This window comes from Adiantum capillus-veneris, chromosome 29 (assembly GCF_014529385.1).
Source record: "Adiantum capillus-veneris isolate H3 chromosome 29, ASM1452938v2, whole genome shotgun sequence".
Classification (NCBI taxonomy): domain Eukaryota; kingdom Viridiplantae; phylum Streptophyta; class Polypodiopsida; order Polypodiales; family Pteridaceae; genus Adiantum; species Adiantum capillus-veneris.
In genome coordinates, this window is record NC_140959.1 from 95,073,052 (window position 1) to 95,145,140 (window position 72,089).

General features: G+C 41.9%; 1 protein-coding gene across 1 annotated transcript; it reads right to left on the bottom strand.

Moving 5' to 3' along the window:
* Positions 1 to 21,535: 21,535 nt before the first annotated feature.
* LOC147419622 (uncharacterized) lies at positions 21,536 to 38,610 on the bottom strand. The gene is made up of 5 exons (XM_086506335.1): positions 37,413 to 38,610; positions 37,048 to 37,127; positions 34,695 to 36,923; positions 34,386 to 34,566; positions 21,536 to 22,554 (listed from the first exon to the last, which is right to left on the bottom strand). The coding sequence occupies exons 1-5, from the start codon at positions 37,543 to 37,545 to the stop codon at positions 21,848 to 21,850; spliced, it is 3,330 nt and encodes a 1,109-aa protein (XP_086362461.1). The 5' UTR covers positions 37,546 to 38,610; the 3' UTR covers positions 21,536 to 21,847.
* Between the last annotated feature and the right edge of the window lie 33,479 nt (positions 38,611 to 72,089).

Below are 72,089 nucleotides of genomic sequence, written 5' to 3' on the forward strand. Positions count from 1 at the left end.
TCAATGAGATCGTTATCCTCTACCTTTTCAAGAGGAAATTCTCAATCAAGTAGGTAGTCATGAGAGGTATTCAATTATGGATTGTTCTTCTGGTTACTTTCAAATTTTCATGGCTTGAGAGGACCATTTGAAGATAAAATTTGTTACACATTGAGGTTGCTTTTCTTATCACAATATGTCTTTTGGTTTTATAAATGGTTATCCCATTTTCTAGAGGTATGAACCATATTAGGGTAGTTTCCTGAAGGTTTTTTATGGATGACATTGGATGCTATAATTCCAAAGCTAATCAACAATATTTTCTCAAAATTTTCTCTGCTAGCATGTAAAGCCCAAGGCACATATAAACCAGCAATCTAAACTTGCAATCTATCCCTAGCAAGGGCATTAGCCATATGGTTGAACTTTCTCTTCACATCCTTGAACCGAATGACTACAAAATGCAATTGAAAAATAAAAATGCTTAAGTGAGTCTCTTTTACCTGCCATTGTCTCCATAGCAATTAGCCAAGCATCACCTTTAACCATAAGCCATGTGGTACCATATTCTACACAGTGCTTCAACCCTAGGTGCAAAGCCAAGTAGTTTGTTTCATTGTTTATGTGTACATCCACCAAATCATAAGCCTTTGATAAATAACATTGCCTTGCGGGGCTTATATCACAACTCCACTGCTAATTTTCTTCACGGATCTCCTGTAAGCTCCACCAAACCACAAAGCAAAATCATCTTACCATTGCTTCGATTAATCCTTTGAGAAAAACCCTTGGATATATTGGCAATTCCACATCTTTTTTCACCAATACATCTGCCAAGTTGGATATGCTAGTATGTTCCCTTTTGAACTCGATCTCGTACACCTGTAACTCCAATACCCACTTCATAATCCCTCTCCCTAGCTTCAAATGTAATACAACCTTAGGCAGCAAATTGCTAGAAGTGAGTAAAAAAAAAACAATTAAATGCACTTGAAACTTCCTGCATGCAATCACCAACTTCATAACCCATTGCTCTACTTCATATTGGCTAGTTCTCCTACATTCTTGACCCTGCTATCAAAGCAAAATGGCTTGTAACTCTTACCCTATTTTTGAAGAAAAACTACACCAACTGCTACAATGCCCACTGTGACTGATAGAAGAAAATCAACCTCTCTCTTGGGTTGGTCGACCACAACTAGCTGACACAAAACCTCTTTAATCGTGTCAAAGGCTTCTTGTGACTCAGTCCACTTGAACCCATGCACCTGCTGACTCATTTTTTTAAAAGCCACATGTACTCACACAATATTTGAAAGAATTGTAACAAATATGCACAAAGGATGTCAAAGGAATCTCCATCAACAAAAGTTATTTTACCCTTTTTGGATGTGCTTCAATGCAATTTTGTGAGACAACATGTCCCAATAATCGTGCTTGAGGTTGAGACAACTTACATTTCTCTAAATTGAGTCGACCACCATCTTCCTCCATATGTTGAAGTGAAAAATAAGAAAGACTCTAAGAAAAAGAGAAAGGATCCATTGACAAAAGAGATATTGTGCCAGGAGTTTCTTCAACTATTGAAGACTAAGCTCAAGGTTTTTATCACTCATGATTATGTCACTCAATGGAAAGCGTAACAATGGTCAACAAAATATGACAAACAAGCTCCAGGAACTTTTTACTATCTTGGGTGCAGTTTGATCATGTGTGACAAGCAAGTGTGTGATTGAAAATTTCTTGCCATGTTTATGATCCTCAGTAAAGTGAGTGTCAGGCCTAAGGTAGGACTAGGCATGCCAAGGGCCACGATACACATGCGGTATAGGGGGCCTATATTTAGTAGGCCAAGGGCCTTAATATGGTATGGTTGGGTGGGGAAGTGTGTGTGCTAGTCCCCAGTCTCTTACACTGGTATTAGAGCTCAAGGGAGAGGGGCAGCCATGGAGGAGGGAGGAGAATCATGAAAGGTCGTGGAGATAAGCTTTTGTATGAGGCATGTTCTCTCTCTCTCTCTCTCTCTCTCTCTCTCTCTCTCTCTCTCTCTCTCTCTCTCTCTCTCTCTCTCTCTCTCTCTCTCTCTCTCTCTCTCTCTCTCTCTCTCTCTTCTCAAGGTTTTCATGGTGGCAAAGTGACGCAAGAATTGACTCTATGTCGGGTTCAAAATGCATGGCGACCTACATCAAATTGGTCAGGAATAGCACCAAAGTGGGTTGCATTGGCACAAGCAGCACATTTCACTTCTGCATGCATGACCAAATTGGACTACAATGACCGATGCAAGTGGATCCTCTATTTTATGCATCGATGCTTGCGAACGCCATGGCTTCTAAAACTTTATGAGTCAAAGTCCTTGTTGGAAATAGGGTTTCTAGGAAACACACACAGTTGTAGAAGACAAAGGAAGCTCAAGGCACACAATAAAGAGTAGTATTAATTAGTATGCAGTGGAAAGATAAGATAGCCCTAGAGTGATGGGCATAGATACAATGCACGGGGAAAAAAGCCTCCTCGTGAGGGAAAAAATGCCGCGACGGTCCTAAGTGTGATCACACACATCACTACCACATATGTTTGGTAATAGTCCTAAGAAAAAGGAAAAGGGGTGCCCTACTTTAGGAACCCTCCCTTAACAAGGGCTTTGTCCCACGGTCTTCAAGCGTTTCAGACCCTGGCATGGCCGGCCTTGCAAGAAAGCAAATCATCATCATAAAATAATTCAGCATCACCACCATGGATCCTTACACAGACCAAACGAAGCCAGAAAGAAAATTGACATGCAAATCTTGAAGAAAATCTATGGATTGGGAGCCCTTCAAGGCTCAACAATTTGCAAACAGTTTGCAAGGAGTTGTATCATCAAGGGAACGACCCTTGGATATAGGCATATTTAGACAAGGTTTTGACAAAGCCTCAAGCACCATATTCTCCTTCATGGCGGCCCTTGAAAAGAATTATGGCAAGCACGACTTAGCACAAAAACTGCACAAACTAGGTAGGGGCACAACCCTTGCCACAGAAATTTCTAGGGTTGGCATGCATGGTGTCTGCATAGATAGGCTTCTACACAAAGCTAAAATTGTTCATTAGAGCTATAAATTTGCAAAGTTTCTAGGGTTCAAGGATTGGATGGTTCGTGGTTGTAAAAACTTTTTGAAACTTATGGAAAGCAGAAAAAGGAAATTTGGAAGGTTGTCTTTATACGAGCAAAGAATTATTTTGAAATGATGCAGCCATGGTACTCAAGTAGGCATATGGGTGCATCCGACAAGATTCCACGCACTCATTTTCAAGGTTCACTTTCAATTTCATTTTAGATTTATGAATTCACCTCGTCGTGAATCTGAATTCAAATTTGTGCGATGATTACCGTCCAAGGGGTATGTCTGAGTTTATCAAGCATGGCTTGATTATCATTACAGCAAGGTTGTTATTAGACATAGCAATCTTTATTCATGTATATGGATTTGCAAACATGAATGCTTGTTAATTTTCAAATTGTACATGTATGTGAATTATGCATATGTGGTATGCTTGAAATTCACAAAATTTGTTTCATACATGCTAGGATGCATTGTTATTTGAAGTTCTACAACATTTAAGCAAATCATAGTTTGTGTTGAGTTACACCAAGGCTATAAGTGCATTGGGATGTTCATCATTTGTTGTTCTCTAAGTAAATTGATACGCAATCATAACAACAAGGCTATGAAATTCATATGAACCATATTCTTTAGATGAGTGAAGAGTCGGACTTAGTGTTTGATTTTGAGTGTGATCTTACGTCTTGCACGAGAAGTATATACTATATACTGAAGGACACAAGTCATCTTTCAACGGTTAGGGACACGGTAAGCCGAATTGATTTTGATAAATTGCACGACCGTTTTTGATTGACTAGCAATCAAGCATCATCTTCTTACGCAAGAAGTAGGGGCCTGAAGTAGGTCATCCACTCCTCAGTCAAGAGGGAGTAGACTATCCAAGGGTAATTCCTAATGAGAAGCCAATTTGGAGGACAAAAATGTTCACATTACACCACAAGTAGTGGGGAAGTGTGAGCAAGATAACTTTCTGGATGGAATTCCAGTGAAGAATAAATTGTCTGAAATGGAGTTTTAGAGGGAAAATTGCCAGAACCTCTGCTTCAATTGCTTGGGACCACACCATTGAACGCATTGTCCATAATACATGTATAACAGTGGTCAAGCATGAGCTTATTTTTTTGCATTGACACATTGACACATTGAGTTTAGAATACCCATTTTGATACATTACATGTTTTGTTAGTATAGAGAATTGTACATTCTGGTGCTTGCTAACAAAGAACAAATATAACACAATAAAAGGCACCTAAATCAAAGGAACTTAATCAACGAGCAAAGTGCATTATTACATCAACCTGGTACAATCACGACCACACACAAGGTAGGTGGGTCAAGATGTGACTTATGTTTTTTCTACATCTCTATGAAAAAGAATTGTATATATATTTTTCAAGCCATGATGAGAAGCAAGGATCATACCCCATGTCAAGGTATTGCTCATTGCCTTGGGATTAAGGGCAATGGCAGACAGGTTTGGGCGTTGGCAATAACATGATATAAGCTCACATTTTACGTATGACAATATCGACTTGTGATGTATCCATGCCATTATAGATTGTGCAAGGCATTTATAGTATCGGCTCACTATCGAGGCCATCATTGTAGCCATGGGCTTATCACTTTATTTTTCAACTTGGCATGCATAGCATGCCAGATAGGCGGAATTCGTTCCACCTCATTATTGTTTATGATTCTGCTATCACAATAGCTACTCTATCAAGAGCAAGGTATGATTTCTTTTGTTTCAAATGATTTATATGGATGATTCTTTTGTTGATGTTGTTGCAGCGGTTACCCATAGTTATAATCTTACACTCAATGACAATTGAAGATAGTATATTTGCTTCTGTTCATTGCATATCACTGCAACGACAAGCACTGTATATCATTAGTTATATGCACAAGATGCATGCACTATAAATGATGGTTTTTTTCTATAGCAGACAGGTATGGCCTCGCTATTAAGCAACTAATTTATGGGATCTCTTGAAGGTAATCAATTGTGTAAAAAACCAAAAAAAATCCAATATGACTACCTTCTTTTTTGTGTTGGGAGTCCTTTTCTTCTTTTCATACGGAGGTATTATTGTTTCAAGATCCTATTATTGTTTCAAGATCCAATTTTAAATGAGATTCCAACTTGCAAGGATCTACAATTTAATTTATAGCATTGATTTTGTCTATAGGACTGGTATTTTCAAGGGTATAACCCATCTAAAGAAAAATCAATCCATAGGTATTAAAGGTCACAGATTGGCCTCTTCACAGTTGTACTCTTTCCAAGTAAGAAGCCCTCAATCTTCCAAAGGATTAGAATATAAGTTCACCCTACCAAGTTTCTTACAATCACTATTGATGACACGGTAGACTATGATGGTCATAGTTAACTTATAGTTTAAGAAATTTCTATGCAGAATCTAACCAAGGGGTTTGAATTTGCAAAATCTAATCAAGAGGTTTTGATTGCCAAGGAAACATCCATGTTTTTATTGATCTCCCATTTAGTGTTTAACAACTCAAATAAATATTGGGCTTTTTAAGGTTTGACTTTTGGTAATGTACCTTTCATGTAACATTTAATGGTCTAGTAACTTGTGTGTAGCGGAAAATAAAATAGACATAGTGAGAATTTCATTAAGAATAGATTCCTAATCAGCATAGCAAGAGTGCTTGGATGGAGAGAGCAACAAAAGCATAACACCTAGTTAGATAAGCATGAACAATACTTCAAAAAGAGTGAGAAATTAAGCTAATGACAATCGTTGAGGACCGGATTTACATGGAGCCGTCCCCCCTCCAAAAGGCTTTGTATTATAGGTTTCCCCCATCAAGGGAGACATTTTACAATACAATACTTTGTGATTTTTCAATAACTTGCTGGTGCAATGAAGATGGAAGCTTCAAGCACCAAGCTTACACTTGAAAACACAACATCAATTCCCTCACGGTCTCAGACCAAGACCTCACACGCCTTCGAAGATGGTGAGAGCTAGCAGGGTATGAGAGTAGATCGAGAGGAAGAAGGAGTATTCTTACGAGAAAGAAGTATGTCTCCTCACATAGTCACTCTTAATAGCTTAGCATAGCTTAGTAATTAGCATGGTAGAGGAGATGAGCATGCATTGGAGCTTGGATCTTGGTTGGATTTGCATCACAAAGCCAAGAGTTGTTGGTGTAGGCCTCCCTTCTCACAAGCTTGGAGTAGATGATGAGCTTTCCATTCCATTAAAGCTTGAGAAGGAGATAGTCTTCTTTACTTCACACATGAGCTTGTGTGAGTGTGTGTGTGTGTGTGTGTGTGTGTGTGTGTGTGTGTGTGTGTGTGTGTGTGTGTGTGTGTGTGTGTGTGATAATGCCTTGCAAAAATCAGCCCCTCTCTCTCTTGGTCGACCCCCTTTGCTAATTCCTCTTGTTGGCCCCTCATTGGCTCATGCCAGGCTTAGCCAATAGGAAATTAGAAGCATAATTGCTAGCTTTGTGACATGTGTCCCCCTTAGCTTTAGGTATTTAAATAATTCAATTAATCCCTCACTGGGCCTTTTAGTCTTCTCGTCAATAGGAATCAGGCAAGCCATTGGGCTGCTGCACATTAGTCTGTATCAATTTTCCATAGTAGAGTGACAAGTTGTACTTGGTGTTTGGGAGATGTCGTCTCCGCAAACATGATCCTAAGCATGCATACTTCTTAACATTTGTGCACAATAAAGAAAAAGAGAGTCTTATAAGACAAAAACTTCGTTCATTCAAACATTTTTACATTTGCTTACTCTAGGGGTGCATTGTAAGCCTTGACAAGGTTTAGGTTATCCTTTAATTGTATGTCTTGCATCCATCTAGCATCTTCAAAAGGATATTTCTTAAACTTAATAAGATACCGTCATATAATATTACCGCCTCTCAATACCTTCTCTTCATGTCAGAGAATGGACTCTAGCTGCAGACCTCTTCTTGGTCCTCGATCTCCGGTGGGTCTTCAATGGTTGGTTCTTGAGGTGGTTCTCCTTTGTAAGGCTTTAGTAGGCTCACGTGGAAAGCATTGCATATGAGCCAATGACTGGGCAACTTGAGTTGATAGGCCATCTCATTGATCGGCCTAAGAATTTGAAAGGGACCATAGTACCTTTTTGCTAGTTTAGCATAGTACTTTTGGTGTCCCATAGGATTCTTGCCCGTTGTGTGCCTTAGTCGAGCCTTGGGAAACTTAGTCGAGCCTTGGGAAATTTAAGCAAGACCTAATCATTTTGTTTAAAGGCTTGATCTCTTGTGTGCTTATTAGCAGCAGCCTTTTGCCTTTGTTGTGAGATAGAGATAGCATCCTTAATCTTTTGGAAAGATTCTTGTAGTTCTCGGCTATACTCATCTGCAACAGCAGCGAAGATCTTCCTATGTACCTTAAGTAGCAGGGGACTTTTGGATCTTCCCTCAATTACCTCAAAAGGTGCTTTTCCCCTGAAGGTATTTATAATATTATTTTAGGCATACTCCACTAAGGGTAAGTATTTCTCCCATTGGGACCTTTGATCTACTTCCGTTACATAGGCTTTTAGTAGATCAAGAATTGTTAGGTTAGCTATTTCACTTTGGCCATCCGTTTGCGGGTGATAGGCTGAAGAGAAGTTTAGCCTTGTCCCTAAATTCTCAAAGAGACCCTTCCAAAAAATTACTGGTCATTCTACAATCTCTATCCGACACTATGGACATCGGAGCCATGGTACTTGAAGATTTGTGATATGAAGAGGGTTGCCACTTGATGGGCTTTGATAGTCTTTTTGACAGGTATAAAATGAGCTTGTTTGTTAAACCTGTTTAGTATCATCCATATTACCGTATTCCCATGGATAGACTTAGGCAATCCAAAGATAAAATCCATGGATATGCTCTCCCATGGTGAATTAGGAATTGGCAAAGGTTGAAGCAATTCAGGCTGCTTCCCTCTATCAAACTTCGTCTTTTGGCATACCACAGAAACATGTTTCTATCCCTTTTAGGGTAGTCTGAATCCCTCTATGCCCCACATAAGGAGGAGCGTGGGATTCATACATTACTTTCTCACGTAGTGAGTTAGTAATGCATAGTCTATTACCATAGAGAAGATATGAAAGGAGTCCCTAATAAATAGTGCTTCCATGAGTTTAAGGCATGTAGAATTGCGAGGAGTTCCTTTTAATATATGCGTAGACCTTGCTCAACAGGGTCGAGCCTTCGACTTTCATAGGCTATGGCGCGCCCTTCTTGAAGCAAAACAGCTCCAAGGAAATCACCACAAGCGTCACATTGGACCTCAAATGGCTTTGAGAGATCCGGTAGTGTAAGCACAGGTTGAGAGATAAGATTTTCTTTAAGCTTTTCGAAAGCATTGTTCTCCTTGGCAGACCATGTATACCTAACGTTTTTCTTTGTTAGGTCATGTAATGGTCCCACGATTTGTGAGAATTTTTCTATGAAGCATCTATAGTATGCTCACATACCTATAAAGCTTCTTAGTTCATGTAGATTCTTGGGATTAGGCCATCCTTTTATTACCTCTAGCTTTGATGGATCCATTTGGATGCCATCTTGAGAGATAATGTGACCTAAATATTGAATCTCTTGTAAGAAAAACTCACTTTTCTTTCGTTTGATATAAAGTTTATTCTCTCGTATGACTTGAAATATTACCTGGAGATTTTGCTTGTGTTCATCTAGTGAATTAGAGTAGATGATTATATCATCAAAGAACACTCCAGTAAAGGTTCGGTGAGGCCTGAATAGCTTCTCCATCAAGGGTTAAATGTGGCTGGTGCATTGGTTAAATGTGGTTGGTGCATTGGTCAAGCCAAAAAGGCATGACAATGTATTCGTAAAGACCAAACGTAGTGTAAAATGCGGTGTTTACAATGTCTTGATCAATTATCCTTATTTGATGGTAGCCACTTTTTAGGTCAATCCTACTAAAGTAGGTCGACCCTTGTAGCTTATCAAATAGGTCTTCTACCCATGGAAAGGGAAACCTATTCTTGATAGTGATCCTATTTAGTGCTCTATAGTCGACACACATACGATATGCACCGTCTTTCTTTTGCACTAATAACACGGGTGAACAAAATGGAGATGAGCTAGGCCTAACCATGCCCTTCTCAACTAAATCATGCACTTGCCGCATAATCTCCTCTTGTTGAGCTTGGGAAACTCTATAAGGAGGTTTATTAGGCGGTGAACTTCCTAGAAGAAGTTTTGCATGGTCATCATTGCCTCGTTTAGGAGGTAGTTCACAAGGGATGTCGTCAATAAAAACATCTTGAAATCCCTTGAGAAAATTGGATAACTCTAATTCCCTGTGATTGTTTATATTTTCTTTTGCTAAAGCATTAGCTTCATTTTGAGAATCTTTAACAAAAATCATGTACATGAAAATGTAGCTCTTTATTGACTTATTGAAAGCTTGCTTATGTACAATGGGTAGGGTGTTACCCAACTCCTTAGCATCTATGTACATATCTTTTTCCCTGAACCTAAAGTAGATTTGCCTTTCAGGGAGTTTAACATTGGCAGCCATGCGATCAAACCATGGTGCCCCTAGGATTACATCTTCGTGCTTGAGAGGAGAGATAAAGAAATCCTTTTTTCCACATAGCTTTGGACATGGAGCCTTAATTTCCTAATTAAAATAGCGATTGAAGCTTCTTGCCCCTTGAAAGCGCCATCAGTACGTAGGACATCTCCCATGTCATAGGCTTAGATGCCTAGCTTGGTGGCCAACTCTGTGGATATGAAATTGTGAGTAGAACCACGGTCAAAGAGAATAAAAGCATCATGTTCTCTTACCTTTCCCCAAGCATGGCATAGAGGAGATCCTTGGTGTGGTGAGCATCCTCTTCTTGGATTTCAACCAAGGTAGCTGTAAGAGGCTCATTTTGTGTATTCTTGTGGGGACAAGCATGATAAGCATGCCCTTGCTCCCCCACTTGAAACATCGGTTATCTTTACATTAACGCTTTAGCTCTTCAGGATAGAGTTTATTTTTGCCTTTATAAAGTTCCTTCTCCTTAGCTTTCTTTTTGTTGGCGTTGCCTTTGGGAGACTTTTGGACATGGTCCTTCCCCTTAGGTTTGTTATTACTATCCTTGTTCTCCGTGGGCTTAAGATTTCTCTTAACCCCTTGTTGGAAATTGATTTGTGAAGCCACCATGGTATGGTGTATGATTGCAGATATGGTGTGTGGCCTTTGAGAGTTGACATACTCCGCCATATCTTCAGTTAAACCCACACAAAACCGTTGTTTTTGCTCTCCAAAATCCATCTTTTTGAAGACAGTGGCTTTGAGGATGTAAGTCCCAAAACTTGTCTACATATTTGTGAATAGATTCGTAGGGGAGAGAGCTTTAAGCTTCTCCATTCGATGAGTACTTTGTCTTTGGCATCGATAGCCAAAAACTGCTTCATGATGGAAGCTCTTAAAGCTTTCCATGTTTGTGAAAATGCATAGCTACATGGCGTAGTTTAGAGGACTCCGTGAAGCCCTCATCTCCAAACGCCACATTGAATTGTTGGTTAAAGGCCAAGACTTTGTATGTAGCACCAAAGATGCCATTGTAGGTAAGGAAAGAGATGTTCTTTCCTGTCTCTTTGAACTTTTTGAGCTTGGACGACCTCTTCCATCCGCCATAGGATTTCCGATGGCTTCTTCTTTTAGGTGGTTCAAGAGCTGCACTATCAGTTTCTTCAGAAGAGGAATAATTTGAGGAAAATGGAGAGGAGGGTGAACTTTTTCTCGTCTTTTTCTTCCCTTGTTCCTCCTTGTCTGTACCATCACTTTCTTTAGAAGGGGAAGAGGATGAGAAAGATGGAGAAGAGGGTGACCTCTTTCTCGCCTTTTTCTTCTCTTGTTTTCTCTCGTCCCTCTTTGAATTATGGTGTAGAAGTGTGCCATGGCCTTCTCCTTTTAGGGGGTGTTGGAGAGTGTTTTTCCCATCGTCTTCATGGAGCCATCTCCACCGAGGTGGCAGGAGACTCACTTCTTTCTTGTTCTTTTGGTGGGGGCTCTACCATTGAAACTTGAGTTGTTCTTTGGGAAGGAGATGCGTCGTCAAGTAGTAGATTTTTGAGCCCTTCGTACGGATCCTCTTCTTCTTCCCTTATGGGAGAGAGACCTCTTTTGGAAGTCTCACAAGGAGGCTTCCTAGGTACTCTCTCTTCTTGGTGGGGAGTTTGGAGAATCCCATGAGTACGTAGCTACCGTTGCACTTCACCTTGGAGAGATGGATTGCCCATGGCTTGTTGAAGCCTAGTAACAACGTAATTGACAAGCATAGGGGCATCATTAGTAGCCTATTCGTTAGCAAAATCAAGGCTATCAACATTAATTTCACTCTCTTTACTATTGTCAGCATTTCTAACAACTTTTAGGTGTAAAATTTTTAGGTGTACTTTGGCACTTCAAGCCCTAGTTGCTACTCCTCTTAACCCCTTCAGAAAAGCACTCAAAATCCTAGACTCGTGGCTTGAATATCATTAATTGCAAGGAATAGAAGAGAGGTTCTTTCACCACCAAAACAACATGGGCTCCTGTCAAGCTTCTAATAGCTCAATAGTGGTTAAGACGTAGGCAAGCCTTGTAGGACTCCGCTATTAAGACCATAGCTCTCGACGGTGATGCCCCGTTATCTGCATGAAGCAGGCGCACTGCAAGGCTGAAAAATCCCTATTCTACTTACTCAATTGCAATTAATAATACCAACCATTTAAAGTAGTTAGCTTGAGGACCTTTCTTCTTGAGGAAGAAAAGAGAAACCTTTTGGCTCTGATACCAATGTAGCATTTAATGGTATAGTAACTTGTGTGTAGCGGAAAATAACATCGATATAGTGAGCATTTCTTTAAGAATAGATTCCTAATGAGCATAGCAGGAGTGCTTGGATGGAGAGAGCAACAAAAGCATAACACCTAGTTAGATAGGCATGAACAATACTTCAAAAAGAGAGAGAGCAACAAAAGTATAACACCTAGTTAGATAGGCATGACCAATACTTCAAAAAGAGAGAGCAATCAAGCTATTGACAACAGTTGAGGACCGGATTTACATGGAGCCGGTCCCCGCTCCAAAATGTTGGGGTATAAAGCCCAATGTGGTCGCCCAGGTAAGTGGGCGGGCCGCCAGGTATGTACACATATTCTCTTGTAAAAACCTAATAAGAACTCACTATGCTCTACACATTACAGTAGAGCGAGTTCACCATATCGTCGTGCTCTTCTTCTCGCACTCTCTCTCGTGTCGCACTTCCGCTCGTACTCCTTCAACCGGTATCAGAGCTCAAATCGAGGCTCGGGGCAGCACTGCAGGAGGCTAGAGTCACCAGCTCAGATTGGAGTGAAATTCGACAGGCAAAGACACGGCCCCAAAGAAATTCATTCTGAGGTCATCTCGGTTACCGTTCGGGTTCGACAAAGTTCTGCGCAGGCCATTTTCAACTACGTGGTCTCAGCGGGTGCAGATCCGACTCTGCAAATTTGGGGTTTTCGGCCTACGACTGCAGGTGCTGAGGATACCGACACTCCTAGAGTGTTGATTTGTGGTTGTCTACACATCGAAGGACGGCTCACAGTTCTTGGAGGCGTGTCACATACGACACAGGCGCATCTACACACAGACTGTAGGCGACATCCACTAGTTCATCAGGTAGCTTGTGTTTGCTGCTTGATATTCCAGATTTCATCCTGACATTGTAGTTACTTCCACATGGGATGTATTGTCAGAGATGATGTATGTCTGTTGAGGGTTTGCTGGCTGTGAGTCACGCAGCAAACAACCGCCACAGCGGTTACAGCATACAGTGGGAAATTTGTGGATGTATGACTTTGTGGGAAGTCTATGTACTGTCAGATTTACTGCAGCCTTTGTTGAGGGTCGAGTGAGGTTTTATTGAGCATGGGGGATTCTCGAATGTTGAGATCCTTTCGGTGATACAGGTCTTGGAGCGATCCCTCGAGCACCCTTAGATAGGCAGCTAGGATGTATTGACTGTGAGTTAGATAGTTGGGATTGCATCTTTGCTTTACTGCCGTTGAGGCATTGTCGCAGTCTATGCTTACAGGACAGTGACAGGACAGTCAGAGATAGTACAGGTGCAGGACAGGTTTACCCACAGCTTACAGTGTTAGAGAGACAGTGGTTTTTTGAGCTATTTTTGGTCTGTTTTTAGTACACCATAGCCATTTTACAAAGGAGACTCTGCCAAAATTTTTGCAGAATCTGAAGCTTTCTTGGTTCATTTGACAAGTTGATATTGGTTCAGAGGTCGGTTTACAGGGGAAACTCTGCCGAATTTTTCCCAGGAAAGTAAACTACTGTGAAGCGTAGCTATGGCTGGATCACAGGACACTGCTCTTTACAATATCAAGAAGCTAGATGGAATCAATTTCCCATTGTGGAAGAAGAAAATTTGGCACATGTTGGTACAAAATAAGCAGATAAAACCTATAAAGCTCAAGGGGATAAAACCAGAAGATATGGACGAAGATGAATGGAGCGAAATGGATGAATTGGCACTTTCTACCATTATGCTAACTTTGGCAGAAAGAGTTTACTTCAATGTAGCAGACGAGATGTCGGCTTATCAAGCATGGTTAAAGCTGAGTGATCTTTATGAGAAGCAGAGTGCAGCTTCACAGGTATACTGGCTTAAGAAGCTTGTTGACTTGAAGATGAAAGAAAGGACACCTATGTCCAATCATCTGAATGAATTCAACACAATCTATAGTCAGTTGTCAGCTCAAGGTGTCAAGTTTGATGAACCTATTAGAGCTATGTTCCTGTTGATCACATTGCCGGAAATTTGGGACACTTTTCGCACAGCTTTGAGTAATTTTGCACCTCCAGATGGTTTGAACATAGCAGGTGTAGAAGGAAGTCTATTTACTGAAGAAACCAATAGAAAGACAATGGACAAAGGCAAAGGAACAGCCTTAGTTGTCAGGGGAAGGACCAAAGAAAAGTACAAAGGTGGAAAGAGGAATCAGTCTCGTAGCAAGTCCCGCAGTGCTAAAGGCAAGAGAGACATAGAATGCTACCATTGTGTCAAGAAGGGTCACATGAAAAGAGACTGCAGAGAATGGAAAGCAGAAAAAGGCAAAGAGAAAGCTGAAGACCATGGTGAGAAGAACAAGTCCTCAGTGAAGATTCAAGAAATAAATGTGACAAACACTGTTGCAGAGGATGACAGTCTAGTGTCAGGAGACATCTACTTCTTGAAGAATACAATGGACTCAGCTCTTCTTACAGCATCTGATGGAAATGCACTAAGTGACTGGATTATAGACTCAGGGGCATCACTTCATGTGTCTCCAAACAAGGAGTGGTTTACTTCTTATGTGACCACTAAAGATCATGTTCGGCTAGGCAATGGGCAGACATGTGAGATCTTAGGTGTTGGAGATGTTCAATTGAAGTTTCAGAATGGCTCTTCTTTCACGCTGAATAATGTGAGACATGTTCCCGCAATTACAAAGAGCTTGATCAGCATAGGTTTACTTGATGATGCTGGCTACGTCACCACTTTTGGACAGAACATGTGGAAGATATCCAAGGGTTCTATGACAGTAGCACATGGAGTAAAGTCTGGAGGACTTTACATGATTTATGTATCAAATGTCTCTAAAAATGTAATCAATGTAACCGAGCAGCCGAACGTTTCTTTGTGGCATAGCCGGCTAGGACATATGTCCAAGAAGGGAATGGAAATCTTGTCTCGTTCTGGTTATTTGCCTGGATTTTCATTTAATGATGTTGAATTCTGTGAACATTGTCTGTATGGTAAGCAAACACAGCAGCCACATAAGCATAGAAGCAATAGAAGAGATACACAGTTGGCACTTGTTCATAGTGATTTGTGTGGACCTATGCCTAACCTATCTCTAGGGGGAGCTTCTTACTTTATGACATTTATAGATGATTACTCGAGGAAAGTATGGGTTTACTTTCTCAAGCACAAGGATGAAGCGTTTAGTGTTTTCAAAACGTTTGTGACACTTGTGGAGAATCAGAGTGGCAAGAAGCTTAAATGCTTACGCACTGACAATGGTGGAGAGTATGTTTCAAAGGCCTTTCAGGACTTTTGTGAGTCAAAAGGTATAAAACGTGAACTTACTGCTCCTTACAATCCTCCTCAAAATGGTGTTGCTGAGAGGATGAATAGGACCATACAAGAGAAGGTCAGAAGTATGTTGTCTAATGCACAGCTGCCAAATGGGTTTTGGGCTGAAGCTGTATCAACAGCTGTTCATCTTGTAAATAGATCTCCTAGCAAGGTTTTGCAGAAGGATTCAGTGCCAGAGATGGTATGGTCAGGCAAAATGCCCTCATACAAGCATCTCAAAGTCTTTGGCTGTGAGGCATATACTCACGTTCCAAAGGAATTTAGGAACAAACTTGAGCCAAAGAGTAGAAAGTGCATCTTTCTAGGCTATGGTAATTCTAGTGAGATGGGGCACAGACTTTGGGATCCCGAATCCAGAAAGGTTGTCCGCAGCAATGATGTTCACTTTAATGAATCCAAATATCATTCTAAACCAGAGAGGGTTGAGGAGATTAGAAGAGTTGTCTTCCAAGAAGATGGACCTGCACGTGCAAGACAAAATGTCAGGGCTCAAGAGGAGCAAGGACAGGATAGAGTGGGACCACAGGTTGTGGCTGAGCCTGAGCCACCTATTGTGCGTAGATCTGGACATGTCACGCAACCTCATGATAGGTTTGTTCCATCTATGAACTATGTCATGTTGACTGATTGCAATGAGCCTTCATGTTACAAGGAAGCAGTGCAAATGAAGGACTCCGGGAATTGGCAATTGGCCATGCGGTCAGAGATGACAGCTCTGCATAAAAACAAGACATGGAAGCTAGTTAAATTACCACAGGGCAAAAAGGCTCTACCTTGTAAATGGGTTTACAGGTATAAGATCGCCGCTCATGATAGTCAGCCAAAGTACAAAGCAAGGCTTGTTGCCAAGGGCTTTAAGCAAGAACAAGGCATTGACTTTGATGAAGTCTTCTCTCCGGTGGTCAAGATGACTACATTGAGATGCTTTCTTGCATTGGTTGCCATATTAGATTTGGTGTTGCACCAAATGGATATCAAGACAGCGTTCTTGCATGGTGATTTAGATGTGGAAATTTACATGCAGCAGCCAGAAGGGTTTGTTGAGAAAGGCAAGGAAGATTGGGTATGCCAGTTGTTAAAGAGTCTTTATGGCTTAAAACAATCACCGAGGGCATGGTACCATAAATTCCACAAGTTTATGCTTTCTCAAGGCTACAAAAGTAGTGAGTTCGATCACTGTCTATATACAAAGAAGGCTAAGGATGGTAGTTGGCTGATCCTTATTTTGTATGTGGATGACATTTTGTTTGCTAGCAAGCACTTGGAAGAAATTTCAGCTTTGAAGTCAAAGATGGCAAAATCGTTTGACATGAAAGACATGGGTGAGGCAAGTCATATACTTGGTATGCGCATTGAGAGAGACAGATCAAAGAAGTTGATTTGGTTATCTCAAACAGAGTATATTGACAAGATTTTGCAACGTTTCAATATGGAGAAGGGAAAGGCACTGAGTGTTCCATTGCCACCATATGTGAAACTTAGCAAACAAGATTGTCCTGTGTCTGAGCAAGAACATGCTGAAATGGATAAGATTCCATATGCGTCTGCAGTGGGTAGTTTGATGTATGCAATGATTGCTACTCGCCCAGACATTGCATTTGTAGTGGGAGTAGTAAATTGATACATGTCAAACCCAGGCAAGAAACATTGGGAGGCAGTGAAAGGAATATTGAGATACTTGAAAGCTACAAAGAGTATGCGTATATGCTATGGGAGTCAGGAGCTAAGTGTAAAGGGTTTTACAGACTCAGATTATGCAGGTGACTTAGACAACCGAATTTCTACGTCAGGGTATGTCTTTACATTGGCTGGTGGAGCAGTATCATGGCGTTCTAGATTACAAGATTGTGTTACTCAGTCTACTACAGAGGCTGAATATGTTGCAGCATCAGAGGCATGCAAAGAATCAATTTGGCTTAATCGACTAGTAACAGATTTGGGAATCAAAGAAGAGATGCCTGTGTTATATTGTGATAGTCAAAGTGCTATACAATTGGCTCGCAATCCAGTTTATCACTCAAAGACAAAGCATGTGGATGTGAAGTATCATTTCATCAGGGAAATGCTCGAGGATAAGCAACTTCAGCTTGTCAAAGTTCACACCACAGAAAATCCTGCTGATCTACTTACAAAAGGACTTCCCTCAGAGAGCTTTGCGCATTTTCGCAAGCAGTTAGGTGTAGGGTAGTACATCACTTCTCTACATCTCTTGTATATTAGCTTGTATAGTAACTTCTCTCACACTTAAAGTACCACATTGGATTTTAAGTGGGAGGTTGTTGGGTTATAAAGCCCAATGTGGTTGCCCAGGTAAGTGGGCGGGCCGCCAGGTATGTACACATATTCTTTTGTAAAAACCTAATAAGAACTCACTATGCTCTACACATTACAGTAGAGCGAGTTCACCATATCGTCGTGCTCTTCTTCTCGCACACTCTCTCGCGTCGCACTTTCGCTCGTACTCCTTCACAAAAGGCTTTGTATTATAGGTTTCCCCCATCAAGGAAGACATTTTACAATACAATACTTTGTGTTCCTTCAATAACTTGCTGGTGCGATGAAGATGGAAGCTTCAAGCACCAAGCTTACACTTGAAAACACAACATCAATTCCCTCACGGCCTCAGACCCAAGACCTCACACACCTTTGAAGATGGTGAGAGCTAGCGTGGTATAAGAGTAGATCGAGAGGAAGAAGGAGTATTCTTACGAGAAAGAAGTATGTCTCCTCACATAAACACTCTTAATAGCTTAGCATACCTTAGTAATTAGCATGGTAGAGGAGATGAGCATGCATTGGAGGTTAGCTCTTGGTTGGATTTGCATCACAAAGCCAAGAGGTGTCGGTGTAGGCCTCCCTTCTCACAAGCTTGGAGTAGATGATGAGCTTTCCATTAAAGCTTGAGAAGGAGATAGTCTTCTTTACTTCACACATGAGCTTGTGTGTGTGTGTGTGTGTGTGTGTGTGTGTGTGTGATAATGCCTTGCAAAAATCAGCCCCCTCTCTCTCTTGATCGATCCCTCTTGCTAATTCCTCTTACTGGCCCCTCATTGGCTCATGCTAAGCTTAGCCAATAGGAAATTAGAAGCATAATTGCTAGCCTTGTGACATGTGTCCCCCTTTCCCCTTTTGTGAGAGCTTTGGGTATTTAAACAATTCAATTAGTCTCTCATTGGACCTCTTGGTCTTGTGGCCAATAGGAATCAGGCATGCCATTGGGCTGCTGAATGCTCATTGCACCCCTTGGGAGACTGTCCAATAGTCTTCTAGAGAGCTTAATTTCTATTGGTTCTTTTATCAAGTGTTTTTAAATTAATAAAACTAAATGTACTCTAGCCTAATTCTCAATGGTCCACCTCTATGGCCATCCAATAGGATTTGAATGCACCTTGGGGGCAACTGGCCTAGGAAGCTGACATGTTTCCACTATGTCCTTTGTGTAAAGGGAGCTTGGAAGAGTGGGTGTGTGTTTCTCTCTCATCCCCTACAAAAATGGCTCGCCCCCTCCTTGATAGGGATGTGGGAAGACTTTTGAGTCTCCCCACATGCATCCAAATGTCCCTAAGGTTTGACCATGGAACCTTTCATTTAATTTTGGAACCTAAGCTTTTTGGAAGTCTTAATGGGCTGAACCTTAGGGTCTTTGAAGCCCATTAATGCACATTGCTCTTTTGCAGATGGTCCCTCTTTGGATCCCTATTTTCTCTCCTTTGGATCCCTACTGAGGCCGGTCTAATAGCTTTACCAATATTCTAGCTTTTTCTCCCCTGGTGCTTCCCCATATTAAATGATCAGTTTAACATGAGAAAATCATTTAGGAGAATTAGATATTAGTTATTATAACATTTCAGGTTTGCAAAGTGCACTTGACCTCCGGATAAGTGTATAATAATTTTGACCTTCTCTAAGCATATGATTTGGTTTATTTGCATTTTTTAATATGCTTTGATTGCATTTTCCAAGTGGAATGCATTTGCTAGAATGCTTTCATCCATTTCTCTCTTCAGACACATGACAAGGTCATGTAGCAGTAAAGAATTTTGGGACAGCAGTGTATCAAGTACATTTATGTACCCTGCAATTATAGGTCTGTATGGTAGAGTTGCATTTGATACATGTCGATTAATCACAAGGTGTGCATGGTCAAGGAATTCATAGAGTTCGGTTTAGCCAGTGTGGAGCACACCTTCACTTGTTGATTAATCACAAGGTGTGCAACATGGTAAAGGAATTCATGGAGTTCGGTTTAGCCAGTGTGGAGCAAGATTTATAAAAGTCCCTCTCACTCACGTCACTAAGTATTTACAATTATCTCCACGCACAAGTACAATTATCTCCATTCATGGAGCTCGGTTTAGCCAGTGTGGAGCAAGATTTATGAAAGTCCCTCTCACTCACGTCACTGAGTGTTTACAATTATCTCCACCCGCAAGTACATCTCGTAGTTGATGGATGTCCTATTTCTTGACATCATTATTTGAAACGTATTCCACATGTAGAGAATATGAGTCGTTAAGACTGACATTTGCACCTGTTTTTGCAATTATATGTCACGACATTCCCTAGGTGTTAGTGAAACCCGTTTATTAAACCATTTTGAGCACGTAGTACTGAAAACAATTTCAGTGGCGAGAATATATCGGATACCTAGTAAAACTTGTTAAGGTTACAAGTACTATTAAACAACATTCACAAATCGTTGTTTACACATATAGCAAGGTTATGTATTGTTAATGCAAATGTTTCATTATTTGTACCTAGATGGATGGGTCAAACTTTGTTGTCATTTTGCTATGTTCTTTCTGCTTTTATATGCTCACATTCTTGCTCTTGGATGCTTGGTAGATCTGCGTGGTCGTCTTCAGCTTCTCAAGTTTGTAGATTAGGAGGCAGTGTCAATTCAAGAAGAATATCAAGAGGAAGATTGTGAGCTCATAGATGATACTCAAGCTATTTACCCTCTGTTTCATGTGTGCTATGAACATCTACAACTATAGTCATGAAAATGTAAGTTTGGATCAACGTTTGCAAAATACATGTACACTAGGTGTTGTAGGCCCTAGTGTTTAGCAAAGGTAGATTTGGAGCAACATGCAAACTCATGAAATTGATAGCTTATGAGACATTTCGCTCTATAGGTGTAGTATCTCTATGAGATTATTGTGGGTCTATCAATCGCTCAATTCGGACAAGTTGACTAAACTTTGTACAGGTTATTCAGTCCACTATTCAATTTCTAAAGTTAACCAAGGTGGCTGCCTATTCATAATCTGTGTTGATTATCACAACCATTAAAAAATCATATATGTCTAAAGTTAACCAAGGTGGCTGTTCATAATCTGTATTGATTATCAAAAGCCTTAAAAAATCATATATGTCTAAAGTTAACCAAGGTGGTTGTTCATAATCTGTATTGATTATCAAAAGCCTTTAAAAATCATATATGTTATCAGAGAAAAGTAGTTATGTCTAGATATTGCTTGAGATGCTTGGGACATGAAGCTTAGTAGATACCATGTATTTGAGAAACATGGCATCTTTGAGCACAAGCAGTTTGACAATGCATCGAAGGCCTGCACACATGATTCTTATCGAAGAATATACCCAAACAAACAAAACAAAGAATTCTGAAAGACTGAGTTATTGTATACCCTAGTTGGCACTACACGCACAACCTCCTCATTTTCCAAACAATACATGAGTTGTTACCAACTTACAACACTTCGAACGTCATAGCATGATTGTAACAAGGCGAAGGGTCACATTGGCATTCTAAAACAATAAAATGAAAAGGAAGTCATATGAGGCTCTAAGATGAAGGGACCCTGGACAGCCTAAAGACCAAGGAAAATTTCAATGATTCACATGCAGCCATCTACCCATTAAGATGTATGTTCTTCACACTACAACTTGCTTTAGAAAGCCAAGAATGTTATGTTGCAACACCACACCAGCTTGGGACACTCAAAATATGTTTTATGAAGAGGTTCAAATAGCAGATCGGAACCTCTTCAGCTTGATATGTGATTTTCTCTTATAATTGCTAGACATCAGTCTTTGTTGAAGCAAGTTAGCAAAACCCAAACAGCAACCCATCACAAAATAACAAGTGGGCTCATCACAAAATTACAGTACGCAGTAATGTAGCTTCAGGTAGGGGCCTCCAATTCATCTAAAATGAAAAAATGAACAAGTTTGAATTGAAGGGTGAAAGAACCTTAGAAGATTGAAGATGAAGGAAGAGTTGGAAGGTCAAAACGTACTGCATTAGCTATAAAAGGCTTCTGCAGGCTTCGATTTAATTTTCAAGTAGTCTACAGGAATCTAGCTTATTAATAAACTTTTCACGAGTAGAGCAAGAAGTATGATCTATCAGATATACAAATGTGAATGATATAAAGGTGTGAAGATTGCTACAAAACTCATACAATTATAGTACAACCTTATTGTTGAGCTCATAGAATCTTGGTATGTGCTCATCTCCTTGCTGCTTTTTAGACAATGCAATGGAGGGTTGGTACTAGTTTCATTACATTAAGATCATAGCATGGCATCCCATTCTTTCTAGATGGCAATTCTCTCAATACTCTCAACATTTGTACAGGCAGAAGTATACTCAATTTCACATCATACTGACAAGTACTCTTCTAGCAGATCATTCCATATAGCCTTCTCCACCCCTAGCATTACAATTTCTAGTTCAAGGCTAAAATCCTGCCATCGGTCCTTAGTTGCTAGGTCCTCTGCCACCAAGTTTCCCAAAGTATCTTGACCTTCTGTATGAGAACAAAGCCTTTTGCATACCCCGGACCATACTTGGCCTACCAAATCCTTTCCAAGAGGCATGTCTGATGGTATTTGTGGACATTTCCACCAGGCACGACAATTTACATGAGGACCCAAAACTTGAAGCAAAACTTCATTGACACTGTCGAATAGAAGGTGCCTTGTATGAGTACCGAGCCCACCTTCCTCCATTGCTATGTTACCACTTTCACTAGATCTATAGCTGTTTTCAACTCTCTCAAAGATGCATGCAGCTAATGGCTGACTTGGCGAATGCCAGCGAGTCAAAACTGTGGCACTGTCTATGATGAATCCCGATACAACGAGCAAATTTTTGACATAAATCAGCTCTGGCATTCTTCCTTGGGGGCATAAGATCCCATCTACGAGCAAATTAACATCTTCAATATCAATCACCACGGAGTGAATATGGTTGATTGTAGATTGAGTATCATCTGTGAGCTCACAATCTTCCTCTTGATATTCTTCTTGAATTGACACTGCCTCCTGATCTACAAACTTGAGAAGCTGAAGACGACCACGCAGATCTGCCAAGCATCCAAGAGCAAGAATGTGAGCATATAAAAGCAAAAAGAACATAGCAAAATGACAACAAAGTTTGGCCCATCCCTCTACTTTCCTACCTCCCTGGCTCGCCATGTCAGTTTATATCATTCTAAGTTTACACATCCCTTCAGGTTAGGAGGGCATGCATTGAGCTGGAAAAATCAGTAATGCCTCACAAAGGTTACAGACTCGGTGTCGTCTTAGCTGAAATATTCGTTCGTGCAGTGCTTTCTATGAGGAGTCTAAAACTTACTTATGCAATTTCATTATCTAATGAATCACATAACCGCCTTGGAAAAATTAGTAATGCCTCACAAAGGTTACAGACTCAGTCTCGCCTTACCTGAAATATTCGTTTGTGCAGTGCTTTCTATGAGGTGTCTAAAACTTACTTCTGCAATTTAATTATCTAATGAATCACATAACCGCCTTGCCAATTTTGAGATGCTCCCCCCTGCCCCCCCCCCCCCCCCCAAAAAAAAAAAGATTAAAACAATCAAACTGCCCATTTCCTGCAGGAATCGCGTCACGATTCATGGCATGATTCACAGGTGACCGTACATGATGACCTGGTGACTGTACGTGATGACAACAAACTCTGCCACTTCTTGTCGTGACTTCGGTTTGTTTTCAAGTTCAAGTGTCAGTGCCAAGCAGATTACAGCGGTATGAGAGATTCAGTGAATTCTTCTTCTAACTTCTAAGGATTTGGTCCTGTCACGTGCACATGCAACCCCACGTGCGTGTGGACAAGCTAACTCCTACTTCTAGGGTTTAGGACAGCCTAGGCAGTGTTTTGGCACCCTCATGAGCCTCTACAGAACCTGCATGTCCAGGCACTTTAGCGTAGTTGCATACCTTCTGATTGCACATGAGCACAACCAGTGTCTGAGGCACTTTGAGGGGGGGGGGGGGGGGGGGGGGGGGGGGGTTCTCATATAGATCAATCAATAGTACTTAGCCTAGGTAGTTCACCGCATACAGAGCACCTCTTATCAAAGGTTTTTAAACATAATAATAAGTGACATATAGGCTTTTTATTAGCAAGTCGTGTGGTTTTATTAAACCTTGCCCGACCCAACATTAATTACATATAAAGGTGATCCCCAGGATCACCACTAAATCATCAGAAGTCAGTACCCGCAGTACCCTATGGGCAGCCAACCCATCAATACCCTCATCCCCTAGGGTTTTTCAGCATGGTAGTAAAACCGACCATCGCCCTCAAAGACCAGCAGAATCGACCTGGCAATTTTGCATTCCTCAGCCATCCCTCGCCGGATCAGCACCGCCACAGCAATCAGCCCTCATTCAACACCAGCGTTTTCAGTTTCAGCCTAATCTCGCCGTACTGTCGCAGGTTCAGCCAGTTCCACTAGTGTTATTAGTTTTCAACCCTTAGCCTCGCAGATCCAAGGACCCATAGCCAGATCCCATCAACATCTCAGCATCTTAGGACCATTGTATCGGCATTTGAGCAAAATCTAAAGCAAAAACCTCTCTAGCAATAGAGAGGGAGTGTCACAAACTGCTGACATGTCAGGCCACTGAAAAATGGAGCCAACCTGTAGATCCCCGGCCAAGGGGCCTAAACAGCAATAGAGTAGTTTTACCAACTTGCAATGTCTTGCCGAGTGGCCTGTTTTTTAAGAAGTTCCCACCAACTTATGGGACCTTGTCCGATGGGGCCGAAGTGACCTAAAGATATTAAAATAAAGCACGACCAACGCGCACGCACACACACACACACACACACACACGTTCATTGCGTAGAAGCTGATGACGTGGCAGTAGTACAGATTTCCGGATTTCGCGCTGACATGATGACGTGGTAGACTGTACGGACATTCCGAACTTTGCGCTAACAAGATCTACAAATTTCCAAAAATTGCACTGACAGCTTTTGGACCACTTGCTTTTGAGTTTGAAGCTTTTCATGTAATTGCTTTACATGGCCAAGGGCCTTTAAATGTGAGCCAAGGGCTCATTCTCTGGCATGCTTTCTGGAGAAGGTGCAGAGTCTAGAGTACCGGTGTTGTACTGAGTTCAAGCAATATAAAGAAATACCAAAAGGGGCGCCAACCTTTGGGGCCAGTGCTCTCTTGGGGTGGAACTTCGCCACTCCACGTCTCGTGTCGTCTATCTCTTTCAGTTCAGTTGTTATTTGAAGTGCTTAATGTCACAAGACGGGCACCACGTGCCAATAGAAAAGAACAGACTGAACAACTTTATGCACTTCAAATAACAACTGAAATAGGGAGACGACACGCGACACGGAGTGGCGGAATTCCACCCCAGAGAGTATTGGCCCCAAACCTTGGCGCCCCTTTCGGTATTTCTTTATATTGCATCAACACAGTACAAGCCGGTACTCCAGACTCTACACCTTCTCCAAGAAGCATGCCAGACAATGAGCTTTAACTTCATATTTAAAGGTCCTTCGCCTGAAAAGCAGTTACAATGAAAAGACTTCAAAACTCAAAAGCTTCTGGTCCAAAAAGCAAAGCCAAAAGCTGCCAGCGTAAATCACGGAAATCCATACAGCCTGCCACGTCATCAGCCAGCGCAAAACACGGAAATCCGTACAGCTTGCCACGTCATCATGCCAATGCGATTCTCAAAAATCTGCCACGTCATCAATTTTTGCATGTGTTGCTAATTGGACTATTTTCTTATTTTTAATGATTAATTTCTTTTTTAGGATATTTTATTATGTGCACTAAGAACTGTTAAAAGATTGTAGCTACAGGAACGGACAACTCTGATGTGTCATTTGATGGGTGACGGTAAACATCGCGAAGGAGTTCCCGTACGTTCGGTGGAAAGGGCCGGGTTACGAGTGCCCCTGATGCGTCACATGACGGGTGACGGGTGCATCAGTAAGGGGGCATCCCGTAGGCTAAGGAGGAAATCCGAACTGAGTAAGAAAATACGTGTAAGAACGCAAGCACAAGAATAAAGATGGGTTCAATGAAGCTTTTTACGAAAAGCAGGAACAATCGTGGGAAGGCAGACGCTTTCCCGCGAGGAATCTATGTTTGCATTGCATTCGTGCATGTGGTTGCATCCAGGGACGCCTGGGAAGTGTTGTGAAATGCATTGGTTTTAACTTATAAGGTTTTATTGAGTTTTTGGGCAGGTTCAGACCAATTTTAAAATATGCCGGCCGCCCACTTAATAAGTGGGCAGCCACTTAGAAGATAAAGCAACAAAACCAGCCAGCGAATTCTCTCTCCTTATTTCGAGAAGAACAACGCAAAAAAAAAAGGCCGTGATCTCTACGCGAGCAGCTATTCGTGCCGTGGCCAGGGAGCTATAAAAGCACCACATGCCCTCACTCAAAGGGGGTACCAATGTCAGCACGAGAAGACTCTGCCGCAAGAGATCGCGAGACTACGAAGCACGAAAGTCGCTTTTTCCCGCGCAAGAGCGACAGGTATCTATTGTGGATTCGCCATACGAATTGTTGTCGCGTGTTTGTGTGGTTTGTTTTGCAGGAATCTCCCGTCTTACAAGAAGGCCCTTCACGGGAAGTACGGCTTCACGCCTAAGTGACTTACGGGAAAGTACGGCTTCACGCCTAAGCCCCTTACGGGAAAGTACGGCTTCACGCCTAAGTCCCATACGGGAAGGAACGGCCTTGTGCCCAAGCCCTTTACGGGAAAGCATGACCGTCGGGTCTAAGATTACAAAACGGAGGGGTTTCCTCGGGTTCTCGTGCTTGTATACGAATTCTCCCTGAATAAAAGAATACTCTTAACGGGGGGGGACCAGCCCATCTTCTGGTCCCCAATACTGTGTCGATCTTCTCCCTTCTCTCGCATAGACTATAGGTCTTTAAACAAGATCACAGTCAAGAATCGCTTTCCGATCCCTCGGATTGATGATATACTTGATAAGTTGCAGGGTGCAAGTGTCTTTAGTCGCATAGACTTAAAGAGTGGGTATCATCAAATACGGATCGCCCCTGAGGATGTCCATAAGACTACTTTCCGCACAACCTTTGGACTATATGAATTTTTGGTAATGCCTTTCGGCTTGACCAATGCTCCTGCGACGTTCAATCGCATGATGGACCGCATTTTCAGCCCGTATCGAGCTTTTACGGGAATATTCTTTGACGACATACTCATCTTCTCTAAGTCAGAAGAGGAACATCGGAAGCATTTAGACTTAGTGTTTCAAGAATTGCGAAAGCATGAGTTGCATGTGAATGCAAAGAAGAGCGAGTTTTTTCTCTCAGAGATACACTATCTCGGCCATATAGTCTCTCACAATCAAGTGAGTATGGATCCTGCCAAGATCCGAGTGGTAGAAGATTGGCCTATTCCCACTACGGTACATGATGTACGTAGTTTCTTGGGATTATGTTCATATTATCGAAGGTTTGTCCGAGGATTTGCTCATGTAGCAGGACCACTTCATGACTTGACAAAGAAGAAGATTCCTTTCAGATGGGGATCGAGACAACAAGGAGCTTTTGATCGGCTCAAGTACTTGCTAAGCCATGGGCCTATTTTGATAGTGCCTGAATTAAGAAAACCATTTGAGGTTCACTGCGATGCTTCAGGTGATTGCATCGGAGCAGTGTTAAACCAAGAAGGCCATGCAGTGGCTTATGAAAGCAGACGGCTTAAGGATGCAGAGTTGCATGCATCAATCTACGAAAAGGAACTTACGGCTGTGATTCACGCCTTATCCAACTGGAAGCACTATCTTTTAGGAGTGGATTTTGTAATCAAGACTGATCACCAGAGTTTGCAGTATTTTCTTACGCAAAGGAAACTATCTGAGAAGCAGATGAGATGGGCAAACTTTTTGTCTATGTTTCACTTCCAGATCCTTCACACGGCTGGGAGTAAGAATGTAGTCGCAGACGCACTGTCTAGGCAGCCAAGGGTGAACGCTATCACTTCGGTGTATCACCAAGAATTAGAAGCACTACCGGATTTGTATTCGAATGATCCAGACTTCTCCACCATTTGGGAAAAGCTACATCGTGGAGAGAATGAGTTTCCCTATTCCATTCGGGACGGTTATCTCTACCACCATCAGACCATATGTGTGGCGGAACCATTAAGAAAGAAGATCATGGATGAAGCACACGCTTCGCCTTATGCGGGTCATCGGGGTATTATCCCTACGACTTAGCAATGGAAAGATATTTCTTTTGGCCTAGCCTTAAAGCAGACATTGATAAGTATGTCATGGAATGTTTGGTTTGCCAAAAAGTGAAGTATGATCGGCATAAGACGCCTGGGTTGCTGCAACCTTTGCCTGTGCCTAATGAACCTTGGGAGAGTATTGCCATGGACTTCATCATGGACCTCCCTAGAACTCAGACTGGAAATGACGCGATCTGGACCATTGTGGACAGGTTTAGCAAGCAAGCACACTTTATACCAGTCAAGAAAACGATCAAAGCAGATCATATGGCTAGGGTCTTCCTGGCACAGATCTTTAAGCATCATGGAATGCCTAAGTCAATTGTGAGTGCTCGAGATCCTCGCATGACAGGAAATTTTTGGCATGCCTTGATGGATAATCTTGGTACAAAGCTGAATTTTTCATCTGCCTACTATCCTCAAACGGACGGGTAAAGTGAGATAGCCAATTCCACAGTATTGGATATGTTAAAAGCTTATGTGTCAGACCGGCAATCTGATTGGGAGAAATATTTGCCTCTTGTCGAGTATGCGTATAACAATACCATACACTCATCGACGGGGAAAGCACCTTTTGAGATTCTCTATGGTAAGCCTTTGCTTCCACCCATCCTTTTAACTAAGGATAAGATCTTTGCAGCAGATGAATTTGTCCGGGATTTGGACACCGCCTACGGGCAAGTTAGGAGAGCTATTCTACGCTCTCAGGAAAAGCATAAGAAAGCTGCAGACAAGCACAGAAGGAATCTAGACTTAATAGTCGGACAGTTAGTCTTACTCAAGTTTGAGAAGGTAAGACTTAAGAAACGAGCGTCTCATAAGGGGAAGGTGGTAAAACTTTCTACCCGTTACTATGGGCCGTTTAAGATCACTGAGCGAGTGAATGATGTCACTTTCCGATTAGAGGTACCGCCTAATTGGAAGATCCATAATGCTTTCCACGTCAATTTACTCCGGCCGTATGTGGGACCGCCTCCAAGCCAACCTAGTGCTGAGGAACCTCCTGAGGTTGAGGAAACAGAAGAAATACTCCAACCGGAGCAGATAGTAAGTAATCAGGAGCGGTCTCTCAAATCCGGAAAGATAACACGGAAGTATTTGGTTAAGTTTAAGAACTATTCAAATCTAGATGCTCAGTGGATGACGCAGGAGGAATTAGCAGCTTATCCCGAGATACTGGGTGGGGGTATATGTCCAAGCACTACAGTTGAGGTCAACTGTTTAGAAGCCAGAGGGATGTTGCTAATTGGACTATTTTCTTATTTTTAATGATTAATTTCTTTTTTAGGATATTTTATTATGTGCACTAAGAACTGTTACAAGATTGTAGCTACAGGAACTGCCATCAAAAACGGACAACTCTGATGTGTCATTTGATGGGTGACGGTAAACATCGCGAAGGAGTTCCCGTACGTTCGGTGGAAAGGGCTGGGTTACGAGTGCCCCTGATGCGTCACATGATGGGTGGCGGGTGCATCAGTAAGGGGGTATCCTGTAGGCTAAGGAGGAAATCCGAACTGAGTAAGAAAATACGCGTAAGAACGCAAGCACAAGAATAAAGATGGGTTCAATGAAGCTTTTTACGAAAAGCAGGAACAATCGTGGGAAGGCAGACGCTTTCCCACGAGGAATCTATGTTTGCATTGCATTCGTGCATGTGGTTGCATCCAGGGATGCCTGGGAAGTGTTGTGAAATGCATTGGTTTTAACTTATAAGGTTTTATTGAGTTTTTGGGCAGGTTCAGACCAATTTTAAAATATGCCGGCTGGCCTCTTAATAAGTGGGCAGCCACTTAGAAGATAAAGCAACAAAACCAACCAGCGAATTCTCTCTCCCTATTTCGAGAAGAACAGCGCAAAAAAAAAAAAGGCCGCGATCTCTACGCGAGCAGCTATTCGTGCCGTGGCCAGGGAGCTATAAAAGCACCACATGCCCTCACTCAAAGGGGGTACCAACGTCAGCAAGAGAAGACTTTGCCGCAAGAGATCGCGAGACTACGAAGCACGGAAGTCACTTTTTCCTGCGCAAGAGCGACAGGTATCTATTGTGGATTCGCCATACGAATTGTTGTCGCGTGTTTGTGTGGTTTGTTTTGCAAGAATCTCCCATCTTACGAGAAGGCCCTTCACAGGAAGTACGGCTTCACGCCTAAGTCCCTTACGGGAAGGAATGGCCTTGGGCACGGGAAAGCATGACCTTCGGGTCTAAGATTACAGAACGGAGGGGTTTCCTCGGATTCTCGTGCTTGTATACGAATTCTCTCGGAATAAAAGAATACTCTTAACGGGGGGGGACCAGCCCATCTTCTGGTCCCCAATACTGTGTCGATCTTCTCCCTTCTCTCATGTTTGCAAAGAATTATAATTTTCATATTTTCTAAGTGCTCGTGTACGCTCCCGTTTTGTGACAGCATGTTTGTGGGTCCTGCTTTATTTTAATCTTTATGTCACTTGGGGCCCCATCGAACAGGGTCCCCATAAGTTGGTAGGACTTCGTCTGTTACTTGTTCTTCTTAGGGTTTAGGCCCCTCGGCCGACATCTGTAAGTTGGCTCCATTCTTTAGGCTTTGACACGTCAGCAGTTTGTTACATCTCCCCTTCTTGAGAGAAAGTAATCGTCCACGATTACAGCATCTGCAAAACAACTCAAGTTAGCTCAAAAATTTCCGAGGGTCATTCCGAGGGACAATCAATTTGCTCTTTTTATTAAGGAGTTAGCTTCTCCTTTCTGCTCTTTTGATCAAGGAGTTAGCTTCTCCTTTCGGCTGTTTTGATCAAGGAGTTAGCTTCTCCTTTCCGCTCTTTTGATCAAGGAGTTAGCTTCTCCTCTCGTCCAGATCGAAACTCTTGATATTCCGGCGTAGTAAAATTAGCCATCACACCCAGACCGTATTGATCTTCCACGGGTGTCTTGATGCACTAAAAAATTACATACCCAGGGGCAATCTCATCCAATTAGGAATATTCAATAATTGGCACATCACAATGCAACACAAATGCTCACATATGCATGTTATAAGACATAGAAACATAAAGCCGCCGATGAACACTCCCCCCGCAAATAACCATCCAGGTTCGGGCCATGAGCTGTTCAACGACTCCCTCATCACTCCTCCCGCAAATAACCTAAAAAGGTCCAGGCCATGAGATATAGAGGCCTTTTACAATCAAACGCCCCCCAGACAGCAGCCTACATCATTTGGAGGTGCTAGGAGTAACCACTACTCAGACTTCTTAATACTCACTCCGTAAAATAACCATGCAGGTCCGAGCCATGAGTAACAACAAGAATACTCCCCCCGTAAATAACCACAAGGGTCCGGGCCATGAGTAAAGACAACACTTTTCAATCATTCAATACTCCCCCCGCAAATAACCACAAGGGTCCGGGCGATGAGTATGAACAAGCATTCTCAAACATAATTTCTCACTACTCCACCCGGGAGTAAAATCACTAATCATTGAAACGAGTATTAAAACCAGAGTCAAAACATTTCAAATCGGCACCAAGACAAGTTCAAAACAGATACCATCCATTTCAAACAAGATCACCAAACAAGTTCTCAAACAGATTTCAAACTTGAAAAGCAATCTCGCCATCAGTCGAGCTCGAAAAGTCGACTGACTTTCCATCCTAGAACCTGCACCAAAAATTAGGGTTAGGTTCATTCCGTAAGGTCGTAGTCGAGCACAGCATGGTCTATCAGCTCTTGAACAGATAGTGTTTCTTTGGCGGCGATGGTAGTCCCAAGATAGCAATCGCACCGAACTTCCAAGGTTATCAACTCGAGAAGAGACATCTATTGAGAGATGTCGAGAAATTTCAAGATATAATCTGCTAGGGTTTCCATGGCAAGCATTTCAGAATACCCCACTCTGCCAAAAGTTGCAGTCTGAAGGAAGATATCAAAAACCATATAACTTTGGGCAAAAATTTTCTTGAAAGCTTACCATGTCCTTGGAGTATGCTGCTTGGTAGTTGTAGACATCAACATCTGCATGGCATTGCTTCTGAGAAAAATAGTGACTTGAAACAAATCTGGATCCTTCTCTTGCAAGTGATCTTAATTGGCTTATGCCCTGTAAGACATGAGCGGTGAAGACGGGAGCACGTCCGATGCGCGATGAAGTAAGAGTGGGAGTGGCTAATAAGTCTGGGTTGGAGGGCGAAGATCTCTCAAATAACAATAGCCCTGTCTTCTCTTTTTAACAATAGCTTTGTCTGCTCTTTTGTAGGACCGGTATGCTTTCAGTAAAGCACACGCCTGATGCTCTGATACCACTGTCACAAGACGGGCACCACGCGCCAATAGAAAAGAACAGACTGAACAACTTTAAGCGCTTCAAATAACAACTGAAATAGAGAGACGACACGCGACACGGAGTGGCGGAGAGTGGCGGAATTCCACCCCAAAGAGTATTGGCCCCAAACCTTGGCGCCTCTTTCGGTATTTCTTTATATTGCATCAACACAGTACAAGCCAGTACTCCAGACTCTGCACCTTCTCCAGGAAGCATGCCAAAGAATGAGCTTTAACCTCATATTTAAAGGCCCTTCGCCTGAAAAGCAGTTACAGTGAAAAGCCTTCAAAACTCAAAAGTTTCTGGTCCAAAAAGCAAAGCCAAAAGCTGTCAACGTAAATCATGAAAATCAAAACAGCCTGTCACGTCATCAGCCAACGCAAAACGCGAAAATCCGTACAGCCTGCCACATCATCATGCCAACGCAATTTTTAAAAATCTGCCACGTCATCAGCTTTTGCGTGTTTGTGGGTCCTGCTTTATTTTAATCTTTATGTCACTTGGAGCCTCATCGAACGGGGTCCCCATAAGTTGGTAGGACTTCTTCTGTTACTCGGCCGGCATCTATAAGTCGGCTTCATTCTTTAGGCTTTGACACGTCAGCAGTTTGTTACACTTAAAGTTGCTCAGTTTGTTCTTTTCTATTGGCATGTGGTGCCCCTCTCGTGACAGGGGGCCCCTTGGAAGGGACTTGGGACCCCATCCGGTGTTAAGTCCTCTCTCTCTCTCTCTCTCTCTCTCTCTCTCTCTCTCTCTCTCTCTCTCTCTCTCTCTCTCTCTCTCTCTGTGTGTGTGAACCTTCACTCACAGTATCATTCTCTCTTCTCTCTAGTACGGAAATACTACAAGCAGGGAAAGTGCTATTGGTGTGGAGAAGAGGGACACACACTTTCAATGTGTCCAAAGAAAGAGGAGAAAACTAAGGACAAACCAGAAAATTACAAAGGTAGCTGAGGATAAAACTTAGCTCTACGGAGCCTGGTGCAAAGTAGGAGATCAAGAAGCCCTAATATTCTTTGACGTGGGAGCCAAGGCCAACTTTGTTTCACCAAAGATGGCAGCTCATTTGGGAGTAAAGCCTAAGGCATTGGACCACACATGGATACAGTGTTGTCGGCACCAGGGCATGAAGTTGCTATAACGCACATCATTGGCAAACTTTGGTTGCATTGCCAAGGTTACTTAGGACTCGAGGACTTCCACACCATGCCTTTTGAAGGGTGTGATATACTTTTGGGGATGCCATAGCACCACAAGAACAATGTCTTGGTGGACTATCAAGCTAGGAAAATCCGTTTGAAACATACTAAGGGTGTGAATGCGATCTTGGATGTAAAATTAGAAGGCGAGTGAGTCCCACTTGCATCCGCTGTGGCCATTTCCAAATTAATAAAATCAGGTCTTTTTGTTTACTCGATCTTCTGGATGATTTAGAAGAGGATAAGAGCTCAAATTTGTCTGAGTTAAGATCAAAACAACAAAAAAAAGTAATGCTCATGCCGACCATTTCTCAAAGGGTTTACCTGGCGAGTTACCTCTTGAAAGGCTGAAAGATCATTGTTACTCGGAACAAGGAATGGGAAGCGGTATGAAATGATTCCTTGTTACGGATACTCACGTTTGAAACACGGAACGGAGATTTGGAATGGGAACGGAAAACGGAGACCTCAAAATGGCCATTCCTTGTAACTATGCGAAAGATCATACTATTGATTTGATACCTGGAAGTACTTCACCAAACCGGCCACCTACAAAGTAAGCAAAGTAAGCAAAAGAAAGGTTTGATCCAACCCAATTCTTGACCTTTTTGTTCTCCAATGTTGCTTGTGTTAAAAGATGGATCTTGAAGAATGTGTGGACTACACGCTCTTAAAAAGTTCACCATCAAGAACAAGTTTCCATTATCCACGACAAGTTGCCAGTCAAATAAATAGGTAGAAAGCTTGGAGGAAGAGTTGACGATGCCTAAGAAAGATTTGAGCCAGAAGAAAAGGATCTGATGGTTGTGACTAGTCATAAAATCTTTCAGCCGAAAGATCTTATGACTAGTCACTCTTTATTGTACACTAGTAAATTACCATGGAACTGATTGCCTGCATCTAAGATGCATGCAGACCCCATCATGTTAAGATATAAAAATATACACACACTCAGAGGAATCCAGAAAGAGCCTAGATTCAAGGACCACTCTTGATAGTCAGTCATCCACAAGACAATAAAACCATCACTCCATCATGCACAGTATATACACCTTTGAAGAAAGAACGAATTAGCACAAAAAATGACACACGAATGATGTATTGGACAATACTTTTCATATTACTATCAAGTTCAAAAGTTGATACCTTTGAGTCCAGAGCTGATTTCCATGAAATCCATGGGGCCGGCAGGCTCCTCATGGAAAGGTGCATCCAAGACAGACACTGGGCTTGGCTGTTCAGGGAGGTCTTTGTTTACCTCACAATCAGCAGACATGTGCCCCACATCTGGCAAGCTTAATAATTTATTTGGGCTTTCTGCCGGACTCTGCATCACAATCAAGAAACAATCTAAGCCACCCTTGTTGAGAAGAAAACAAACACTATCTTCATCAATTTGAAACATTCATGTCAGATTGTCCAGCAAATATGTAATCAGAATTTCTCTTTGCTTACCAAGATTTTGGTCTTCGTAGACATTGGATCTCCAGTTGTCAACTGTGATGTTACTCCTGCAGGCACTTTAGCGCCACCCATTCCTTCTGCCATAAGGGCTGCCTCTAAGGTAACAAAGTCATCTAGCGACGACACTGATGAATCACTGTCAAGGACAGGCCCTGAGTCGTCTATCTGATGCTGCACCTTTTCATGTTCGGAGCACACATTCAAATCAAACTTCTGGATAGGCAGCTCTTGTTTGGGAATCGGCATTTCTTCTGAATCTTTGACAACTGTCTTGGTCTTGGATAAAACATTTTTTGACCCAACACGCTTTCGCCTAAAGACGGAACGCCTGAAAGACCCTGATTGATCGATGGCTGCATCAACTGACCTGTTGACATCCACCACCTTTGCCTCACCTGCCACAAAAGTATCATTTCTTACCACTCCTTCATCCACCTCTTCCACTCCTTCCTGAAATGAACGACAGCTTGTTGGAACAGACCTTGACCTAAGTAAGGTTATACATGCAGCATTGTCACTTCTTGTATACAGATCAGCCTCTGACTCACAAACAGAGTGAGCGCATGAATCTGTGTCACAATCCATGTCAGTATTGATTCCAGGATGATCTTGGCTTGCATTGGTCACATCTACACCATGACCTCTTGGACCTCCCCTCTTATGGGGGCGGCGACGATCACGATTGCAATCATGAGTTCTTGAAGGAGCACTATGAAGGTCTGTTGACTGAGCAACTGATTTTTTGAAAAACATCTGCTCAAGCGATCTTCTCGGATCTCCTTTAACTCCCTGGCTCGAGAAACTAGACAGGGTTTCACTTGCAGGATCTCTCACGAGCACAATGCTGCTATCTTTGCGCCTTGCACTGACTCCACCAACATAGTCATCAGAGACATCCCTGGGCTCCATCTTGTTGTCCAAGCCAGTTTCACTCATGGTGCCTCTTTTTAAGCTTGCTCTCATATCTTTTATTACATTCTCCCTCACCTGCCTTGCAATCTCTCTGGCAATTTCCCTTGGATCTCGCACAGTTTTGGAATGCTCACTTACAGAAGTCCAAGTTCTCCTGAGATCTCCTCTTGCATCTTCTTGCTGAAGTTTATGCTTGAGGTCCTGGAGGAGAACATCCATACTATTCTCTTTGATAACCTCCATAGCATCAAAAGACTCTCTTGGTGATCTTGGACTGTTTTGTGACAAAGACATTAGATTTCGCACCTTACCAGGGCCAGGCTTCAGGACAACTATTCTGGTGGGGGCTTGCTGGGACTCCGCTAAGTTGCTCACCATAAACTTGGTGCTCTTCATATGCTTACGTTGAGCTTTCAAAAATAAGTCTTGCGAAAATGGCCCATCTGCGGGCAGCCTTTCATCACCCTGACAGCTCCTTTCCAAAACTCTATATGGACTTTTCTGTAAATCAGGAGGCTCTTTAATTGAGTTTAGAGCTGCAACACCATTCTCTGAAGATCCAATTGAGTATCTCTTTGAGTGTTTTCCAGGTTCTTCCACCTTCCCATGGTTGGGTTTTTCCTCACCATTGCACAGATGTTTTGCAAACAAAGAGTCTGGCTCTTCAAGAAATCTTGCAAAGAAGTCTTTATTAGCCTGCAAGAAATCTATGGCATCCATAAACTCCTTCGACTCATACAGCTTCTCTTGTGGACCACTCTGCTTTGACCGAAGCCCTAGCTTGGCTTCACTGAGCTTCTTTTTGATAAGCATCTGCTTAGCAGCAAGCTGCATATCAAGGTCATCAAGAGCCTGCATGCGTTCGCGACCCTCAGACTTCCAATCTTTCCATGGGTCAGAAACTCTTTTGCAGTCTTGCTCATGCAAGTGGCTTTGTGATGGTAAAGATTCAAAGGTGGATGTGGGCTCTTCCCAGGCAGATCTTCTGGAAGATGAAAGATCTGAGGCGCTACGTGTAGGTGCTCCAGCACTCTTAAAACTTCTGGAGGACAAATGTGCTGGCGATTTGCCATGCTGAAGCCTGTCAGATTGCACTTTGTGCACAGAATTATCAAAGGTCCCACTATGTGCGCTCTGCTCATTCCTATCATTTGGTAACACGTCAAGTCCCATCAACCGAGCAACTACACTAGGAGCCCGGCTCTTTGGTTCTTCTGTCCTGGCAAGAGTATGTGAAATTTCTTCAGCTATCAAAGCCTTCATTGGAACTTCAACTGATTTTCTGGATACCGATGCACTCTTCCCAAACTGCAAAAGAATTTGATGAACACATAAACATCTCAAGCCTTATCTTAACATCAGAAAGAAACAAAATCGTGCTGTTAGATAGCATTTTGATACAACCACCGGCAAATCACACGCGTGAACTTGCCTCAATCTGTCCTTTACTGCTTGCTTTTGATTTGAAATGTTCCACGTTGTCATTGGAATTGTTTCTCAAAGGTTCAAGACCTGCAATTGAAGAGTTCAACAGAATTTAATCAGAATTGTGGTGTGAGTGCAACTGCGTATAGCTACACAAATTTGTCTTTGTGAAGCAAGATAGGTTTTTTGAAGGTGATTAACAGGCCTGTGTGTGAGAACCACTTTCACTAGACCCAAGCATAAACCCTAACTCACAAACACAGCAAGGTAGACATGAAAACTGGGGCAATTTGGGTAGAATCAGGACCTGCAGAAGCTGAGAGATACAAAGAGTTGAGAAAAGAGGAATTTGCTAAGGGGTCAAGGGCTTGCCTGCTCCATATTTCTTGTCAGTAAGCAGCTTTCTTCCAACCAGGGCTTGGTTGAAGTCGAAAAGATGTGCAATGGCGCTCATACAGCCAGCTCTGTTTCTCCTCCCTGACATGCTCGATGGACTGCTTGCCATTGCAAAGGCAGCAGGAAGAAGACCAGTCTCAATTAGTGAAAATGTGAAAACTAGCCCCCAAGTCCCTTCGCTAACCAGCAGCTTCTTGAGCAATAAAAAAAACTCTCAAGAAAAGCTGTTTCGCGTGCCTTGTTATATTATTCAGCTCAAAAAGACCCAACTCAATTAGCTGAATTGTCTAGGCGCCCATTACATTCACTCGCTGCTTTCCCAAAACACCCTTTTAATCCTGCTCATTCGAAAGAGACTCGTCAACTAATATGTGCTGAAGCGATGGAGGAAATGACAGAAAGGGAATGAAGGCTTTGAGAAGAAGCAATGTGCGCTTTGCTGCTAAGGGAAGAAAAGAATGCAGGTAGAAACAAAGACAAGCAGAAGAACGAGGGAAATGGAAAGACAAGCTGAGCGAAGGGACTTGGCAGACCGCTCATAAAGGTTCATGTTTGGTAACAACATAATTCACAAAGGTATGGGGTGCGTATAGTACAGCTGAGGACCTCTGTCACGCAGGGGGGAAGATTGGTTTCTGCGTAAAATGGAGGTTTCGCATGTGTGGTGACGTACTCAGATTTAGCAGAACAAGGAGTTCTCAAGTTCGCAAGAGAGCTGCAAAAATCGATGCGCTCCTTGAGCCCCAAACAGTAGCAGGGACGGCGGGATCGTGTGTGTGTGTGTGTGTGTGTGTGTGTGTGTGTTATATGTGTGGGGCTGCGGACAGAAGAAGGGGGGGGGGGATCGAAGCAGGCGCCTCATGAAATTGCCAGTCCACTGCCCCGCAGACAGAGAAAGGGGTCGACTCAAAAAAGAGAGAAGAGGAATGATAGGCGATGGCTTGTAGAGCACTTAGGCTCTTCTCTGTGCAGAGAGATGAGTGGAGGCGGGATGGTCGGGGCTCGGCTCCCCTCAGCCCTGTCTCCCTCTCCACTTTGCTGTGTGCGGAAGAGACTCCTACGAGTCCTACTACAATGAATCCTCTGGCTTCCTCTCTGAGACTCTGATGTCGTATTGAGACCCCACGTCCCGTGTTGATGATGAGCTCTCTGAAAGCTCCCCTGACCTCCGACAAATTCCCAATACCTACATACTATTACATACTAGGCCCTACACTCCTTAATGTTGTCATTAATCATTCTTTATCTGTGGCCTCAAGATCCCCCAACAGTATGTCAATGACCCTTGGGCCTTTAGGAAGCCTTCGCGCGGACAATAGTTAGTCCCCCGTCCGATGAACTTCAACAAACTCTACCGAGGGATTGTAACTGTGCCAAAATTGGCAAAGTTACCATAATATCTCTCTACCCCTGCCTTTTGCTCATGCGAACCCAACTGAGAAAGTATCAACATACAAAGTTCAACTCAACATTACCCTCAAACGCTTCTTCGGTACATTCCTCACGATGGTTGTGGCAAAGTTTTCCTTTTGTCGGCATGTCCTTGATTTGGCCTACTTTATCTCATCTTTGCCTGCAATCTCTCACATCCTTTACGTGATTTTCATGCAGTCAAGAAGAAGCATCCAAGGTTTCCCTCAGCCATGAAAAACACTATCACTTCTGCGTACAAAAGCTGTCATAGGGCCTTGTCTCTCTTTATGCCTCCAAGGGCTAGATTTGTCTGAAGATATTCTTATTTATAGCCTTTCGCCCAACCCTATCTACATAGCCTTGTCTAAAGCAAGTTCAAGGACTTGGCCTTCCAAGCTCATTGACGATGCATTGAAGTCCCTCCAAAATTATGGAACCAGCAAAAAATTGCAATAATTTACACTACAAAAATTAGTGGTCGATTGATAGTCAAAGACTCCCCATTAGCAGATGATAAGAAGTGGTAAAGACACGCTTTGTTACACAGCATGGCATGTATCTAGTGTAAGTTCTACAATGCCCTAAGGGGATGCAGAAGCATTTTCACACATCTTTCCTTTCTAACTATGTCAAATAATTAGACTAATAGCAATATGTGGATGACTATTGCAACCCTACGTCTATATGAGTGAGTCTACTTTAAAATTTATCAAAGTTGTGTGACTAAGAAGATCATCGAATGATCAAAAAGCAAGACTTGACTCCACATGTAAGAAAGGGCTCGATGAAAACGAACTAAATTTTATTTGTTTTCACCTTTATTTTACCTCATAATAACATTGAGAAGGTCAGCTAGTTGGAGCATGTCACTTGTGGTCAAATGATAATTCGCCTTTGAGACACGTGCCATAGCATGGGTTAGAGTAAGGGGGTCAACTGTGTGATGCCCCCCAATACTAGCACAAGGCTTTGTTATAGGTAGTAAGCGCAAATAAATGAACAAGCCACAAGCTTCATCCATGGCCTCCCCAATCATCAACAACAATAGGCGATGTTCATCCATTGGCCCTTCTCAATAAAATTGCAACATGAGAATTTTCTTTTAAGTAATATGGCTTTTCCTTTGACCTTAGGTAAGCTAGGGTTGAGCTTGAGGTGGGAACCTGGCCCAAGCTTGAGGTGCTTGTCGTGCTTGATGAATAAGGTGCTTGAGGTGCTTGTCATGCTTGATGACTAAGGTGCTTGAGGTGCTTGTCGTTCTTGCTGACTAAGATGCTTGAGGTGCTTGCCGACTAGGGAGCTTGAGGTGCTTGTGGGAACACTACCCAAGCTTGAGGTGCTTTTTCATGTTTGTTGACTAAGGTGCTTGAGGGTAAGGTGTTGTAAAGGTAAATCCAATCCCTACTCAAGAGGGGACGAGCCCTAAAACTAGGGGGATGAGAGAGAACACACACACACACACACGCACACAAAGAAAGCCCAAGCCTCAAGAGGCAGCAAGGACACATGTCAAGCCGCTACCCATGTTGCCCTCGTGGCCTATTGGTTGGCTTCCCAAGGGGTCCAATGATGAACTAGTTAATTTAATTAATTGTTTTAGCATTTATCAAGTCCTCTCTCTCAAAGGGGAAAGGGGGACACTTGTCCCAAGCCTAGACTTGTTGCTTGACATGCTTCTTGTATATGATTGGCTAGGCTTGGTAAGGTCCAATAAGCTTCGTTTATGATCTAGGAGAGGGGGTCGGCCAAAGCAAGAAGGGGGCTAGCTTGGGGGGTATACTCTCCCACTCTCTCTCTCTCTCTCTCTCTCTCTCTCTCTCTCTAACTCATTCATTGTGTGAAGTGCAAAGTGCAAGAGCTCCATCTCCTTCTTCAATCTAGTAGAGAAGTGGAGAGCCTACACCAACACTCTTGGCTATGAAATGCAAATCCAACCAAGATCCATGCTTCAATGCTTAAGCTTGCCATCTTCTCCATCCTCATTACTATGCTATTATGTATGCTAGCAAGAAGAGTGATGATAAGTGAGGAACTACTTCTTTTTCCTATGGAATGTTTCTTCTTCCTCTTTCCTACCCTCATTCCCTGCTAGCTCTCTCCACCTTCGAAGGTGTTTGAGGCCTTGGGACTGAGGCTTAGGATAGTTAATGCTTTTTGCAAAGTTGATGTTATGCTCGTGATGCATGAAGCTTTCCATCTTCATTGCATCACCTAGGTCACAAGGAACACAAAGATTGTATTGTACCAAGTCTCTCTTGATGGGAGAATCTATAATACAAATGCCTATTGGAGGGGGGGGGGGGGGGGGGGGGGGGGGGCTCCACATAAATACGATCCTCAACTGTTGTCATGTTCTCTAAACTCTCTCTCTTGCAAAAGTATAGTTCATGCCAAGTTAACTAAGTACTATGTTTATGTCGCTACCATCAATTAAGTTCACCCCTCTATGCTCACAAAGTAATCTCACAAAAGTGTTTTATCTAGTTTTGTTGGGAGAAGAGGGGGAGATCGACCGCTTAAAACATTCTACCTTGCTCACAGACATCGCCATCAACCTGTCCACCTCTTCTTCCAATTTCCAAGCACATACACTCACCTAGACTATCACACACACACACACACACAGTAAACATAGAATTGACATAGACAAGCTTGTAAGAGAGTGTAAGAGATGTGTAAGAGATGGAAACTAGATTAGAGAGTACACATCAAATAACCATAGCATAAGAGAGTAGAAAAGAGAATCTGCAAGAGAAAGGCCTAAATCTAGTCCCACTCCACGGCACCTCTCTTACCTCTCTTGTGGAGTTGGTATTTAATATATTATTTTTGAATTTAAGGTGCCAAAAATTGAGGCCCCTCTTTTACAACCACTTCACTTTTGTAAATGAGTGAAGCTCAGTAGTTCTTGCATGACCCATAAGGGGAGTTCCCACTACAACTATTTACAGAGCCATAGTGGCTTATTGAAATGATATTCTAAAATACTGTGCAAATATAAAATGGCCAAGAGTAATTGCTAGCGCCTCTCCATCAACTCCCCGCATTCCACTCTACAAAATCATCATCAACTCAATTAGAAAATAAATAGACAGCACATAATTAACCATTACGCCAGCTATCCCAATTGCAGCTAACCACTACAACAAGAGGGTGCCCAGTCTTGTAACATCCCTCCCACCAGGGATAGCAACTGTCCTCGATTGCTCAATAGAGAAATCAACTGGACCGTGAGTGATTGAAAGTGTGGAGAAGGTCGGGTGGCCTTTGAAAGTCAAAAGGTAACGGTTATAAACCATTCCAGTGAGTGTAGTGGTGGTCTCATGATCAACTATTTTATTAGGGATGAGTTGCTCTTCTTGGTCTACAAGTGAAGGTGGGTTTTCATAAATGTGGTGTGTAGGTAGGGGTCCTCTGAATGGGCGTAAAAGACTAATGTGAAAGGCTTTGTGAATGTGCCAATGTCGAGGTGATTAACTATTAAAATACATTACAAGGTTAGGTTTCTTGTTTAAATAAAAACCATGACCCAAAATATAGTGAGTATCCAAGCATGAGCTAAGGACATGGAGAATGCACAAGATCTTAAGAGTCCTCATTCCTAGCATATCCTGCATTACAACCATAGAAGATGGCATAGAAGGTGGCCACGAGTGTGATTATCTGAAAAGAAAACTTTACCAATAATTTAGTACCTGCTAGGGCCAATAAGCCCAAAGCTATAAGATATGCAATACCATAGCAACTTGTTAAACTTCACTTTTGCATCAAATAAGTAAATGCTATTATGAAGAAATTGGTGTACTTTGTTATATACACATGGTTCTATGTAGAAATAGAGTTAGCATACTAGTAGTAAATAAAGTAATGATGTCATTTTAGCAACTAAATGAGTTGGCATTCAGCTTCTTGAAAAGAATGTAAACCATAGTAAATTTGGTGTTTTGAAGCTCACAATTCTTGAGAGAATTTTGTACTTACAAGTGATTGTATTTGTGATCTGTCAACATTAGAACTAATAATGGCCTCTGTGCCATGATTAGTAGCATGAAGAGTGAAAAACATATAACATGGAATCATCAATGCTTAACAACAAATGTCACCAAAAAAAAATAAAAAATAAAAAAATGACTATTACCCAAGGTTAATATAAACTTTTAATATACGTATTTTGACTGTTGGTGGTTAGCCAATGCAAATGGCTTCAAATACAGACATGTGGTCAGTGGATTCTTCCACTGTCTTCTGGGTGCCATCTTTGCAACTTATAAATAGAGAAAACTCCATAGAGAGTTAATAACACAAAGTTTATCTGATAAAACTTGTTTAAACACATGTTTTTAAGAAAAAATCAAGAAAATGTAATAAATTTAGATTAATTTACCTGGGTGTCAAATCTAGTAGGTTGTCTTGCAAGCCTTTTCAGTGGTTTCGGTCCACTTGAGAGCTTTTGAACATGGTCCTGGGGGTAAGCATCAGAAAGCAAGCTACTACTTCCAAGTTCTTTTGGAATGATAATACTTCCAAGTTCTTTTGGAATGATAATACTTCCAAGTTCTTTTGGAATGATAATTTTGATGTCGCAAATGATGTGTAAGTTAGCTTTCCGATTTGGTTGTTCACTGAAATTTGGAATTTTGAAACTGGGTCTGAGCTCTTGTGAGTCGAGATGCACGGACTTAGGAGGCTAGCGTCAAAGGCCTTGATGGGTGACCAATTGGTGGCTTTATGCAATAAGGGTGTGAAAGTTTTCCGAGCTATAGAGATTTCCTACGAGGTTTTTGGTAGATCTAGTTTCAAAAATAAAAAATAAAAAAATCCAAGAAGTCATTTGAGTTCTCTTCCTCAAATGGTAGTCGGGTGGCTAGTGTTAGAATGGCCTAGGTAGCATGGGCAGTTGACAAGTCATCTTTAAGGTTGGGGGGGGGGGGGGGGGCAAGGCATTCAGGGCCAACCAAGTATGCGAGGGGGTGGGGGAGAAAGGTGACTCGAGACCAAGGGGGCAGCCAGAGCCTTATTTTGTTATCGCATTTGGTAACCGGCCAATAGGCTGAATGCGAGGGGTGATTGCACCCTTAAGGACTGTGAGTCCTTGAGCTCAGTGGGCGGCCAAAAGAGGTGGCGAGTGGCGGCCGGCCAATGCTTTAATAAGCACCACTTAAGTTGCATGTGAATGCATGGAGGAAAATAAAGCAGCGACCAGAGCCGGACGCAGACAATGCGCGAGAGTGAGAGATGAGGAGGGTGGTCTGCAAAGGCAGTTTCAGCCTACGTGCACGACCAAGGAATTACCCAGCGGTCCAAGGCGACCTACTTGACGATGGTTAGGAGAATTTTGGTGTTGTTCGGCCATGAGCCTTTCTTGTGTGCAAGGGACTGTTCCTGCGGCGGTAGGTAGCGAAAAAGCCAGAAAAAAAAACAAATCTTGCCAAGCCATGATCCCCAAGTCCTTCTGATGGATGATGAATTTTTATTTTCTTCTTGAAAGTTGTTGAGGTAAATCGTTGGAGCTTCTCTCTAATTGGAATCGGAATCGCCGATTGGATGAACTTTTTGGAATCTCAAAACTTCTTCTTGATCGGCCTCTTATCTTCCCTGATCCAAATTTGCCTCTTCTAATCTCTTTCAATGGAATCCAATGTTGAATTGGAATTTCCAATTACTCGAAGTTCTTCAAAATCCCCTTCTTTTCGATTCCTTGCCCCTATCTTGCTGACAGGGAGATCCAATGTCGAATTCATAATTACCGTTTGCTTCAATATCTTGAAAAGCTCTAGTTTCTTTGATTGTCGCCCTTTTGCCTTCACAATCCACAAGTTTAGCCGTTAATTTAAATTTAGAGTTTGACATACCAAATTCTGATGATCGATAAGCGTGATTAATTGGACGATTTGCCAATTAATTGTTGATTAAGCCTTGATTTGCAATCCCGATGTTGCAAGCTTGAAAATCCCTCTTTAAAATTCGACAATCAGGTTGTCGGTTGCCACGAACCTGGCTCTGATACCACTGTTGGGAGAAGAGGGGGAGATCGACCGCTTAAAACATTCTACCTTGCTCACAGACATCGCCATCAACCTGTCCACCTCTTCTTCCAATTTCCAAGCACACACACTCACCTAGACTATGACACACACACACACACACACACAGTAAACATAGAATTGACATAGACAAGCTTGTAAGAGAGTGTAAGAGATGTGTAAGAGATGGAAACTAGATTAGAGAGTACACATCAAATAACCATAGCATAAGAGAGTAGAAAAGAGAATCTGCAAGAGAAAGGCCTAAATCTAGCCCCAAACTCCACGGCACCTCTCTTGTGGAGTTGGTATTTAATATATTATTTTTGAGTTTAAGGTGCCAAAAATTGAGGCCCCTCTTTTACAACCACTTCACTTTTGTAAATGAGTGAAGCTCAGTAGTTCTTGCATGACCCATAAGGGGAGTTCCCACTACAACTATTTACAGAGCCATAGTGGCTTATTGAAATGATATTCTAAAATACTGTGCAAATATAAAATGGCCAAGAGTAATTGTTGGCGCCTCTCCATCAACTCCCCGCATTCCACTCTACAAAATCATCATCAACTCAATTAGAAAATAAATAGACAGCACATAATTAACCATTACGCCAGCTATCCCAATTGCAGCTAACCACTACAACAGGAGGGTACCCAGTCTCGTAACAAGTTTCCTAATTCTGCTACTCTCAATGTTCATAGGCCATTCCCACTACATTTGCCTCATTGGAATTTACATTTGAACTTCCACCACTAAGAAGAGGTAACAAATTGTCATAAATGTCTTGTGAGCTTACAATACTGTCTTGAGTACATGACAACAGGGACTGAACAGAATCTTCCACAAACACAACATGTCGTGAGACAAAGATATGCTTTGTTTGCGGATGATACAACCTGTAACCTTTGCTTTCAGCACTATAACCAACAAAAATACATTTTACAGCCTTACCATCCAATTTCTTGCAATGTGTTTGTGGCACCAAAGCATATGCCAAACAGCCAAAAACATGCATGTGCTCAATAGAAGGCTTTCTATCATGCCATGCTTCATATGGAGTCATAGACTACAAAGCTTTCATAGGATACCTGTTTAGTACATAAGTGGTATACATGATGGCCTCAAGCCAAAACGAATGTGGCAAAGCTTTACTTTTGACCATACATCGTGCCATTTTTGTAAGTGATATGTTTTTCCTCTCAGCAACACCATTTTGCTGAGGCGTATAAGGCACTGTACATTGGTGTTTTATTCCACGACTAGCCAGAAATGCATTAAATTCATGAGACATATACTCCCCCCCTCGATCGGAACGGAGGGTGCCCATAGTACATTTCAAGACATTTTCAGCCGTTGCCAAAAATTGTTTGAAGCACATAAAAACTTCGGACTTCACTTTAAGCGGATACACCCATGCATGCATGGAGTAATCATCAATGAAAGTCACGAAGTAAAGGTAATTGCCCAAGGACGGAGTTTGCATGGGCCCACAAACATCACTATGGACAAGTTGCAACCTGCAAGTGGCCCCTACTAGACTATCCTTTGGAAACTTCGAACACTCCATCTTACCCAAAATACAACCTTCACAAACTTGTTTGACAGGTGCTTCAAGAGGCGGCAAAGAAGCAACCATATCACATTTCTGCAAACACGGCAAACTGGCAATATTCAGATGTCCAAAACGTGCATGCCAAAGTTTTGCATCTGAAATAGCCTTTGAGTCCACAACTGCATTTGCAAAATTCTACCCACTATTTTCATACAAAGTCAGCTTATATAGCCCATGACATAAAATGCCAGATGCAACAATTTCATCCTCGAAACTGAGATCATGTATCGTACATATGTCATTCACAAATTTGACTACAAGTCCAAGTCTAGCAAGTGCAGATATAGACAAAAGATTCTTCTTGATCCCAGGTACATAAAGTGCATCAACAAGTGTGAAGAACTACCATTTGCAGCAGTAAGCACAATCTTTCCAACTCCATGAACCGGATAAGAGCATTGTTGGCACAAGTAACTGAGTTCCCATGAGGGACAAACTCAAGAGAGGTGAATAAATCACAATGTGAGGTAATGTGATTTGTAGCACCACTGTCAAAATACCACACATGTGAATCTGTAGCAAACAACTGACATGCATGCATCATGGACAACAGAATTATAGATACACTCTGCAATAAAAGCCCATTCTGCATCAACATCATCATCACAATCTCCTTTCACAGAAGACTCAACACAGCTACATTTGTATTGGAACCAACATTTGCAATGGAACCATCCTCTTTCTTCTTAGCCCCTTTGGCCTTCAACTTAGGAAACTACTTGATTAAGTGATCATTAGCTTTACAGTTGTCAGGACAAGGGTCCTATACTCTAAGAACTAGGATAGTCATGGACTACGGCCAAGGGTCGGGCTAGGCAGTGTGGACAGGGGATCCGTCTAGGGCAAGGGGCTAGGAGTTCGCCTATATAAAGGGAGGTTGGGAGGAGGATCTCAAGGTCTAGTTCCCTAGTTCTTACACTGGTATCAGAGCTTAAGAGTCTCTCTTACACTCTCTCTCTAGGCGTGGTCTCTTTAGGTCCCTAAAAGCAAGGTCTTTAGGTGAGAACCGTGGTTTTTTTGAGGCTTTTCCAAAAATAGCCTATTTTCTTGCCAATTCGGGCCCTCTTTCCCGTTTTGGAACGGTGTGTGTGGTGCATGTTTTCGCGAGGAGTTTGGCTTGACTGTAGCGCCATGGGGAGGTAGGAGGGTTGCCAAGAGCTCTCGGCCGTAGCCGGCCCCAGCAAGCCATAGCCTCAACTCTTCGCCCTTGCGCTACTGCAGCACGCTGCCTGCTCGTTTTTTTGCTTCAAAAACTCGCCTATTTCACATTGAAAGGCCTTTTGGGCCATTAACTTTGAGCCTTGGCCATTGGTAGTGGCCTTTCCCACAAGCAAGGAGGAAATTCACGGCAGCACAAGCAAGGCGAAGCAAACACTCGACTTTCCATCGAATCTCACGAAGTCCGGCTACGCTCAGTAATTACAGGAAATTCTAGAACCTGCATATGTTTCCAATTGCGACGAAGTCAAGTGGCGTTCAAGCAACAACGTAGCCGAAGCTTTCAATAATTGAGTTTTTTTTTCAAAGGTGAAGCTTCAACCATCTACATGGCACGCGTTCAGTCATCTTTTGAACCACGGGCGATAATGCGGAGTTCGATTTGTACGCCGTCGGTGCAAATTCTTGTTTATTCGACGGTTAAGTGCTACGACGTGCAAAGGGGAGTTAGCTATACTTGGCAAGTGCTACCAAAATCAAGTTTTTTTTTATAAAAAAATACTTCTTTCACTGCACTGTGTAGCCATGGATTCGGATATCAACATGACATTCAATTTTGAGCAAAGTACTCCCGATCCTGCCAATGATGGCTCGCGATCGAATCCTCTCAAGGAGAGTACCCGTGACGCTACGGCAGGAGAAGATACTTATGAATTGCTCGATATTCAAGAATTTCGTGCACTTCAGACACGCATGACAGTCATGGATGAAAATTTTAAGGTTTTAAATGAAAATGTTACTAAACTTTCCACATTAGTCATTCAATTAATGCAACAGCAGCCTAAGAGTACTGCTGACACCCACATGCATGAGCACGTTGGAACACAGGGGCAAGGCCCAATTAATGAAACACTGCATACTCTCACTGCCAAAGAGGTAGATGATTTGTTGAAGAATTTTAAACCACTAGTTTTCAAGGGCGAAGACCGGGACCGCAATAAGGATGCAGTGAACATCTTTCTCAGTAAATGGGATGGAATTCACGCCTTACGGCGAACTCTGGATGCAATAAGAGCTCTGCAAACGAGCTTAACTCTAGAAGGCAAGGCCTACAAATGGTGGATGTCTCTCAAGGAGAAGAACATCATACCACAGAGTTGGGAAACCTTTGAATCAATGTTTAGCAAGGAATTTTTGCCTACAAACGAGGCCGATCGGAATTGGACCGCTTGGGACACGTGTTCCATGCGCCAATATCCATCACTCCTTGAATATATCTCTCACTATAGGGACGTCATCCTCAAGTTGGAAGGCTTGGATACCTTTCAACAAGTACGAGGGTTCATACAAGGTCTGACTCCAGAACTTAAGAAGTATGTCAAATCCCAGGACCCTAAAACACTTGAGGAAGCCATAGTGAAAGCACATATTCATGATGACCCTGATGATAAGAAAACACATAATAGTAATGTGCCTGCTAGTACACATAGTAACACATGCACTCAGTATGGGCACAATAAAAGAAAATTTATAGTTGCTAATTCAGATGCATCTAAAAAACCCAAGGGGTCCAGGGGTCCTCTCTCTCCTGAGGATTTTGATAAGGCCAAGAAAGAGAAGCTATGTTTTCAATGCTTAGGAAGAGGCCGTGGCAAAAAGGATTGTCCCAAGGGGAAATCTGCTGCCCAGGGGAAGGAGAAAGCAGTGCACACGGTGCAACTACTGCCTCTCGAGTCTTCCTCAAAGTTCTCTACAGTGGGAGTAACACACACTGAGGTGGTGCATGAATGCTGTCTCACAGCTTCCATGTGGCAACAAACCTTTGGACCACATGAGTTAGTACGTATGCACGGATATCTGCAAGGGCACAAGGTGCGCATCTTGGTAGATGACGGTGCTACGCACAATTTCATCAATTATGGATTGGTGAAAAAGCTCAAACTGCCTCAAACTCCGAGTACCCACCGCTACAAGGTAGTAATGATGAATGGACATGATAGTGAAATATGGGATACTCAATGCCGAGCTGTTCCATTGGAAGGACAAGGGTACTCTACTTGTTTGGATTTTCAAGTTATGAACATGGAAAGGGCTGATGTGGTTCTTGGTAGGGAGTGGTTGCATAGCCTAGGACCATCACTGATGCGTAGCTATAAGCACAACAGTTTGATGTTTGATTCCCATGGCACACATGTGTTGTTGTTAGGAGAAAAGGATATACCATCATCACCATTGATTTGTACTGCCGAGCTTATGCAGCTCGTTTCTGATAATGAAATAGAACAGGTTTTCTTGTGTTACTCACTGTCTCATTTTCTTTCTAACATTGAGTCTGTTGAGCATTCCTCAACGCCGCATGCTTCTCTCTCCTCTATCCGCCAATTTCTAATTCTACACAAGCAAACGTTGCTAATCAGTTACAAAAATTGTTAAAGGAATTTCAAGATGTCTTTCCTAATGATTTGCCATTAGGTTTACCACCGACACGCTTAGTGCAACATGGCATTGACGTGGCTATAGGCTGTAAACCTGTTAGTAAACCACCTTATCGTATGAGTTACTCGGAGGCTGCTGAGGTGGAACGTCAGCTTGCTGACTACCTTAGCAGAGGGTTTATACAACCCAGTTCTTCACCATGGGCTTCGCCTATCCTTTTGGTGAAGAAAAAGGATGGCAGTATGCGCATGTGCGTAGACTACCGGGGTTTAAATGCGGTTACAATTAAGAACAAATACCCATTGCCAAGGGTAGATGAGTTATTTGATAAGCTAACTCATGCTCGCATTTTTACGAAAATCGACTTGCGGTCAGGATATCACCAAGTCCGTATTCGGCTTGCCGATATACTTAAGACTGCATTCCGAACACGGTTTGGACATTACGAGTTTTTGGTGATGCCCTTTGGGTTAACCAATGCGCCCGCAACATTCATGACACTAATGGATAGTGTCTTGAAGCCATATTTGGGCAAATTTTTCATTGTGTTCCTCTATGACATTCTAGTTTATAGTGCTTCTGAAGAAGAGCACTTACAACATCTCAGGTAGGTATTTGAGTTGTTACGTGCAAACAAGTTATATGCCAAGGAATCTAAATGTGATTTTCTCAAGGAAGAAATTCATTATTTAGGGCATGTTATTTCAGCTAATGGCCTATACATGGATCAATCCAAAGTGGATACCATCCGGAAATGGCCACCTCCTAAAAATCTGGAAGAATTACAGATCTTTTTAGGCTTTGCGGGTTTTTACCGAAGGTTCGTTAAAAACTATGCTCACATTGTTGTACCTATGACGGACCTACTAAAAGGCAAAGGTAAGGCTTTTCAGTGGGGTTCCGCTCAACAGCACAGTTTTGAAACACTCAAAGACGCATTAGCTACAACTCCTATACTAGCTATTGTAGATCCTTTGAAACCATTCGTTTTGGAAACGAATGCCATTGATCGTGCTATTGGAGCAATCCTGTTACAAGATGGACAGCCCATTGCATTTGAAAGTAAGAAGCTGGATGCAGCTCAGCATAATTATTCTGCTTACGAACGCGAACTCTATGCAATAGTGTCTGCCTTAAAGACATGGCGTCAATATCTGTATGGAGCTCAGTTCGACATTGTGTTTAACCATGAAAGCATCAAATGGTTTACGCAACAAACATATTTAAAGGGTCGAAAAGCCAGGTGGGCCGAGATCCTTCAGGAATATGATGCCAAGTTAAGGTATCGCAAAGGCCGATACGATGTAGTGGCAGACGCTCTCAGTCGAATGCCAAAGATCAATTTGCTCTTGTTCACGGAACTGGGACGGAACTTCGTAGTGAATTTTTAGAATCTCTCAAGGGCAAATATGAGCAAGATGAAACATATTCCAAAGTGTGGAGCCATGCTCAAAAGAGGGATCCTTCTCACTCCAATGAAGGTAGTGTACAATTAACCTCCACACCTAGTTCTCCTTTATCAAGTGATGAACTACAGTGATGGAAGCATTTTACCATCGACAATGGGTACCTACTTCACAAGGGGAGAGTTTGTGTACCGACGGACACAGACATTCGGCATCAAATTCTTTATGAATGTCATGATAGTCCAAGTGCAGGGCACCCGGGGACTAGAAAAACTTATTCTCTCCTACGACCACAATTTTACTGGCTAGGCCTACATGGCTTTGTTCAAGCTTATGTCTTGCATTGCCCAAAATGTCAAGTTAACAAAGCAGAGCGCCTGAAAGCAGGAGGACTCTTACATCCTTTGGAAATTCCCAATGGAAAATGGGAAAGTATCTCCATGGATTTCATTGTAGGTTTACCAACCACTATACGAGGTCATGACTCAGTATGGGTGGTCGTAGACAGGTTGACTAAACTATGTAAGTTTATTCCGACCAAATCAACGGTTAAGACACCGGAACTAGCAAGGTTATTTGTGGACAATATATACAAATTGTATGGGTTGCCAAGTAATATTGTTAGTGACCGTGATCCCAAGTTTAACAACCACTTTTGGCGAGCTGTATTTAAACGATTGGGTACACAACTCAACCTCAGTACCGATGACCATCCAGAAACAGATGGTCAAACGGAACGGGTTAACCGGGTGCTAGAGGATATGCTAAGAGCATACGTCAACAAGAAATAGACAGACTGGGAAGAATACTTACCTATTCTCGAGTTTGCCTACAACAATTCTAAGCATGTCACAACAGGTTTTAGTCCTTTCATGCTCATGTACGGGTTTCAACCTAGGTCATCAGTTATACGGTGGGGTTGGCAACCAAAAAAATCCAACAGGTTAAGGATTTTCTCCAAGACCACATGGATATGCTGAAACTTGCTCGTCAGAATGTCCGACAAGCACAAGATCGGTATAAGAAATACGATGATGAGAAATGTCGGCAAGTTACCTTCGAAGAAAGGGAGGAAGTATTTTTACGAGTGCCAGAACATTCAGAAAGTCTGAAAACTGGACCGACACCTAAATTATCTCCCCAATATTGTGGGCCTTTGAACATACTCAAGCGATTTGGTGATCGTGCCTACAAACTACTACTACCATCACATTCTCGCATTCACCCGGTGTTTCATGTAAGCCGTCTATGAAAGCGGTTACATGGGGACGACAACGTCATTGACCAATAGGTTTTGGTCGATTACATTGAACCTCCTACTTTACCGCATGAACGTGAACGTGTTATGGATTATCATGAGTTGCGTACACGACATCATGTACACCAACAAGCCTTAATCAAGTGGAAAGACCGACCTGAAGAAGGTGCCACTTGGGAAAACATTAGTGTTCTTAAGAAGAAGTTTCCCACTTTTGTTTTCGAGGACGAAAACTCTTCTTTAAGGGGGGAGTAATGTCAGGACAAGGGTCTTGTACCCTAAGAACTAGGATAGTAATGGACTACGGCCAAGGGTCGGGCTAGGCACTGTGGACAGGGGATCCGTCTAGGGCAAGGGGCTAGGAGCCCGCCTATATAAAGGGAGGTTGGGAGGAGGATCTCAAGGTCTAGTTCCCTAGTTCTTACAACAGTAAGGGCAACACATCTTCTTTTTGCCCTTATCACCAGAATTCCCAGACGAATTGCTGCCAATAGAAGCATTAGAAACATGTGATTTTCCACTCGCGGAAGAACCATGAGAAGTGGCTGCATTGCTATTACCACCTTTTCTTTGAGCAGCAATAAAAGCCCGTTCAACTGCACGCTGTCTAGTCCTGTTTTTTCTCGAAAGTGACTCTTGCAACATCAATGTGCACAATGCATCAAACTTGACAACTTCAAGATTTCCTTGGGTCATAAGTCTCCAAGTACTAGCAAAAGTCTGGTAAGAATCTAGCAAGGGCATCAAGAACAATCTGCACAAGGGAACTATCTGAAATGACTTCACCTACAAAAATAAGTTTCTCATTGATATCCTTGACACCGGCAAGGAAAGTTTCCATATCATCTTCCTCATGCATAATCTTCGACTCCAACTCTTTACGTAGCAATGCAATTTTTGCCTCATTGCGACTTGCATAAAGACCAGCCAGAATATCCCAAGCCTGTTTTGCAGATTTCACTGAACAAATGTGGGGAGTTATAGTGCGCTTCACAGACAACGCAATCAATGCATGAGCTTGTGCATCTTTTACATCCCAACGAGCTTGCTCAGTCGTAGGCAAAACAGCTTCAATAGCAGCAATCCTTGCAGCAAGACCTGCAACATCCTCAACATTGCCTGTATCCTCAAAACTAGGACGTACATCAATGCCTTGCAAAATGTTCCACACGCCCTTTGACACAAGAACATGCTGCATCATATAAGCTCACATAGGGTAATTGTCCCCATCCAATCTATCCTCAGCAGTCAACATCTTGAAGACATCTGTGTTGTTGAGCCATGGTAAATGTTGCACCCGATATGAAAATTGCCCAAAAAGAGAAGAAAGAAAGTGGGAACAACACGTGATATATAGCACAAACCATAGAAGACTATAAGGGACCTATTATGCAGAAAACGACACTGACAATTTATTTTTATACAAAATGACGAAATAGCCTGCACAATTTTGCCTTTAGTGAAAACGGAGGCTGAAATGAGCCCTCGGGGTCAGTACCCCCCTATTTAACGTGCGTTCGTGGGGTATTAAAAACACCCCTTTTTTAACATGTCTAAATGAATAAAATGACCCCTTATTTTAGGAGCATTTTTCCAAAATTGAATATAAAAACCCCTTATTTTAATGTATCTCTGTTAAATTGCCTAGATTTTTTATATTTTAAAACCCCTCCTTTTGAACTCATGTTATACATTAACATGATTACATAGTGCACCCCCCCGAGAATGAGCCCGAATAAAAAATATGAGTAGACTTAACTCTTTGAGCTTACCCAAAAAAAAAAACCTACGAACACTGGCTAAAGCTCATTGAAATCGGAGAAAGTGAGCAGGCGTGTGCTGGACCTGATGGCGACTAAGCCAGGGAGTACGCAACCTGCTCTGATATCAATTGTTGGAATTAGGGTTGGAGGAAAACACACACAGCTTGGAGAAGACGAAGGAAGCACAAGGAACACAACAGAGAGTATATTACTTACTGTGCAATGGAAAGATCGATAGCCCTAGAATGACGGGCATATACAATGCACGGGGAGAAAACCTCCTAGTGAGGGAAAAAAATGGCCCGGTGGTCCTAAGTGTGTTCACAAACATCACTACCACATGTATATGGTAACATATTTGTGATCCGAAATACGATGAGCACTTTGTCTACAAATGTATCACATTGTGGTGATGATGTATGGTATGTGAATTTGCATGCATCAAATCACAATACCAATTATGTTGTATGGTTTAGGGACTTGCAAATTTTGGACAATCTTGGATCTTTTGAGACCAAGGATGATATAGTGCATCTTGTTGCACATATAAGGAATGTGCCCTTGTTCAAGGTAAAGTATTTCGTTGATGTATTGCATGCACCCAACATGATAAGGACCTTTGTGTTTGTTGGGAAAGTGGTGGAGTCGGGTTTGTAGGTCAAGTTCAATTTTGATGCTTTTTATGTAAAAGAATACGAGAAGAATGGAAGGCTCATTGCACAAGGTAAAAAGGTGGGTAGAATCTTCACTCTTGATGTAGATGTACTTGAGATGAAAGTTGCCATTATTGTGCAAGGTTCATGAAGTTATTGCAGACATAGACATGAAAACATGCAAAGGCTATAAAAATTTGCGAGCTTGTTATAGGTTCGCTAATGTTTAAGATGGCCAAAATGCATAAGGTTTGGGAGGCTTGCTAGTTTGGAAAGCAGGCAAAGGAATTGTTCCTCGTGACAAGCATGTGAGAAAAAATGTGTCGAAGATAGTGTACTCTGATGTATGAGGTCCTTAAAGATTCCTTCTATGGGTGGACACAAGTTTTAGGTTACCTTTGTCAATTACCATAAGGTATGGGTATACTTCATGAAGGAAAAAAATTAGGTGTTTACTCACTTTCAAAATTTAAAGGTCATTGGCTGAAAAATAGTGTACAGTGCTTGACGTAGATGGAGGGGGAGAGCGCTTCTCCAATGAGTTAAGAATTTTTTTGAGAAAGCATGGAATGGAGAGGAAATTTTATGCAAGTAGACTTCTCGGTAAAATGGTGTTCTTGAGCAAAAGAACAAGTACATTGTTGAATTTGTAATGGCAATGGGCCGTTCATATAATGACACTTGAGGAGAAGATTATTGGTATAACACCTAGTTTGGCACACCTAAAAGTGTTTTGATGCATTTCTCGTGTTCATGTGCTGGATGGGTTGTGTACAAAGTTGGACCCTAAAGCTGAAAAATGTGTGTTCATTGGTTGTTTCCTTGAGCAGAAAGGATAGAAATATTACAACCCAAGTGCGGGTGAGCTGGAATGTGGTTTTGAAGAAATGAATACCTAGTAGGCTGATGTAAAAGATGAACTTGGACTGATGTAAAGGAGAATGTGGCTACAAAAAATGTAGGTGAACAACTCATAGGTTTTGAGTGGATTGCAACGGTCACCTAGTTCAAGCCATGTTGAGAATCCATGGACTAGTAGGTTGCTTGAGAGGATAAGTCCTAGAAGTTTATTGAATGTGTCAAGGAAAGGGAAAGAAAAGATTGATGATGCCCCAAGGATGCCAAATTTGAGTATACTTCATGATGATGGTGATTCAACCAGCTCAAAGCAAAGTCTTAATGAGGAGTTTGGTATACCCTCAATGAAGACTTTGGGTGCAAGAAGGATGTAAGCATAAAGTAGGGCACCTGGTAGTGTTCCTCAACTTCACAAATCTTGTAGAGTAAGAAATCCTTTGCAAAAGATTGACTTATGATTGTTATGTGGCTTGCCATTGTGCATATATGACAAAGATTGTGCTAGATGTAGAGACTACTTGAATAAAGAATGTCGTTGGAGATCCAAAGTTGGATTGAGATATGAATGAGGAGATGGGTTCCCTTGATGCTATTGAGGCATGGAATTTGGTTACATTGTCAAAAGGAACGAATGTGATTGGTTATAAATGGGCTTACAATGTGAAACACAATGTAAAATGGCTCAACAAGCAAATACAAAGCTAGATTGGTAGCAAAGGGCTATGCACGGACTAATGGCATTGACTATGAGGAGACTTTTAGCCCCATGGACAAGATGGTTACTATCTGTAATATTATTGCAATGGCTACACAAAAGGTTGGGTTTCATATGGATGTGAAGGACGTGCTTTTGCATGATGATGAGTTGCAAAAAGAGATGTATATGGAGTAGCCACAAGGATGTGAGGATGTGAGACATCCTAAGTATATATGTAAGTTGAGGAAAGAACTTTATGGGCTGAAGTAAGCACATATAGCTTGGCATGAGAGGAGTGCAACATATTTGATTACTATTGGTCTTTGTGTAGCTATTGCAGACCACTCCTTGTATGTGCGGGAGATTGAGGCAAGTATTGTGATCGTGTGTATCTATGTGGATGATTTGATTGTTGGTGGCAATCATGACGTAGAAGTTGAGCATGTAAAGAGTCCCTTGAAGTAAGAGTTTGACATAAAGGATTTAAAAGAGTGGCATTACTTTATGGGCTTTGAAACTATACGCACCAAAGAGGGCATATGGGTGTCACAGAGGCAAGCTGCATTGCAGATGTTGGTAAAGCATGGTATGGATGATTGTAAGCCTATTGCCATGCATCTTCTGTAGCCCCATCATGAGAACTCTCCTTGCGTCCTCACAAATCCAACAACACCGATCAGCAGATGCATCGTGCATCCCCTTCTCTGTGCCATCACAGGCTGCATTTGACAGAAGAATCCGCTCCCTCATAAACTACCACTTTTATGTTTTTGTAAAACCCATGAGTCTTCTATACACAAAAGCTGAAGAGGAGGGGTTGTTGCGGAAGATTTTTCCATGAAAGCTTGGGTAGTTTTTTCCATCGTGTGAGCTCCCTCCAATGGTCATGCCCATGAGGGGAATTCATAACATATACAATCATCATCTAATGTACCCTCTCACACAATTCTCTCTTATCCCAGATTCTTGTGTAAATTTCTAAGTCAAAAATGAAAAGTCTCCGTTATAATTTTGTCAGCCCTTAATTTTCGATGTCAAAAATTGGACATTTTACTTATACAAGTGTGAGACTGGTCCTATGGACGGAGAAGGGCCTCAGAAGTTGTCTTTCTAATAGCATAGAACTCTCTCTCTCTCTCTCTCTCTCTCTCTCTCTCTCTCTCTCTCTCTCTCTCTCTTTCCCCGTGTGTGTGTGTGTGTGTGTGTGGCACGTGCGCTTTCTCAACCATGCTATTCATGCCAAGGCCCAATGTGCCAAGTTCTTGACATGAACCATGATGCAAGACTAGGCATGGACCATTATGGAAAAAGACTTGATTGACAAGTCAAAACTTACTTCTAAGGGTGGCGTGGTCAGTGGAAAAAATTAGAGGTACATGACAAGCTACTCGCCCCTCGGTGGTCCAGCTTAAGACTGGGAGGGACAACATGCAAGATCATAAGAAAGTGTAATAGAACTTTAGAGGTGCTAGAATGGGGAGAGGTAACAAGGTACTTTTTCAGCTCCATGTCCCCATTGGTCCCTGGGGATTTCCAAAGTGGGGAACCTCCAGCTTAACCCTTTTTGGGGAGAGACAGCTAGAAAGATCAATAATAAAGGACTCAATCATTTGGGCCACCTATGGAACGACATGAATAGGAGTCAAAATGGTACTGACCTCCTGGCTACCCAATTCCACCTTAACAAGACCAAAAGACTATTGGTCAACACAATTTTGGATGGGTTGGACAATTACTGTTTATCGGTGCGCAAGTATGTCAAGAGATAGAGAAGGAGTGAGCTTGAGCTCTTGCAAGCACACACACACAAAGATGGAGGCAAAAGATTGTACTTCTTCTTCTTCATTAACTCAAGATAAGAGGTCTACAAAACATAAGGGAAAATACAACATAAAAGGGGAACTACTATAATGGTCTGGTATGAACCGCTAGTGAGTGAGGTGAGTAGATAAGTGTGCCATCACTTTGGTAGGTAGAACAACTTGATGTAGTATAGTTGTAGTGTCACTGGCAAAGATATGCGTATCTGCCAAGGTGCACTAGTGATGATGACTGTTGACGGTAGTCATCCAAGAGTCGCATATGTTGAGCTTGACATCTCAACACTCCCCCTCAAGCTCAAACGCCATCTCTTGCTCAAAACCACCGTAGCTTTGCCACTCCAAGGGCCTTCATGAAGATATCTACAACATGCTCATTCGTTGCCACATACTCAAGGTCGATGTCTCTAATGAAGTGATATTGCACCTCAATGTGCTTTGTATTGGCATGAAACAAGGGTTTCGTGCCAAGTGTATGCTGTTGAGGTTGTCATAATAGATGACAACCGGCCTTTGTATCTGTACTCCAAGGTTGTGAAGTAGCAATCCCAGCCATGCTACCTCACCACATGCTGCCACTGAAGCACCCTTACACTGTGCCTCTATACTCAAAAGAGAAACCATAGGTTGCTTCTTACTGCTCCATGTGATAGCAACACTCCCAAGTATTATAGTATGTACTACCAGCCCCAATCTGCATTTGTGTAGCCAAGGGCATTGCAATTGGCTTACAATCATCCATACCATACTTTTTCAACATATTCAAAGCATATTGCCTTTGTGACAGCCATACACCTTCTTTTGTCCAAATAATTTCAATGCCCAAGAAATATCGCAAGTCTCCCAAGTCTTTCATGTCATACTCCTGCATAAGTAGAGTCTGCACACCCTCTACTTCAACCACATTATCACCAACAATCCAATCATCCACATAGATGCATATCACCACAATTCCTGACTCATTCTTTCGCACACACAATGAATGGGCTGCATCAGACATCTCAAAGCCCAATGAAATGAGGAATGCCATAATCCTCTCATACTAAACTCTAGGGGATTGCTTTAGCCCATACAATGCTTTCTTTAACCTACATACAAGGTCATGTAGCCTCATATTTGCATAGCCTTGTGGTTGCTCCATATACACAGTTTCCTCCAAGTCTCCATTAAAAAATGCTTTCTTTACATCCATTTGTTTCAACATCCATTTCAACGCAGCAGCCATTGCAATAAACACACGAGTGATAGCCATCTTGGCTATGGGACTGAACGTCTCCTCATAATTGATCCCATAAGTCTGTGCATAACCTTTGGCCAAGTCTAGCCTTGTACCTTCTCACACTGCCATCAACATTATGCTTTATTTTGCAAACCCACTTACATCCAATTGCCTTCTTTTCTTTTGGTAATGGCACCGATTCACATGTTCCATTGGCATCAAGCGTAGCCATCTCTTCATCCATAGCTTGCGGCCATTTTTCATCCTTGACAACATCCTCAAAACATGTGGGTTCTACTTCCTCTATAATCTTCGCCATAAATGCACAATGTCGAGCCACATAACTGTCATAAGTTAATCTCTGCACAATATTTCTTGCTCTTTCTGACCTGCGTGGCCCAGGATCACTTCTAGGTGCCCTATTCCCTGCTTGCATTCTTCTTGTAGTCGGAGTCTTCATAGAGGGTATGCCAAACTCCTCATCCAAACTCTGCTCAGAACCACTGCTACCGCCATCATCATAACCATCACTCAAATTTGGCAACTTAGGGGCATCATCAACTTTTCCTTTCCTTTCCTTGATACGTTTGAAGAGTTAGCATGACTCATTCTTTCATGTAACCTTCCACTCCATGGATTCTCACCATGATATATACTAAATGACCCTTGCAGCCCACTCAAAACTTGTGACTGCGCACCTATATTTTCTGCAGCCACATTCCCTCTTGCATCGACCCCTAAATCATAACAACATACCAACTTGCCATTCATAAAAAACGACATCCTTGCTCACCCTCACTTTACTCATGACAAGATTGTAACAGTTGTACCCTTTCTGCTCAAGGGAATAGCCAATGAACACACATTTTTCAGCTTTTGGATCAAGCTTACTTCTTAGCTCATCCGGAACATGCACATGAGCAATACATCCGAACACTTTAAGATCTGATACATTTGGTTTTTCACCATTGAACTTTACTTCCGGTGTCATATCATGTACTACAAACAATAGCAGGGGTCTTGTTCATAATGTAGACACATGTAGCAATAGCCTCAACCCAATAACAATGAGTCATTCTTCTCATTCATCAATGCTCTAGTAACCTTTGCAATGTGTCTGTTCTTCCGCTCAGCAAGACCATTTTGATGTGGACTATACCTGCATGAAAATTGCCTCTGAATTTCATGCTTTTTTAGAAAACCATTGAATTCTTTGGAGATGTATTCTCCCCCTCAATCTGACCTCAAGAACTTTACATGTATCCCAGTCTGTTTTTTCCACCATAACTTTGAAATTTTAAAAATGCATAAACACCTCACTTTTTTGCTTCATGAAGTAGACCCATACCTTCCTTGTGAGGTCATCATCAATGAAACTCTCATAGTATCTACATCCACCCATAGATGCAGTCTTTGCTGGACCCCATACATCTGTATGCACTAAATCCAATGCATTCCTGCTTACATGCTTATCATGAGGAAAGGATGCTTTTTCATGATTTCCAAATTGACAAGCTTCACAAACTTTTTGCATTTTAGTAGCTTCAAATGAAGGTAGACATGTATCTCTTTATGCATCATTTTCAACCTATTATGTTTGTGCCAAATCTCTATATCTGGAACAACATCTGCACCTCGTGCAAACATGGCAGCATTCACCTCGGGCACACTTACATCCAAAGTAAACATTCTACCTACTTTCTTTCCTTGCACATCCAGCCTTCCATTCTTCTTATGCTCTTCGACAAAGAGACGATCAAAGTTAAACCTAACGTGCAAACTCTACTCAACCATTTGCCCAACAAAAACCAAGTTCTTTGTAATGTTGGGTACATGTAGTACATCAGCTAGGTACTTCACTTTACCATCTTTCATAGACAATGACACATTTCCTGTATGCAAAACAAAATGCGTAGTATTATGTAAAGTCTGCATTTCCTTAAATCATTCACCATGGCTGGTCATGTGATTCGATGCACTAGAATCCACATACCAGACATTATCGCTGGATTTTTCCACATTTGTAGACATAGTATTCAACATGTATTGCACCACAAATAGCCTTTCGGGCTCATCTGCATTCGTGCTAGTGGTTGCATAATTGTTTTGCTGCCTCTTGTCTGGACAGTCACGTTCGAAGTGACCATGTCTTCCACAGTCCCAACATACTACATTTTCGTGTTGACTTGCATTATTACATTGCACATTTCCATGACCTCTTGGACTCCCCCTACCTGGAAATTTTCCTTATCCACCACGTGTGTTATGACCATGATTGTTGTTCTGCTATTGTGCTCGACCTGTACCACGTTCTCTTCCTCTTCCTTTGTTGTTGAAAAGAACCTGGTCAGAATTGTTTCCACCTGTGTAGAGGAGTCTTCCTCAAGTTCCTTCTCTTCCACAATTAATAAGGATACTAAATCTGTAAACGAGGGAATGTTCTCTCAAAGATGAATGCTAGTTTTAAATTGTTTGTACTTAGGACCCAAACCTCACAAACAAACTTCTACTTTATCATCATCATTGGTTGTAACGCCAATTGATGAAAGTGACTCACATATGTTCTTTATCTTTAGCGAATAGTCATTGATGGACAAACTTTCCTTCTTAATAGTATTGAGCTTAGTCTTCACCCATAGCTTCCTTGCCTTTGTGTTGGTCACATTAATGACAGTAAAGTGTCCCAAGCCTCCTTGGGAGATCTAGCATCCTGTATATGCCCAATCATGGTTTCTTGCACACTAACAAAAAGCCAATACATGACCTTCTGAGCTCCCTGGTTCCAATCTTTAAATGTTTTTATTTGTGCAACACTCACACCTTCCTCTAGCAATGGTGGTGCTATCTCATGCTCTTCATCAATGTAGTCCCAATAACCTTTGCCCATAAGGAAATTGGTCATTCTGAAGTTCCAAGCATGGAAGTTGTTCTTGTCCAACTTCTCATTGACAACCTGGTTAAGCCCATCATTGTTGGGACGACATGTTTCCAACCCTTCATGCAGTATTCGAGCAGCTTGCTTAAAATAGTCAATTACCACCTGTAACCACAATCTATGTACATATACCTGTTTCACAGTACTAAACAATATCTGTGCACATTGCAGCCAAACCAGAACTTTTTGCACCACCTTTATGCAGATTTGCAGAATTCTGAACCTTAGCGTTTCTGCATGCAAACACAATCTAACTCCAAAATGAGGGTCTAAACATGCCCGGAATTGAAATATGGCTGCAAAGTTTTAGTCCATAAGAGATCGTTGATGATGGCTCTTGGGAATACAGAAGCCGCTTCCTAGACTGCTCCTGCGTGATGCTCCAAGGTCCTCAGACACAACCAGGCTTTGATACCATGTCAAGAGATAGAGAAGGAGAGAGCTTGAGCTCTTGCAAGTGCACACACATTCACACACAAAGATGGAGGCAAAAGACTGTAATTCTTCTTCTTCACTAACTCAAGATAAGAGGTCTACAAAACATAAGGGAAAATACAACGTAAAAGGGAAACTAGTACAACGTTCTAGTATGAATCACTAGTGAGTGAGGTGAGTAGATAAGTGTGTGATCACTCCGGTAGGTAGACCAACTCGATGTAGTACATCTGTAGTGTCATTGGCAAAGATATGCATATCCACCAAGGCGCACTAGTGATGATGATGAATATCAATGGTAGTCATCAAGGAGTCGCACATGTTGAGCTTGACATCTCAACAGAGTCTACATTCAAATGGAATTGGTTATGTCCCCTTAACAGGATCTAGGGGAAGCAATGGTCGGAGGCAAGGTAGATGGAGGTAACCAATGACATTTGGAAGACAGAGTGGCCTTTGACAATGAGTATTTTTTTTTTGTAAAGTGCTATGGGGGGCTATGCCTCTGGGAGTGAAGATACCTACCAGAGGGACTGGATTTGATAGGTGTTCAAGCTGCAAAGTGGCTAGTGAGGACCTTGCGTGCCTCTTTAAGGAGTGCTTGGCTATTAGTGGGCTAGCAGGGAAGACGTGCAAATGGGTACAAAAGACCTGGCAAGGGTTCTTCAAGAATGACCCAATCCTTGAGGGGATGAGGATGAAAAGGCAAGTAATATTATTTGCACGCAAATTGTTAGATTTTTCTACTTTAAGCAAGTATGGTCTCTCTTGTGCCAACTTCTCGAAGATAGTGCAAGAAAACAAAGAACGGATTGTTTCAATTGGTGAAAGAAAGGACCTTGATGAATGCTATTGGGCCATCAACACTCTTCTAATAAGTTAGAGATAGCTTGAGCCCTTTCTGGTTGTACTTTGAACCCTCTCATGTATCTTTTTGGTCCTGTGAATGCTCTGGCTTGGATTGTGAGCAGGGCTAGCCTTGTAGTTTTTTGATATGTTTAATATAACATCACTAACTTTTGTGAGTTCTGCAAAAAAAAGGTGTGCACCTTACCTTCACCATTGAATCCTTTTAGTCATGGGTGGGCGGGCAACCCACGCCATCAAGTAGATAAGCCCTAATTGCAGCATCATTTTTGTATAAAGAAGACTCTTTATTAATTTTTCAAGTGTTCAATCAATCAAGTAGGTGGTGCCAATTTTGGACCTGTGACTATTATGTGAAATCTTAGGAGATTTGAGTTTTATGGAAAAGAAAGAGAAGTCAAGTTTTCCTGGAGGTGCATTTGAAAGCAAAGTTAAGTTTTCCTTGGAGGTGCATTTAAAGGAAAGTCAATAAGTTGTTAAGTTTCATGAAACGAAAGGTAAGGGTGCGGGGAAGGAAAGGGAGGAGGGGAGGGGGATGGGTGTATCATTTTTTTTTGCCTTTGATAAATAAGGCCACCCTACACATCATCATAGGGTTGTAGCCTAGTGGTTTAGCTTGACCCTTGGGCATTCAACATGATGAGTTCAAATGTGAATAAAGAAAAGTGATACAAAAAGTGGTTTTGTTGTGGCCTTTGAAATGGAGAGTGGGTGGAGATTTTGAGGATCTCCTAAAGATTCCACATAATGAGAAGTGGAGTAGACTGAGTAGGTGAGTAGTTCATTTCACTTTCGGCTTATGTCCACGTTTTTTCCTCTCGTTTTTAGTGGTTGTATTAAATTTCTTCCAAAAGAAATGTACAAAGCACCTTCAAGCTAGTGTTGAGCCTTGAGGGATCCCGTAATACACCAATAAGCTACCTGGCCCCAACAAGAGGCGAACCACTACCCATGTTCTCATTATCACATTTCAGTCAATACAACGCTAATGGCCTTATTCCACTCACCTGAGTCCTTCCTTTTACCAATGTAAACAATCACTTCCTTGCTTTCTTGTAAAATTTTCATGAAGCTGGTTGTGGAGAGCACATTTTCCAACACTCAACTATTCTTGGCCTTCCAAATTTTCCTAAGTATCATAATCTAACTGCAAGGCTAAGATAGAATCATGTGGGAAAACGTGGACACACAATCTCTTTCTTCTTCACGCTTGTGTGCAAGGGAGGCCTGAGGTGTAGGTGGAGAATCTCTCTCTCTCTCTCTCTCTCTCTCTCTCTCTCTCTCTCTCTCTCTCTCTCATTTGTCTGCAGCCTACTGTCAGAGGCGATGGTGATAAAGACACAAAAGGGATTGGAGAAGATGTGTGCAATACATTGTGTAAGGTGGACGCTTCTCGTCGGACAGGTGCAGTGCGGCACTAAACAGGTTGGGGGGTGGACTGGGGGGGATTCCATCATGGTCACGAGGAAGAGGTTGGTGAGGATGGCTTTTTGCATGGCGCATGTGGAGTAGTGCAGGGGACACTTGGAAAGCATTGAGGATCGTGGTGGGGAAAGGCAGAAGGCGTCCGTGAAGAATGTGAAGAGATGGGCAGACTTGAACAACAGGGCATATGGGAGGTAGAGGGAGATGAGACAATGGCGATAGGCCAACTCTTTTGCTTCAAATTTCCTACATGAAGATTAATTGGGTTTTGGAAAGTTAGATCCATTTAGGTGGGGTACAATTTTGGGATTGTTTTATTTAAGGGATATCTAAGAAGACGCTTAGGAAAGGCAAAACAAAAAGGAAAGGAAAACAACGAAGCTGTGCGAGGGGAGGCAAGGGTAGCTAGCAAGAGCATGTGTGGTGGGAAACTAGCAAGTGCATGCACAACGTAGGTGGCATGCACAAGAGTTGTGCTAGTGGAAGTTGGCAACGAGTTGACAAAGATTCCAAATATTCACATGAAATAGTAGAGTCAATCAATACTAAGAATAATAAAATTAAAAATGGCCACCAAAATCTCTTCTCCTCTAAGGTTTCTTTTAGAAAGCAAAAAAGAATCTATGTAAAATAGAAAAGAGAATCAAAGATCCTTATTTTTAATCAAGCATTTATTCCAATCTTGCAAGGTTTGTTCCTACTTTGTTAGATTCCTCTCTCTCACTCACTCACACACACACACACATACACACATACACACACTTTCTTCTCTCTCTCTCTCTCTCTCTCTCTCTCTCTCTCTCTCTCTCTCTCTCTCTCTCTCTCTCTCTCTCTCTCTCTCTCTCTAGGAAAGCTGGCCACTCGTAAAGCGGGAGATCTTCAAGAGATCAAGCCGAAAATGATTAAGTGGATGGGAGATTTTACACATGAGTGGATGTGTAATATGTTCAACCTTGCACTTCAACATGGTATGCCTTATGATTGGAGTAATAATTGGGTCAAGCCTTTGCATAAAGGAGAGGATGTAAAGAATGTAAATAACTACCAGACTATAATGATTGGATCTCTTATGGAAAAGTTGTTTGGGTGCATAATGGAGATAAAATTGAGTGATTGGGCTAAAGAGAATGGCAAGCATGCAAAAGGACAAGCGGGTTTTTGTCGATGCCATAGAACCATGGATCATCTTGTCACTCTTCGTGTTCTCATGGAGGAAAGTCAGTTGAAAGGCAAGCGATTGTATTACTACTTTGTGGACTTTAAGAAAGCCTTTGATATGATTCCACGTAACAATTTGAGAAGGATGGAAGAACTCCAAGTGCCAAGTGAATATATGCTTGTGGTTTCTTGAATCTATGAAAAGGTGATGTGTCACTTGTGCATGTGAAGAGGAATTTCAAAAAAAAATTTGCAAGCACTATTGGGGTTAAACAAGGATGTATGTTGTCACGGACTCTCTTTGGTATATCATGCATCAATAAACCGGGCAAATGGTACTTGACTTTATGCATGAAGAAGGCATTGAAGAGGTCACTATTTGCAATGCAATAGTCATGCTTTTGTTGTATGCAGATAATGTAGTGCTTCTAACACACACTTTAGAGGATGCACAAAAGCTTATGGTTGTCCTTGAGAACTTTTGCTTGCATAGTGGGCTGGTACTAAATGAATCCAAAACAAAGGTTATGCTTGTGAAAACCAACCATAAGGAGAAGCCATGCATTGTGTACAACAATGAGACACTTGAAGTTGTTGAGATCTTTAAGTACCTTGGCCTTGAGGTTCTGGCTAATCACAAGTGGCATGAATGTGCTATGCGCCATTTGAAAGCGGGAAAGCTGTGCATTTGAGAATAGGTATAATGCAGGAAACATCAAGCGTTGGGTTCTCAAGAAGTATCTTTTTGACACTTTGGTGACACCGATTCTTCTTTATGGAGTTGAAGTCTGGGGTGGAAGATATGCTCCTACTTCTTGAGTTGGGATCCCTTCCAATTGAGGCTATGGGCATGGAAAGGGTTGTGGATTACATGATAAAGATGCGTCAAACCCCTCACATCGACTTCCTACAATTGCATGGGAAGAAAGCAAAAAAGTTCAAAAGACGCATAAAAGCAAGATCTTGAGCATGTGATGGATGCAAGACATAAAGAAGTTGTTTGGGAGATGGGATGCATTATACTTGCTACATGATGCCTCAAATTGACTCCCAAGTGAACGAAGCTTATCTACAATGCCAATGTATTATGGCTAGGGAGGAATCATGTGGGTCGCGCTTCATGCATTACATCACCCATATTGCCCCCAACTACAAAACCATGTTCTTTGTTGAAAGAACATGGTTTTGTAGTTGAGCCTATTCCCCTGTCAGCGATACACACTATTGCAGTTATTTGGCTTAGCTCCCACTCCCTTCGATGCAAGACAGGGCATTGGGGCAATGGAGAAGAGTCAAATCGATTGTGCACATTATGCTCATTGCAAGTTCGAGACTGTGAGTACCACACACTAGTAGAGTGCTCAGCTTTTGGTCACATCCGAACTTGCTTCCCTCACATTTTTAGCCATGACTTAGACCTACACACTTTCCTCTCCAAGCCACAGTGTGGGCTCTCATTGCGACTCTCATCACCACAATTTTGGAGCATTGAGAGTCACACATCCGCCACACACATACTATATCACATGTAACTTTGGTCCCATAGATCATATTTGACCTCGGAGGATGATAATAAAATCTCTCTCTCTCTCTCTCCCATGGTTTTTTAGCCCCACTAAAATCGACCACTCTACTCTCTTGATTTGTTTTTTCTCCCTCTATAGGTTGAATGCTAGTCACATACATGACAAAATAGACTGCATACATCTTAATTCATCCACTCACAATTGTGAGCATGGAAAAAAAAAGATTACTTACATCTTCTTTTTTTGCATTTCCCACATTATGCGGGATATTTGTATTGACAGAAACAAGAAAGATACAAAGCAAGACCATGCAAGGTTGGCTTGCCATGAGGACACAAGGACCTTCTAGACCTGTTGAAAGTAGCAATATCTAACAATTTGTGTATAGATTAGAATTGTTTGACTTTTCACCACCTTCCCTCCTAAGAACAAATCGTTCTTGAAAAACCATATCTTCCAGGTCTTTTGAATCCATTTGCATATCTTGCCTTCCAGGCCTCTAATCGTCGGGCACTCCTTGAATAAGTGAGAGGGATCCTCACTTGTTGTTTTTCATCGTGAGCACCTGTCCAATCCAATACCTTTGGCTAGAATCTTGACGCATGTTGAAAATCTCCCCATAGCACCTTCCACAAAGAATCTTCATTGAAAGAGCCCACTATGGATTCTAGATGTTATTTGCTATTGCCACTCGTCTTGATTGTAGCCATTGCTTACCCCACTGCTTGTTGAGGAGGGTGAGAACCAATTAGTCTTGATCTAATATTGGAGTGTGGTAGATATCTTTGGTTTGGGGCTTACATAAACGTCTGCTCTTGGGCCACCGCCAGTTTTTTCACTAGAAATTAGACTAGCAAATAACCAAGCACTTGTCCACAACTTTGTTAATCAACATTCTTTCAATACCATTGAGGTGAAACACGGTAGCCAATTGGTTTACTTCTTTCTAGCTCTTGTTTTGTTATCCCAAAAATGGGTCAGTTGTCAGAGTCCTTTGATATTGACCTTTCTAGCAATTTCTCTCCAAAATGGGCTCAATACGTCGTTTCCTACTTTAGAGAGCCAAGGGAACCTCGGTATTATGGAGTTTTAAAAGTATCCAGTTCTCTCTCTCCACTTTAATTGCTTTGGTACACTTATGTACCAGCTTGCCCGTTGTGCCACCTAATCTCAGGTTGGACCGCCGAGGGGCTAACAGTTTGTCCCCAGTTTGTCATTTACCTCTAACTCTTTCCACTGGCCAACTTGAGCGAAGAGCTTTGCCTTGTCAATCGTATCCTTTGCCATAATGGCCCATGCTTGGTCTTGCTTTGTGATTGAGACCACAAATTTGGCACAATGGGCCTCTGCATGAATAGCAGGCTTGAGGATCCCGATACCACATTGCTTCATTGGTCTAGCGACAGACTCCTATTTGGCTCACTGCCAGGCCAATGCGTCTTTGGTGGAATAAATTTATTCTTGTTTTTCCTTCTTATTCTCTCTCTCTCTCTCTCTCTCTCTCTCTCTCTCTCTTAAGTCTTGATAAGAGGAGAATTCAAAACATTGTACAAATTAGAGAGCTCTCTCATAAGTCTTGATAAGAGGAGAATTCAAAACATTGTACAAATTAGAGAGCTCTCTTATAAGTCTTGATAAGAGGAGAATTTGTACAATGTTTTGAATTCTCCTCTTATCAAGACAAATGAGAGAGAGAGAGAGAGAGAGAGAGAGAGAGGGAGCTTAATCATATCCATCTATACTTTTCTTTGAAGAGGTTGAGAAAAAGGATAGCACTTGCCCTATCCTTGCGTCAATATGGGTCGTCTCTTCAACCGCATCGCCAATTTGTCAGTTACTATGTCATGATGGAAAGTATGTGCATTAGGAAGGGAATGGGGTATAGGAGGGCCTCTTTATTTGGTAGTTTAAGGATATGCTTAAAGCTTAAGCCAAGTTTGACCAAGCCTAAAAGAGAGGGCAAAAAGGCCTATGCTAAGATTTTTAAAAATACCATTTGTATATTTTATATTTTGAAAATAGGCTATTTTAACCCAAAAGAGAGGTGGGTAACTGATTTTAAAATGTCTTTTCCCCATCTCTCTCCTCTCTCTCTAACATATAAAACACTCTCTCTCAGTGTTGTCTTTTCAAGAGTTGACTTGCCAATATTCTTGCATAATATCTACATTCATGTAAATTTTATATGGCATTGCTGCTCTAAAATAGTTACCTTGCTATCTGTTGGACCAAGTGAAACTAGTATTTTGAGAGATGTCAAGCAGACATTGTTTGCCCACCAACATGCCTTCCCACATTTTCTTTTTGTCCCCCCAATGATATGACCAAGTTCCACCATGTTAAAATCCCTTGCAAGTATACAAGATTTAGGTAGACTTGCTATTTCTATCCAAGCTATAGTTCTATCAGGAATTGAGTTAAGAGCATATAAAGAATTACAATAAAGTTGAAGGGGCAATTGATGGTGATAGCCACCCATTAGTTGTTAGAAGACCATAGCAGTGATGACCAAAGAGCTGTACTTATTTGCTATGGCTATAGTAGCTCCACCTTTACCATTTCCATGATCAGTGGTGTACCACTTCAATCCTCAACCAATTAAGAGAAGATTTTTATTTAGGGCAATTCCGAAAACTTTTAACTGTTGAAGACACACAATGTATGGTTTGCTATTAGAATCCCTAATCCATTGCTTGATCACATGAGACCAAAGAGGTCAGTAAAACCTTCGCAATTCAAAGTAAATCCGTTAATAAGAGCACATTATAATTTTACTAATTTTAAGATCTTTTTCCAAATATTTCTACATGAGTACATTACATTTTTACTATTTTTAAGAGGCTTTGCCAAATATATAGATGCCTTGTTAGGATCTTTAAAGCCTCTTTCTTCCTCTTTTCTTTTGTTGATGAGGGTTGAGGCAATATTTCCTCTTCAACTTGTGTCATGAGAATATCCACAGAAGGAGTGTGGGAGCTATCTAGCATCTTGTACTTCTAGTTGTTCTTCAAAAGAATGGGACTAGAGGAGGGTCATGTCTTGGTACCTCATCTTGTTGTACACTTGCTTGTCTTTTTTGGGCCTGGTATTGAGTATGATGCAGATTTTGAGTGTGATTTTGAGGAGAACCATCATATTGCTCCTGAGTTTGTTCTTCAGCCTCTTTGCCCTTTGGATTCTCGAAAGGCATCAAACACATTTCCAAAAAGCGGGTTGTAACTGTGTTTGTTCTCTTAGAGGGGTTAGTTTTATTATTTTTGCCTACTCTTGTAGAGTTTTTTTTTTTGAAATAGGCTGAAATCCTTCATTTTTATCTTGAGGGGGTTCATTAGCAAAAGGGATATCTTTAAGATCAGAGTAATCCTGGGACCCTCGAGGCTCGGTCTGAGCTCGAGATTGTTGTATATTGCTGATGTTCTTAATACTATCCACTCACAATTGTGAGTTTTGCAAAAAAAAAAAAAGATCAGAGTAATCTTTCATGAAATGCCCCTATTTCACGCACTAGCAAGTTTTTATAGGCACTCACCCACCTAGAATTAAAGTATGGGGACTGGTTTGCCATCTCTCTCTCTTGTGACATTAACAAATTTACATTGCTTTTATTTGAAAACAATTGGAACTGTCTCTTGAGGTTGAAATATCCTTTTGTGTGTTGGTACATCACATCTTGTTCAAGTATGTTACTACTACTCAAAGAAAGGAAAGAGACTAGTAGGTGTGCAATTATCAATACATTATACAGCTTTTATAGTTTATACATATAAGGAAGTTGAAAACTCAAGAAGTTTGGTAAGCGTGGAATAATTTGTGCTTGCCATTTTTCAATTATTTTTAATATTTTCTACGTGTTCTGTTTTTAACAAACCTCAAGAGGACACACACCCATTCACAAACGCTAGAGTTCCTAGCAGGTTGACATTCAGCAATGTGGTTGCGGAATAGTCAGAACTGCAATAGTGTTCGGGAAAGGTTTGCCTCAACTTAGCT

What these genes read in the sequence shown, in the direction of transcription:
- LOC147419622 (XM_086506335.1), bottom strand. Translation starts at nt 37,545, where the DNA reads ATGGCAAGCAGTCCATCGAGCATGTCAGGGAGGAGAAACAGAGCTGGC. An exon ending in TGACAAGAAATATGGAGCAG is followed by an intron (nt 37,128 to 37,412) that starts GCAAGCCCTTGA and finishes CTTCAATTGCAG; the next exon opens with GTCTTGAACCTTTGAGAAAC. An exon ending in GCAGTAAAGGACAGATTGAG is followed by an intron (nt 36,924 to 37,047) that starts GCAAGTTCACGC and finishes ATTCTTTTGCAG; the next exon opens with TTTGGGAAGAGTGCATCGGT.